General features: G+C 43.8%; 1 protein-coding gene across 2 annotated transcripts; it reads right to left on the bottom strand.

The window, feature by feature from the left end:
• Positions 1-17,444: 17,444 nt before the first annotated feature.
• SPOPL (speckle type BTB/POZ protein like) lies at positions 17,445-68,792 on the bottom strand. Of its 2 annotated transcripts, none has more exons than XM_056535296.1 (11): positions 68,640-68,792; positions 68,351-68,436; positions 52,675-52,796; positions 52,232-52,383; positions 46,169-46,296; positions 28,065-28,242; positions 27,908-27,963; positions 24,314-24,436; positions 22,190-22,332; positions 18,429-18,482; positions 17,445-18,295 (listed from the first exon to the last, which is right to left on the bottom strand). In XM_056535296.1, the coding sequence occupies exons 2-11, from the start codon at positions 68,426-68,428 to the stop codon at positions 18,151-18,153; spliced, it is 1,179 nt and encodes a 392-aa protein (XP_056391271.1). In that variant the 5' UTR covers positions 68,429-68,436; positions 68,640-68,792; the 3' UTR covers positions 17,445-18,150. The 2 variants fall into 2 exon arrangements, with proteins under 2 accessions (XP_056391271.1, XP_056391270.1); XM_056535295.1 differs by having other exon boundaries at positions 68,677-68,715.
• Between the last annotated feature and the right edge of the window lie 3,297 nt (positions 68,793-72,089).

Genomic DNA, 72,089 nt, shown 5'->3' with positions numbered 1-72,089 from the left:
TCCACAGGAAGTTGAGTTGTTCTTTTCAGTCTGACCAGAGTGCTCTCTGCTGCCCTCTCTGTCCATGTCAGGAACAGTTGGACAGTTCCTGACATTGACAGAGATGGCAGCAGAGAGCACTGTGGTCAGACAGAAAGGAACTATACAACTTCCTCCGGAGCATACAGCAGCTGCTAAATACTGGAAGGATTAAGATTTTTTTTTAAATTGAAGTAATTTACAAATCTGTCAAACTTTCTGGCACCAGTTGATAAAAAAAAAAAAAAGTTTTGCACTGGAGACACAGCCAATTTTATTTTTACAGTTTCGTTTTTTGTCTTCTAAAAATCATAACTCTTTTATATTTCCATCCAAAGACCCATTTGCGGGCATATTTGTTTGTGCGACCAATTGTCCTTTGAAATTACACTCATTTTGCCATAAAATGTATAGCGCAAACAAAAAAATATTAAATTACGTGGGGAAATTGAAACGAAAACCACAATTTTACAAATTTTAAAGGGTTTTATTTTCCTGCTGTACACTCTTTGGTAATATGACGTTTTCTCTATTCTGATAATATGAATAAAATGATACCCATGTTTAGATACTTTTCTTGCAATCTTCAGATTGCAGATACTGATCAGTGCTATGCATATACATTACACTGATCAGTATTATTGGTGATTTTCTGTTCTGGTCTGCTCGATGTCAGACCAGAGAAGACGACGCCGGGAGGACGGATGGAGGCAGGTGAGGAGACCTCAATCCGCCATCCTGAATGAACAGATTTCATCCGATCCTCCGATCCTGCTAGCAGCCAGGAGCTACCGTGTATGATGCAAGCACTGCTCCGGCGCTCGCTTCCTGTACAAGACATAAATGTATGTCCTGGTTTGTTAGATCGTAAAGGGGTTAAGGCAGTGCTGGAAAATAATGGCGGCCACACAAAAAATTGACACTTTAGATTCAATTTGGACATTTCCACTTACAGTGGGGATCAAAAGTTTGGGCACCCGAGGTAAAATTTTTTTATTAATGTGCATAAAGAAGCCAAGGAAAGATGAAAACATCTCCAAAAGGCATCAAATTACAGATTAGACATTCTTATAATATGTCAACAAAAGTTAGATTTTATTTCCATCATTTACACTTTCAAAATAACAGAAAACAAAAAATGGTGTCTGCAAAAGTTTGGGCACCCTGCAGAATTTATAGCATGCACTGCCCCCTTTGCAAAGCTGAGACCTGCCAGTGTCATGGATTGTTCTCAATCATCATCTGGGAAGACCAGGTGATATCAATCTCAAATGTTTTAAATGCCCAGACTCATCTGACCTTGCCCCAACAATCAGCACCATGGGTTCTTCTAAGCAGTTGTCTAGAAATCTGAAACAGAAATAGTCTATGCTCACAAAGCTGGAGAAGGCTATAAGAATTCCTCTGTTCGGAATGCAATTAAGAAATGGCAGTAATCAGGAACAGTGGAAGTTAAAAGCAAGATCTGGAAGACCAAGAAAAATATCTGACAGAACAGCTCTCAGGATTGTGAGAAAAACAATTCAAAACCCACGTTTGACTGCACAATCCCTCCAGAAAGATCTCGCAGACACTGGAGTTGTGGTACACTATTCCACTATAAAGAGATACTTGTACAAATATGGTCTTCATGGAAGAGTCATCAGAAGAAAACCTCTTCTACGTATTCACCACAAAAATCAGCGTTTGAACTTTGCAAATGAACATATAGACAAGCCTGATGCATTTTGGAAACAAGTTCTGTGGACCGATGAGGTTAAAATTGAACTTTTTGGCCGGAATGAGCAAAGGTACGTTTGGAGAAGAAGGGGAACAGAATTTAATGAAAAGAACCTCTGTCCAACTGTTAAGCATGGGGGTAGATCAATCATGCTTTGGGGTTGTATTGCAGCCAGTGGCACAGGGAAAATCTCAAAAGTAGGAGGAAAAATGGATTCAATAAAATTTCAGCAAATTTGGGATGCTAACTTGATGCCATCTGTGAAAAAGCTGAAGTTAAAGAGAGGATGGCTTCTACAAATGGATAATGATCCTAAACACACCTCGAAAACCACGTGGATTACATCAAGAGGCGTACGTGGATTACATCAAGAGGCGTAAACTGAAGGTTTTGCCATGCCCTTCACAATCTCCTGACCTCAACATAATTGAAAATCTATGGATAGACCTTAAAAGAGCAGTACGTGAAAGACAGCCCAGAAATCTCAAAGAACTAGAAGACTTTTGTAAGGAAGAATGGGTAAAGATACCTCAAACAAGAATTGAAAGACTCTTGGCCGGCTACAAAAAGGGTTTACAAGCTGTGATGCTTGCCAAAGGGGGCAGTACAATATATTAACTCTGCAGGGTGCCCAAACTTTTGCAGACGCAATTTTTTTTGTTTTCTGTTATTTTGAAAGTGTAAATGATGGAAATAAAATCTAACTTTTGTTGACATATTATAAGAATGTCTAATCTGTAATTTGATGCCATTTGGAGATGTTTCCATCTTTCCTTGGCTTCTTTATGCACATTAATAAAAATTTTTACCTGGGGTGCCCAAACTTTTGATCCCCCACTGTAGGGGTATACTCACTTTTGTTAACAAGGTTTAGACATTGTTGAGTTATTTTGAGGGGACATAACATTAAACACTGTTATACAGGCCGTTCACTCACTACTTATCGTAGCAGAGGGGCATTTCTTCAGTTTTGTCACATGAAAAGAGAAAATATTTACAGAAATGTGAGATACTGTGGGGGAGATTTATCATTGCTTTTAGAGTATTTTTTATTTTGTCTATGTTTTGGCGCAGTTCAGGCGCAAGCAGCATATTTAGAGACTTTTCTGCGTCTTTTAATATAGACAGTTTCACTCTTTTTCCCTACCCGCAGAGCTTTTTCTTTTTGACCATGCAGTGGTCACGTATTTATCATTTGCAACTTTTATCAAAAGTCGTTATTTTAGGCGCAAAGCTACACCACCTACCAGTAGGCATGAGAATCACTTCTACCTTTCGCAATTCAACCTTTAACCTCTTGTGGATGACAGTGTCTCACTCCCCTTCTATGTCACGCGCTCGGGAGCTGAGCGCAGGTCATAGTTGGGTGGTCCTGGCCCATCTCTAATGCCAGACATCACCAAGCACGGTGTTGCCCGGCTTTAACCCCTTAGACACCGCAATCAAATTTGACTGTAGCGTCTAAAATGCAAGTAAAACTGTCCCTGCAGCTCTGTGATATTAAAAGGGTACTCCACTGCTCAGCGTTTGGAACAAAATGTTCCGAATGCGTAGAGCCGGGAGCACGTGACGTCATAGCCCCGCCCCCTCATGACTTCACGTCCCGCCCCCTCAATGCAAGTCTATGGGAGGGGGCGTGACAGCCGTCACGCCCCCTCCCATACACTTGCATTGAGGGGGCGGGGTGTGAAGTCATGAGGGGCGTGGCTATGATGTCACGAGCTCCCGGCGCCGGCTCTAAGCATTCGGAACATTTCGTTCCAATTGCTGATCAGCGGAGTACCCCTTAAAAGTAAAAGACACTTAACCTTCCAGATTCAGGACCCGTGGTAGAGCTTTTCCCACCACAGCAGAACTGTTGCACCTTCTTGATGAATTAAATTCACGCTAGTCAAACCCACCACCCAAATAAACGTGGGAAAGTAGCTCTACCGTAGACATTCTTTGATAAATCTGGGCCTGTATGTCTATATGGAAATTCTATTGCATTGTGATCGGACAGCATCCTTATCGATGTCATACGGATGATATCTCCTAAATACTTTTATCACCCTGAGTTTTTAGATTTTTTTTGTCACAGTTATTTGCCTATTTTTTTTTTTTAAATGTTTTTTAACTTTAAGACACATTTTCTGGTAGGTTCGGGAAGTCTATACATTATTGCAGAAGAGAAACAATTTATCATCATCTCGCTAAAGCTGAACCCCCCTCACCTTTTAATTACAGCTTTCATAACGCTTACGAGAGAAAACGGCTTCGATTCGGTAAAAAGAAGAAAAACAGTCCACACGGGTCAAAGGACAATAATGATTTTACATTTTCCAAACAGCCAACATAAGACTTAAAATGTTATTTTACAAGTCAATAATATGTTAAGTCACAGGCATCTTCTTTAATGCAGCCGACCTCTACAATTATACATTTACATACAGCACAGTGTTTGACATTTTTGGTACAAAATGTGTTTTGTTTTTTGTTTTTTTTAGTTGAAAATAACAGACAATGAAAATAGATTTTCTTGTAACCATATTTCAAGTATTTTTTTTTTTCTTAAAAGCAACCTGAAATAGAATTGTTTTATTCGATGCATCTATCCCACCAGGCTCTGTGCCATACCGAACAAGGGAGCTTCTCAAAAAGCACCTTTAGAACAAGGTATTTACTAATTCAATTTGGTCAGGACCAAATAACATCCCGGATGAGCCCCCAACTCACGCCCCCCCCCCACCCCCCCAAAAAAAAAAGTTACGTTGTATCCTAAAAAAAATGCACCCTCCCCCCTCTGCTTTATAAATTATACCATTAACAGTTTCTTTTACAGTAACAGATTTGGATGAGATTCTGAAGTATTTTAATAAACAAGGAAGAAAAAAAAAGTTTTCATGGTTAAACTAAGGGGAAATATTGACCATATGGGGAAAACTCTCTCAGGCCATGTTCAGAGCAGAATTTCACTCAGAAATTCAATTGCAGCAGAGTTCCATTGTTTTTATTGGGATTGTGCTGCTCCATGCACACGGCGGAATTAATACGGCAGAAACATCTGCCACGGAAATCCTGAATTAACCTGTCAATTCTTTTGGCATCATCCAGTTGGAAAGGCATTGCCGTCTAAGGAGATGGCACATTTCTGAGCGTTCCTAGCGCCGGCATGTTCTGCCGATGCCCGATACTTGCGGAGTGTCCGCCTAGAAAAATTTTGCCGGGCAGATAAAAATATATATATATTTTTTTAATTCTTTTTAAGAACAGAGCAACACATTTCAATTTTGCCTGGTATTGCAGGTAAACAAAACTGAGCAGCAATACCACACACAACCTGTGGACAGGTGTGGCGACTTGTGAAATACGGAAGCCACAGCATCCTGCCCGACCCATTTGACTGTCTATGCAGGTGATTTGGAGCTTTTACAATAAAAAAAAAAATATATATATATATATATATATTCATCCATCTATCTATCACAGAATTTTTTTTTTCGAGTTTCTAAGAATAAAATAAAATAAAAAATTGGTATTGACAACGTCGGCTTCAAAGCTATCCAATGTACCAGCACTGACTATCTCCCCCCCCCCCCCCCCATTGGAGACGTGAAGGTTCAATTCACCCATGAGTGGCAACAGGAGAACCCCTTTAAAGGGGTGATTCAGGATTTTAAAAAAAAAAACCAAAAAAAAAACACCCTGTTAACAAAAATAAATAAATAAAACAGCCCAATCCTTGTCATCAGACTGTGTGTGGTATTGCAGCTCAGTTCCATTGAAGCGAATGGAACCAGGTTGTAATGCCGCACACAACCTGAGAACATCAGTAGCGCTGTGCTTTTCTATTCCTGGATAACCGCTTTAATGGTTAATGGTTTCTCCAGCTTTTGTGATACTACAATTCCCAACATGCCCTGGTAACAGCTGATGACCTGTACATTGTCCATATCTATTGTAAGTAGGTATAATGTGAGAAAACAAATATGTATAACGCCGCATGGTTAAAGGGGTACTCGGGTGGAAAACCAATGTTTTCAAATCAATTGGTGCCAGAAAGTTATACAGATTTGTAAATAACTTCTATTTAAAAATCTTAATTCTTCCAGTGCTTATCAGCTGCTGCATGCTCCAGAGGAAGTTGTGTAGTTCTTTCCAGTCTGACCACAGTGCTCTCTGCTGACACCTCTGTCCATGTCAAGAACTGTCGAGAGCAGAAGCAAATCCCCATAGCAAACCTCTCCTGCTCAGTACAGTTCCCGGCACGAACAGAGGTGTCAGCAGAGAGCACCGTGGTCAGACAGAAAGGAAATTCAAAAAGAAAAGAACTTCCTCTGTAGTATATAGCAGCTGATAAGTACGGGAAGCATTAATATTTTTAAATAGAAGTAATTCACAAATCTATATAACTTTCTGCCACCAGTTGATTTGAAGAAAAAAAATATATATTTTCTCCCGTTTAAAGGGGTACTCTGGTGGAAAACTTTTCTTTTTTTTTAATCAACTGGTGACAGAAACAGATTTGTATATTACTTCTATTAAAAAATCTTAACCCTTCCAATACTTATTAGCTGCTGAATACTACAGAGGAAATTCTTTTCTTTTTGGAACACAGAGCTCTCTGCTGACATCATGACCACAGTGCTCTCTGCTGACATCGTGAGCACAGTGCTCTCTGCGGACATCACAAGCACAGTGCTCTCTGCGGACATCACGAGCACAGTGCTCTCTGCGGACATCACGAGTACAGTGCTCTCTGCGGACATCACGAGCACAGTGCTCTCTGCTGACATCACAAGTACAGTGCTCTCTGCTGACATCACAAGCACAGTGCTCTCTGCGGACATCATGAGCACAGTGCTCTCTGCCGACATCTCTGTCCATTTTAGGAACTGTCTAGAGCCAGCATATGTTTTCTATGGGGATTTTCTCCTGCTCTGGACAGTTCTTAAAACGGAAAGAGAGGTCAGCAGAGAGCACTGTGCTCATGATGTCAGCAGAGAGCTCTGTGTTCCAAAAAGAAAAGCATTTCCTTTGTAGTATTCACCAGCTAATAAGTACTGGAACGATTATGATTTTTTAATAGAAGTCATTTACAAATCTGTATAACTTTCTGGCACCAGTTGATAAAAAAAATAAAAATAAATAAATAAAAGTTTTCCACTGGAGTACCCCTTTAATAGGCAGCTCTATAAGACTGTTCAAGCAAGGTTTATGTATTGTAACAAAATATGTTATGTTACAGGATCTGACACATTTTCCTGTAACTGGTAGATTTTTAACACTTGCAAAACAAGGTGTCATTTTTTTTTTCCCTCCTATGTATTGGGCTTCATTCTCATTTGTTATCCCATAGACCAGTGTTTCCCAACCAGTGTCCGTACAGAAGTTGTAGTTTTGAAACAGCTGGAGAACACTGCTCTATTGGGGACGCTTAGCAGGTTACACCCATATGGCCCTCTACATTAGTTTTCACTAAAGTGTAGCCTTACACCATTTCTGAGAAAATATCCTATGGCCACCATACTGATGCAACTTTCTTTTCCCAAGAAATAAGGATCATTTTATAACTTTAAAGGGGTTATCCAGGAATCGAAAAAAAACAGACCTAATTTCTTTCAAAGACCGCTCCCTGTCTGTCTCTACTTTGGGTGTGGTGTTCAAATTTGACTCCATTCACTTCAATGGGCTGCAGAACCACACCCAACCAGGAGACAGACAGACGGCGCGGTCTTTGAAAGAAATCTCTGTTTTTCGATTCCTGGATAACCCCTTTAAATGGGTATTCCGCCCCTAGACATCTTATCCCCTATCCAAAGGATAGGGGATAAGATGTCAGATCGCCGTGGTCCCGCTGCTGGGGACCCCGGGGATCCCCGCTGCGGCACCGCGCTATCATTACAGCACAGAGCGAGTTCGCTCTGTGCGTAATGATGGGCGGTACAGGGGACGGAGCCGCGTGACGTCATGGCGCCGCCCCTCGTGACATCACGGCCGTGACATCACGAGGGGCGGAGCTGTGACGTAACGATGCTCCGGCCCCTGTATCGCCCATCATTACATGCAGAGCGAACTCGCTCTGTGCTGTAATGATAGCGCGGTGCCGCAGCGGGGATCCTAGGGGTCCCCAGCAGCGGGACCGCGGCGATCTGACATCTTATCCCCTATCCTTTGGATAGGCGATAAAATGTCTAGGGGCGGAATACCCCTTTAAGGCCTCTATTCCTTACGAATTTTGCTTCTTCCCTCACACCCACACGACTGTAAAAACCTTCCTTTACCATTGGCACCACTAGGGGGACAATTTATATGCTGTAGACAACAATAGTATACAGATCACTCCCCCTAGTGGTGGCAATGGGCAGTTAAGATTTGCAGTAGCATGTGTGTGGATGTGAAAAAGAAACAGAGCATTGCGGCTTTATCGAACGCTAAGAAAAATATCTATGCAGGAAAAATAAAATAATTAGAGATGAGCGAACTTACAGTAAATTCGATTTGTCATGAACTTCTCGGCTCGGCAGTTGATGACTTTTCCTGCATAAATTAGTTCAGCTTTCAGGTGCTCCCGTGGGCTGGAAAAGGTGGATGCAATCCTAGGAGACTCTTTCCTAGGACTGTATCCACCATTTCCAGCCCACCGGAGCACCGGAAAGCTGAACTAATTTATGCAGGAAAAGTCATCAACTGCCGAGCCGAGAAGTTCGTGACAAATCGAATTTACTGTAAGTTCGCTCATCTCTAAAAATAATGTAAAAAATAAAATAAAATTAAAAATCTCTTTTGAAAATCATTTCAAATGTACGTAAACTGTTGAGCATATTAAAACTGCCAATATCTAAAAACAGGCCCTCACTGAAAATACGTTGAGTAATTATGTGCCTAAGGGTACTTTCACTTGGCTGGATTACCTGCGGATTTTCCGCTGCGTCTCTGCTGCAGAAAATCTGCAGCACATTTTTCTGCCATTGACTTCAAAGGGTCAGCAGAAAATCCGCAATAGAGGCAGGTTTGCAGAATTTCATTTGGACCCATTGAATTTAACAGTAGCAAAATCTGCCATCGATTTTCTGCAGCAAATGTGCAGCGGAAAATCCGCAGGAAATCCGCCCATGTGAACATACCCTTAGGGTCCATTCACACGGACAGATTACCTGGAGAATTTCCAGCAGCGGATTTTGCAACCATTAACTTCAATAGGTCCTAAGGAAAATCTGAAAATCTGCCTCTACTGTGGATTTTCTGCTGATCAACTGAAGTCAATGGTAGCAAAATCCGCTGCAGATTTACAGCAAATACGCTGCCGAAATTCCGCAGGTAATCCGCTTGTGTGAACATACCCTTAGAGTACTTTCCCACGTGTTTATTTCCTGCAGCGTATTTGATGCAGAAAGCCTGCAGTGGATTTTGCTACCATTGACTTCACTGGGTCAGCAGAGAATACACAGTAGAGGCAGATTTGCAGATCTTCCACAGACCCATTGAAGTCAATGTTAGCAGCATATTTTCTGCAGCAAATAGGCTGTAGAGAATCCAGAGGAAATACTCCTGTGTGAACATCCTCTTATATTAAAGCCACATCCAGAGCTGCATTACACATTTTGCTGGTTTCCCGCTGCCAGTGAACAGTGCATTGTGGGAGTTAACAGCCAGGACCCCCTGCGAACACCACTGCATGCTGCAAGGCAACCATTACATATATTTGTTCACAAGCTTTATTTAGTAGGAAGGATGATGGAAACTTTTTTTTCTTTGCAAGATAGGGGATTAAGTGTCTGATTGCGGGGGATTCAGCAGCTAGGACCCTCTTGCAATCCCCAGGACGGAGTGAGAACATGGGCTGCAGACGGCACACACTCCATTCACTTCTATGAGAGTACAGCACTGGGGCACCTTCAGCGCTTCCATAGAAATTAATAAAGTGCGTGCCGCCTGCAGTACACGTTCTCAATGAGAGCCAGGGCCTCGTTCTAGAGATGGTGGGGGGTCCGAAGGCTCAGACCCCCTCCGATCAGACACTTATGCCCTATCCCAGTGTGTCCCAACAAGGGTGCCTCCAGCTTTTGCAAAACTATAACTTCTTGCATACCCGGACGGCCAAAGGCTTGGCAGTACATTCTGGATTCTTGGGAATACTCTGCACTGTAAGGGTCTATTCACACGGCAGAATTTCTGCTTGCGGAATTCCGCCTCAAAATTAAAGCCCATAGACTTCTATGGGATTCCGCACTCCCATTCACACTTCTGGATTTCCGCTTGCAGAATTCCACCTTAAAGGGGTATTCCAGGGAAAAAAAATTAACTGAGGGCCTCAGCGTGCAGGTAACAGCTGTGTCGTACTTCCGTACTTGGTCTGACGAAGTACGACACAGCTGTTACCTGCACACAGAGTCCTTCAGCGTTCCTGTCTATTCACCTGTCTGACACCGCCACCGTGTTTATGCAATAAAGAACCTTTTTAAAGCTACCATCTTGGGTGAGTGCCGTCCTCCATTCTTTTTGCATATATTAGCTTTGTAAATTACTTCTATTAAAAAAAATCTTAATCCCTCCAGTAATCAGCTGCTGAAGTGGAGTTGTTCTTTTCTGTCTAACTGCTCTCTGATGACACCTGTCTCAGGAGCTGTCCAGAGTAGGTGCAAAACTCTTATGAAGGACAGTTCCTGAGACAGACAGAAGTGTCAGCAGAGAGCACTGTTGTCAGACAGAAAAGAATTATTCAACTTCAGCAGCTGATAACTATTGGAAGTGGTAAAAAAATTTTAATAGAAGTAATTTGCAAATCTGTTTAACTTTCTGGAGCCAGTTCATGAAAAGAAAATAAATAAAAAAAAAAAAGGGGGGGGGGGGGGGGTTTCATGGAATACCCCTAAGCCCATAGACTTCTATGGGATTCCGCACTCCCATTCACACTTCTGAATTTCTGCTTGCGGAATTCCGAAAGCGGAAATTCAGAAGTGTGAATGGGAGTGCGGAATCCCATAGAAGTGTATGGGCTTTTATTTGAGGCGGCATTCCGCAAGTGGAAATTCTGCCGTGTGTATAGACCCTTCGTCAGCGGTCCGCCAATTGAGTCCTCAAGACCACTAACATTTCTCTTCAGTTACTCCATTGGAATAGAATAGAGAAATCCTGGACTGTGGTCGGCCTTGAGGACAGGGTTGGGGACCTGTGCTGTGACATTACTTTTCCGAAAAAGATATGGGCCAAGCTCTTGCTCAGTGCAGGCAGAAATGAATAGACTGGGTCAAGGTTAGGAATGACCACTCACAAGTGAAAGATCTGCAAAAGAAACCAAGAAATGCTGCAAACTACACTACTTCATTAGTGGCTTCACCTCCCTGACCCTCCTCCCGGACTGCAGACAATCCAAAGCCATCCATTTGTCATGTCGCATTGCTCTTTAAAAATCCCATTGATACCAATGTTTAAAAAGCATGACCGATCCCCTGTAGGATTCGCATCCGAGACCTCAAACGTTCAAGAGCAAAAAGAGAAACTTTGTAAACGCATTGCATTACTTATTTGAATTCACAATTTTGGAGGTCATTTTTGGAAATAGCCAACATTCTTGTTGACCCCCCCCCCCCCCCCCAGACGGCTTAGTTTTATCAAGCCTGTAGAATTATGAATGCAGCTCCGGACTATGATCGTTCAGTAACAAAATCGGAAAAGTAATGCAATGTATTTACAAAACAATCATGTTTAGTTCATATGTGGATTGAAAAAAATAAATAAAAAAAAAAAAGGTAAATACAGGCTGTTTTCTCACCAAAGATTGGTAGGTTTTCTCACCAAAGTTTATTGTTAGGATACCCCGTCATTTGGTGAGAACGGCTGAAACCACCACTGATAACTGGCAAATAGGGGCCGCAGTACTAGCTAAGTGTTGTGCCTATGTTATGTTCTTGCCACCCCCTACGGAGGTTACTGCAGCAAAGCCCCATTTACTTGCAATTCTCTGGAGAGTGGGTGACCAGGAGATCTGCAAGGCAGAAATACATTGTGAGGCACCTGAGCACTGAGCTGAAGTGACTTCTGCCCTTTGGGCTCCAGATGAGCAGGCCACTAGAGGTCGGACAGCCACCAGTCAGAAATGTAAAAGGGGTACTCCGCTGTTCAGCGTTTGGAACAAAATGTTCTGAATGCTTAGAGCCGACGTCGGGAGCTTGTGATGTCATAGCCCCGATAGGGCTGGGCAGTATGACCAAAAATGCATATCACAGTATTTTTGCAAGTTATGGCGGTTCCACAGTATTTAACTGTATTCCCCCCCCCCCTAATCATAATCATATACGACCCCCAGGCGCTGCTATATTTCTCTAAACCCCCCCCCCCCCTCTCCTCAAGGCCGCAGTGCTTTAAATTAATGAGATTCGGGCCATGGTGCTGGAAACGATTAAAGGAAAACTGTCAGATATTTTCTCCCGCACTATCCACAGGTACTGATGGATAGTGCGGGATACGCCGATTCCAACGAGCCCTACTTTGCCTGGATCCGCCCGGCCGTTTGCCCACAATAGTGGTTTTAATCTATGTGTATATCGTGCTGTAACTGGCACGGGCGGAGCTTCTGCATGTTAACTGGCACTGATGTCAGCGCCGCTTATGAATATTCATCCCCCCTCCTAACTGGGTACATCAGTACCTGTGGATAGTGCGGGAGAAAATATCTGACAGTTTTCCTTTAAGTTGCAGCCCGGAAGCTGTCACCTCCCCTGCAAGTGCTAAAAGCCAGGCTTTTAGCGCTTGCAGGGGGAGGTGACAGCTTGCCGGCGGCCCGCAAGTCATTCAATTAAAGTGCCGGCGGCCCGTAGCTCATTCATATAAAGTGCTGGTAGCCAGGGGTCATTCATTTAAAGCGCTGGCAGCCCGCATGTCATTCATTTAAAGCGCCGGCGGCCGCAGGTCATTCATATAAAGTGCCGGCGGCCCACATGTCATTCATATAAAGTGCCGGCAGCCAGGGGTCATTCATTTAAAGCGCCGGCGGCCCGCAGGTCATTCATATAAATTGCCGCGGCCGCAACGTAATCATTTAAAGCGCCGCCGCAACTCATCTGCAGGTGATAATTACATTCGAGCGAGGGGGGGGGAGGGGCCCAACTGGTATTGCGGTATGACTCATGAGGGGGCAAGGCTATGACGTCACAAGCTCCCGGCAACGGCTCTTAGCATTCAAACATTTTGTTCCAAACGCTGAGCAGCGGAGTACTCCTCTAAGTCATATCCAAGCAATATGCCATGACCTTTTAGGATGAAGAATCAGTCTCCACCATTCACATCAAAGGGATTCTCCACTATTGCTGCATAGATGAACATCAGGTACAGGTTGTGTCCACTAGATACTCCTTTTAATAGAATTATTCCTAAAACTGAAAATTATCTTAAGGTGTTACTACAAAGTTGTTCTGGCTGCAGGATACACTTAGGAATTCCCAGCAACTTCATAGCTTGTTGCTTAAAGGAGTTGTATAGTAAAAAATAACTTATTCCCATCCAAAGGATAGGGGATAAGTGATAGATTGTGGGGGGTCCAGACTACCGGGATCTCCTGAACGGGACGCCGGTAGTCTGCTAAAAAGGGGCATGCCAACCCCCGCATGGAATGCCGGCCGACACGGCCCCTCCATGTATCCCATAGAGATACATGGAGGGAGCATGCCGGCCGTGGCTTCCTGCGGGGTCCGAACGCCCGATCCGGGCAAATTGCCGGGGTCCCGTTCAGGAGATCGTTGGGGTCCTAGCACTTGGACCCCCCGTATCTATAACTAATCCCCTATCCTTTGGATAGTGGAAAAGTTATTTTTCGCTGCACTACTCCTTTAAGAGAGAAATATATGAAATTGCTGGAAATCCTATGCATGCCTATTGGACTATTGGCAATTCCGTAGACCGTTCAGTGTATGCTGCTGCCAAAACAATTTTGTAGTTACGCTATAAAGAAGTTACTCCAAGATTTAAAAATGTGTCCACTATCCACAGAGTTAGTGGAGGTCTGACTGCTAGGAACCCAGTTGATTACAAGAGTAGGGGGTTCTTGTTCCCTGAATGAATGGAGTGGCAGTAGGCATTGGCCAACCACCACCCGATTCACTCTCTACAGAACTTCAGAAGCCCCTTAGAAAGTGAGCACATCGAGATCAAGCATGCTACTGCTCCACTAACTCGTAGGGTCAAGAGAGCTCCAGTCAGTGGGGTAAGACTCCCAACAATCAGATACTTTGAAGGGGTACTCCACCCCTAGATAGCTTATCTCTTTTCCAAAAGGATAGGTAATAAGTCCGATTGCGGGGGTACGGCCTCTGGGAAACTGCAAACCCCCCCCCCCCCCCCCGCCAGTTGCCCTTCCCCAGAGGCTGGACCCCTGCGAACAACCATCTTATTCCCTTATCCTTTGGAAAGGGGATTAGATGTCTAGGGATTGAGTACCCCTTTAAAGTATCTGATTGTTGGGAGTCTTACCCCACTAACTGGAGATCCCTTGCCCCTACCAGTGAGTGGAGCAGTAGCATGCTTGACCTTTATCTTCTCATTATCTAAGGGGCCTCATCCAATGAATCCTCTTATAAGCTTCCATTACCTTCCGTGGGGAGACCATATACATAACTAAAAAAGTAAATCTCCTCGTCTACAGACTGATAAGACAACGGCAACTAAAAAGCTCCCATCTCCCCCCTCCCCCCCCCCCCCCCCAACCAAAAAAATATTAAAATGATATTGCACACAGAAAACATGACCAAGAGACTTCTATTCAAATTCAAAAATTTCCGTGAACATTTTATAAAGTGCATAAGTAAAAGTGAATCGGCCCAAGGTCAGAGATACAGGTCACATCTGGGATAAAAGGAAAGTACAGAAATTAACCACTGAAATGGAGCTGGGACTGTAAACAAGTAACAAGACTAACACAAGACGATCCCTTTGTGATTCTAAATCTCAATGGCGGGGGAGGGGGCTAGGATGGGCCTGCTTATTGCACTTACGGCAACTCGAAAACAGTTGTTTCACGTTCACCTATCAGAAGCATTTCTGCCCACGTTTGCTTTTCTTAGGGTAAGCAGATTTAAGCATGGTCTCTTCTTGAGATAAATTGCAGGCTTAGATGCAGAAAGACCAGCATGCCCTTAAAACCATATTTTGCTTTAATGGGATAAGACCTGGAAGAAGCCAAGTGTATAGGGAAAGAAAAACTGAAAATAATGACCTCAGTTAAAGGGTTACTCCATTGCCCCATCATTCGGAACATTTTGTTCCGAACGCTTGGAGCGGGTCGTGACGTCACGACTAGAGATGAGCGAACTTACAGTAAATTTGATTCGTCACGAGCCGAGAAGTTCGTGACGAATCGAATTTACTGTAAGTTCGCTCATCTCTAGTCACGACCACACCCCCTCAATGCAAGTCTATGGGAGGGGGCGTGGCGACCGCCACGCCCCCTCTCAAAGACTTGCATTGAGGGGGCGTGGTCGTGACGTTACGAGGGACATGGCGTGACAGCACGACCCCCGCCACCCAGCATTCTAAACAAACTCTGGGTGCTGCACAGAGATTGCGGGGGTCCCAGCTGCGGGACCCCCACGATCAGACGGAGTACCCTTTTAATATATGCATTTAAAAGGGTGTTTCCAGCATTAAATAAAAAAAAAAAGTATGCATTTTCCCCCAAAACAGCACCACTTTTGCTCATTCCCTCAAGTGAAAGCTGCCAATACCATGGACAAGAGCGGCACGGTTTCTGGACCCTTTTATCTAATTCTGGACAACCCCTTTAAGCTGTCCTCATTTTGTCAAGTTGGTAAATATGCTACCCATGTCTTTCCTAGACATACTGTATCGGTTTTGTAGAAAACTTCGTAATAACCAATATGGCAGCGGGGTTGTTAATTTCAGAATGGCAAACCGGTTACAGAGAGGAAGCAGGGTGGAGAAACCGATTATGGGAGCCAAGATAAAGACATTGGGGGAGATGTATCAAAACCTGTGCAAAGGAAACATTTCTCAGTTGCCCATAGCAACCAATCAGATCGCTTCTTTCATTTTGCAGAGACCTTGTTAAAAATGAAAGAATCGATCTGATTGGTTGCTATGGGCAACTTTTTCTCTGGACAGGTTTTTGATAAATCTCCCCCATTATTGTTGGCCAAACCAGATGTGGATGGTGGCCACCCTTTCAACATACCGAACTCTTCCGACAACCATCTGGATCTCAGCATAGACCTGTAACACTCCATGTCAATCTTAAAGGGGTACTCCGCCCCTAGACATCTTATCACCTATCCAAAGGATAGGTGATAAGATGTCAGATCGCCGCGGTCCTGCTGCTGGGGACCCCGGGATTGCCGATGCGGCACTGCGCTATCATTACTGCACAGAGCGAGTTCGCTCTGCAAGTAATGACAGGCAATACAGGGGCCGGAGCATCGTTAAGTCATGGCCCCGCCCCTCATGACATCACGGCCCGCCCCCTCACTACGAGTCTATGGAACGCCCGTGCCATAGACTTGCATTAAGGGGGCGGGCTGTGATGTCATGAGGGGCGGAGCCATGGCGTCACGCTGCTCTGTCCCCTGTATCGCCCGTTATTACGCACAGAGTAATGATAGCGGGATGCCGCAGCGGCAATCCCGGGGTTCCTCAGCAGCGGGACCGCGGCGATCTGACATCTTATCCCCTATTCTTTGGATAGGGGATAAGATGTCTAGGGGCATCACCTTTAAGGAGTGGTCGGTGATCAACTTTGTAGGTACTCTTTAAGGAAGACCTGTGGCAAACACCCAAAAAATGAGAATCTCGATTTATGGAATAAGTTAGATTAAATTTAAGTAATAAGAGATGATGCAGTCAGGTGGTGGATAATACACACCCCCTGACTGTATAATCCCACCCATCACCTGATCAGTCACTCACATTACTAAAATGTATCAACGCCCACGGACCGATAAACCCACAAATCTCAGGACAGGAGGGACATATATCATTTTAGGGGATTGGCCAGAGATCCTCTTTATGCTAACTGCCATTCAAGACTGGATGACTATCCTAAGCCTGAAGATGGCCCATGGGACCTCAACCTTAGACCCCCCAAAAAACAGGCTGAAGTGTTTCACAACTTGGCATTAGATGGCACTTTAAGACTAATTAAAAGGGTTTTTATTAACCAATTTAGGGGGAAATGCTATATATGCCCAAAAGTACATGGTGTCACATGAATCAGCAGTTTTTGGCAAACCTCATATCTATGGGGCCCACCTGACACCCCCTTGGCCAACTGGTTGAGAGCTTGATCCCACGATAAGCAGGTGCCTGAACTACCTGCCTCTTGCAACACCATTTAAGGGTCATTTAAGTGCAACTGTTGATGGTCCCCACCAATCTCGAGAAGAGGGGTATCTGGAAAATTTGTCGTACAGGTGTAGTCACTCTCAACTAATGCAAATAGGAGTTATGAAGCAGCTGAGCCCCGCTTCTCTGCCAAGAACCCCTCACTTTTTTTTTGGTCGAGGTACCAGTGGTTGGACCATCACCATTTGCACTGTCAAGTCGATAGGTCTTAAACGGGTATTCCGGGTTTATACATCTTATCCCCTAGCCAAAAAGGGGAAAATCCACACCCCCTCCATTCATGTCTATGGGAGGGGGCGTGACGGCAGTCACGCCCCCTCCCATAGACATGAATGGAGGTTGTGGCCTGACATCATTAGGGGGCGTGGCCGTGACGTCCCAGTCTCTGAGGCAGCGCCTGGCACAGAATGCCGGGGGCTGCACTGAGATCATGGGGGTCCCCAGCGGCGGGACCCCTGCGATCATACATCTTATCCCCTATCCTTTGGATAGGGGACAAGATTTATAAACCCAGAATACCCCTTTAACGTTTTGGGGACAAATCATCTTTTCAGCTTTGTAATGGATAAATCTTTCAAACAAAAGTCATTTCAATTTGAACACCGACCATCAAAACGACCACGACACAACACAGAAATCAAATCGAGGCTTATCCTTCCAAAACACGTAATGCCAATAATATTATTATTATCAATGTAACATGGCGTTAGTGCAATCCCATATAGCCTGGTCACATGACAAGGCACGGTTTGTTTAAAAAAAAAAAATTATAATATATATTTATATAATAAAACAAGAACAATATAACGGAACAACTGGTGAACTTGATAACAGAGACCGGATTTGATAATTTAAGGCAATTTAGTGAATATGAGAACAACCTGTCGAATTTAAAGCTGTGGATTGGATGACGTTCTCCATCTGCAAAGCAAACGTTAGATAGGTCCTCAGTCTTGTGTGCGCACAACCAGAGTGGGGAAGAAACTCAACAAATTAAAAAGCTTCGGCTTGTGTGGTAGGTAAAACAGTTCTGAACACTGACTGTAAAGTCCTTGATGGATGGGACAGAAAGCTTCTGGGGTGACTTAAGACAGCTTTAGCCGCTTCCTTGGAAATCCAAAAGGCAAACACTGTGCGCATGCGAGTGCTCGGAAGGCTTCTGCTACTAGGTGTGGATGTGACTGGATCATGGATTTCCAGCCGTCTGTCTCCATTACATCCATCGCTTGACTGTAAAAATAAAAAATTTATAAATAAATAAAAATGTATAAAAAGGGACATGAATGGTAGAAAATGTCTTTGCCAACCCGTTTTAATAAAAGTTGTAAAAAAAAAAAATTATAATAATAATAATAACACTTACCTGCCATTCCAGTTTTTACCGTCCTTACAACCCAGTTGCCTGAGAACGCTACATCTGGGGAAAAAAAAAAAGAAAAAAAAAGATGAAAACAAGTAAAACTTAAAAGGGGTACTCCAAAATGGTGCCAGAAAGTTAAACAGATTTGTAAATTACTTCTATTAAAAAATCTTAATCCTTCCTGCACTTATTAGCTGCTGAATACTACAGCGGAAATTCTTTTCTTTTTGAAACACAGAGCTCTCTGCTGACATCATGAGGACAGTGCTCTCTGCCGACATCTCTGTCCAATTTAGGAACTGCCCAGAACAGCATATGCTTGCTATTAGGGGTGTGAATCGCCAATAATTTGGCGATTCGAATCGCGATACCAGGGTGGCGATTCGATATATTGCGATATTCCCTATTAAAAGCTTGGGAAAACTTATTCTAGCTGAGAAAGAACAAGATCCCGCAAGAGTTGTCCTGTGAGTGCGTACGTTCTCCTTCCTGTTTGTTCTGAGTCTGTAGTCTCGCGGTAGCAGCCTGCGAGTGGGACAGAGCTGACAACAGGTACACTGCCAACTAGTGGTCAGGAGTTTAAGTGTTATAAAAAAAATTAGACAAATAGGACTGTGACTCAGTGAGTGAAATACAGTAAATGTTAATTATAATAATTTATTTAAAAAAAATCGATTCTCAGAATTTTAAAATCGATTCAGTATTGCGGAACAAAAAATCGCGATAATCACGCAAATCGATTTTTTCTTACATCCCTACTTGCTATGGGGATTTCCTTTTACTCTGGACAGTTCCTAAAATGGACAGAGATGTCAGCAGAGAGCACTGTGCTCATGATGTCAGCAGAGAGCTCTGTGTTTCAAACGGAAAATAATTTCCACTGTAGTATTCAGCAGCTAATAAGTACAGGAAGGATTAAGATTTTTTTTAATAGAAGTAATTTACAAATCTGTTTAACTTTCTGGCACCAGTTGATTTAAAAAAATAATAAAAAAAGTTTTTCACCGGAGTACCCCTTTAACCCCTTAAGGACCAAGGACGTACCGGTACGTCCTTGGTCCTGCTCTTCTGATATAACGCGGGGTTACACAGTAACCCCGCGTCATATCATGGCGGGCCCGGCGTCATAGTGAAGCCGGGACCCGCCTCTAATAGTGCGCAGCGCCGATCGCGGCGCCGCGCGCTATTAACCCTTTAGCCGCGCGCTCAAAGCTGAGCCGCGCGGCTAAAAGTGAAAGTGAAAGTTCCCGGCTAGCTCAGTCGGGCTGTTCGGGATAGCCGCGGCTAATCGCGGCATCCCGAACAGCTGACAGGACAGCGGGAGGGCCCCTACCTGCCTCCTCGCTGTCCGATCGCCGAATGACTGCTCAGTGCCTGAGATCCAGGCATGAGCAGTCATCCGGCAGAATCGTTGATCACTGGTTTCTTATGAGAAACCAGTGATCAACATAGAAGATCAGTGTGTGCAGTGTTATAGGCCCCTATGGGACCTATAACACTGCAAAAAAAAAGTGAAAAAAAAAAAAGTGAATAAAGATCATTTAACTCCTCCCCTATTAAAAGTTTGAATCACCCCCCTTTTCCAATAAAAAAAAAAACAGTGTAAATAAAAATAAAAATAAACATATGTGGTATCACCGCGTGCGGAAATGTCCGAATTATAAAAATATATCATTAATTAAACCGCTCGGTCAATGGCGTGCGCGCAAAAAAATTCCAAAGTCCAAAATAGTGCATTTTTGGTCACTTTTTATATCATTTAAAAATGAATAAAAAGCGATCAATAAGTCCTATCAATGCAAAAATGGTACCGTTAAAAATTTCAGATCACGGCGCAAAAAATGAGCCCTCATACCGCCCCATACACGGAAAAATAAAAAAGTTATAGGGGTCAGAAGATGACAATTTTAAACGTATTAATTTTCCTGCATGTAGTTATGATTTTTTCCAGAAGTCCGACAAAATCAAACCTATATAAGTAGGGTATCATTTTAATCGTATGGACCTACAGAATACATATCAGGTGTCATTTTTACCGAAAAATGTACTAGGTAGAAACGGAAGCCCCCAAAAGTTACAAAACAGCGTTTTTTTTTTTTCAATTTTGTCGCACAATGATTTTTTTTCCCGCTTCACCATAGATTTTTGGGCAAAATGACTGACGTCATTACAAAGTAGAATTGGTGGCGCAAAAAATAAGCCATCATATGGATTTTTAGGTGTAAATTTGAAAGAGTTATGATTTTTTAAAGGCAAGGAGCAAAAAACGAAAATGCAAAAACGGAAAAACCTCCGGTCCTTAAGGGGTTAAAATATAATGCAAAAATCGTCTATGGGGAAGATTCATCAAAACCTGTGCAGAGAAAATGTTGACCAGTTACCCAAAGCAACCAATCAGAGCGCTTCTTTCATTTTTCAGAGGCTTTTTAAAAATGAAAAAAAATTATCCGATTGGTTGCTAGGGGCAACTGCACAGGTTTTGCTAAATCTCCTCATATGTTCTGCAATGGTGCACCATGGGGACTTTATTCAGCCCTACAAATCCCAAAATGAGTGGAGAGCCTGAAAGGGTTTTGTGAAACTTTTTATTTAATGACTTATTTAGGCCAAAGTAAATTTCCAATGTTCGCCCTCTAAGCCCAAATGCCAAAAGTGATCATGTGATCGCCCCCACTTAGCCTTTTCCATGATTGTGATGTTACATGGTGCAGGACTATTTCTAGGGACAACTGCACTTGGGACCAGCATGTCGGTTGCCATGTACCAAACGTAGGGTGGACCTAGCTGCTGGAGGGGCATTTACAGTGAACCACAAGGGGTATTGAGTTTGTTGGGATGCCAGTAACTACATACCGCAATGCAGTGTGGGAATAGTAGGGTGCTGCCAGACACTCTCCTCATTTGGAAGCCCTAAACTGAAGCAAGTGGCGTGTGCAAGAAATATAGGATTACGTTTCTCTATTTTTGTTTTCCAGAAAGATAGGACTGCATTTATTTAATCCAAAAACAAAAAAAATTGCAGAATGATTTTAGTAATTTGCCCAGAAGGTACCTAGAAATCCCATATAAAAACTACATTTAAGAGTATTTTGTCCTTAATGGGCACGGTCGCATAAAAAAAAAACTCTAAAAAGGTTTGATCGGTCAGGGTCTGGGTTTTCAGATCCTGTCCAATCACTAGAATGAGACGGGAGAAGAGTGTGGTTAAGAGTGTTCGCTCCTGGCTCTGTGCCACATTACAATGTAAGTCTATGGGATTGAGGGTGGAGAGAGAAGAGCTCAGCCACACGCTTCTCTCCCTGCTCGTTCATGCACTCGGTCAGGCTCTCAGACCCTGACTGATAAAAACTTTTGAAATGTCTCTACTACATGTGAAAAGTTTATCTACTGTGGAGAATGTAGATAAATACCAGAATTCCAAGTATTCGACTTATTCTCAACTGGTCAGCCAAACCCTTTCCTGCCTATTAGCTAAAACAGGTGAGCACAAGGCATACACAAGAACCTCTACATTATTCTCTAACAGTCATTGTGGCACTATATAAGCGCAAAATAAATAAATAAATAAATAAAAATAAAAAACCAAAAGCACAGCAAACAGTCTCTCTCCCCACCCCAATAAAATGACAGACACATGATGGAATCCATCACACCCCATTATAAGTTAACTGGGTCCACTGCAACTCATCTGTGACAGCAAATACAAATGATGTGAAAACAGACCCTTGGGTGGGCTTTGGGTGATATTAGCGCATTTCACTTGCCTGTTTATGAAGTCTATTGCTTGTGCTTTCAGCTGTTCTGCGCTGTGCAAATCTGCGAGAATCAGGACGTCGGCGACATTCTCCACGGACAGGCTATTGCATAGGGCCTCCTCACATAGGACTTTTAGCCGTTCCAGAGCATACTGATAGAAAATGGCGACAAAGATTTGTTAGGCATCGTAAATGATATTTAAATGTGCTTTTATGTTTTTTCTGTGGCATCAGGGTAATATTGATAGAGATGAGGGTCGGCAGGCAGCATTTTCCAACTAACCAGTGTGCTTCCAGCCTCAGACACTCCAGACATGCTGGGAGTTGTAGTTTTGCAACAGCTGGAGGCACCCTGGTTGGGGAACATTGGTTTGAGGTAAAAAAATTAAAGTAAAAAACATTTCTTTATTGCAAGGCTGGGTTCACACTTCTGTTTAATGTGCACGTTTAATACGGGAATAAAAAAAAAATATATATATATATATATATATATATACACACACATACACATACACACACACACACTATATATATATATATCTCACATACACGTTAGTGGTTGATAAAAAACTGATTCTGTTGTATGCAGTACATTAAAGTTATATAATATAATATTATATAATGTATATATAACAATTGTAACAATTTAGTTTTTTACATAGGGGACTACTTTTGTGCACACAACCAAATTAAACAAACATACTGTTACAGAGACAAAAAGGCTGTACGATCCCACCCAAAGTCCAGGGGTGCCCCGGGGAGGTCAACGTATCCCCTATCCACAGGGTAGGTGTTTGATTGTGGGGGTTCAACCGATGGGCCCCTCCACTCAATCTCATATACCGGGCCCAGCAACTCACCCGTCCTCCCAGTGTTCCAGCCCCCACCTTCCAAAAGGAGCGGGAGTGACGACCCATCTTAGCCGGTGATTGGCTGAGGGGGCTGTCACTCCTGCTCGTCTCCGATGGTAAAAAAAAAAAAACATACATTTTTGAAAATGTTGTCCAATTTTAATGGGAGGGGTGTTGGGTGGGGACTTTAGGATGCGCATGTGCAAAGTAAAAACCATATACGGTTTCCCGTATTGGAATGGTATACATGTGCTTTTCCATTGACGTCCATGTTAAAAAAAAAAAACGTATGCGGACTGGAGTTAAAACAGCAGTTGACCATGATTTCGTCTCCGGTTTAAAAACCGCACTGCAATACGCTATACGCAATACTGCATACGTTTTTTTTTTTAACATGGACGTCAATGGGAAACGCACATGTATACGGTTCCATGTGGGAAACCGTATACGGTTTTTACTTTGTACATGCGCCTTTGCATCCTAAAGTCCCCACCCAACACCCCTCCCATTAAAAATGGACAAAAATTTTCAAAAACGTATTTTTTTTTCAAAATAAAAACGGACGGAACCGTATGCACTTTTAAAAACAGTATACGGTTTACTTTTTATCATACGGTTCCATCCGTTTTTTTTTGCCATACGGTTTACTTTAGAAAAACTGATTGAAAACAGTATGGCAAAAACGCGATGTGAACCCAGCCTTATGCAGTGGTTGAATTCCCCGGAGCAGTGCTAGATAAGTCCTTAAAAAAAAAAAGGGACAAATCCAATAAGACCCTCTGAGGCAACGATGGTTGGCCACACCCATACTATAGTTGCTGGCCACATGCTTGTTTAGATCAATGGTCTCCAAACTGCGGACCTCCAGCTGTTGCAAAACTACAACTCCCAGCATGCCCGGACAGCCAACGGCTGTCCGGGCATGCTGGTAGTTGTAGTTTTGCAACAGCTGGAGGTCCGCAGTTTGGAGACCACTGCCCTAGATGGTTGGCCAGTCAAATATGTATGGGGGCGTTAACCATGTGTTATTCAAATTTTTCACATAAATACTGCTTGAATTTAGCTTTAAGATATTCAAGAAACATTTAAACACTGAAAAAAAACAAAAACATTTAAGAATTGATTTAATTATTTATTTAAAGGTGTTTCCCCTTTAAGAGATGTCACATTATATGGATCGAAACATTGACTGGATGTAAATGTTACCGTGTAAAGACGTTCATAGTCAGTTTAGCAAAAGGTGCGAAAACGTACAGACACTTTTAATTGGCAAATGACTTACTTTATCCGCTGCCGCCAACAAGTTATCAGCCATCTTCTCTAAATTAGGTGCTTTTCCTGTGTAGATGTAGCCCATCATTTCCTTAAAGACTTCTGGCTCCATATCCTGAATGTCTACTCTGTTCTGTACCGGGAAATAGAACAAGCGCATTTTTAACCATATATAACCGGAGAAGGTGGAGGCCATCATTACAACTCCCAAAAGGTTGGCACTGAATGGCAATTTTGCCTAGTTAGTACCCTGCTCTTATATTTCTACATAACTAGGCGGCTCTACTGTTCAGGTTTTCGAGAAAGTTGTATGAGCTGGCACTGACAAAGATAACCAAGAGCTATACTCCTACTTCAACCTCCTCTGCAATGTTCATATATGCGACTGCCGTTCCATTCAAACAAGGGACCTCCGTTCTAGTCTGACCAGCGGACCCCCACCGATCAGACTATCCTGACGGGAGGGGGGGGGGGTTACAGTCAGCTCTATATCATGCTCAAAGCTGTATACATGGACAGATAGCTGATAGCGAGATAAAACAAATAATACCTGTCTCTTAGCTGATGGCTGTTTGCAAAGTTATAAAATGATGTTTTTCTTGTAAGCTTAAGAGTTGTGGAGAGCAGGCTGAGCTGCAGCATGCGCCATCTCCCTTCTCTGCGTGACTGATGTACAGAGCTCAGTGCTGGAAGCCAAGCAGGGAGGAAAGGGAGGAGACGTAAATGCTGCAGCCATAACTCTTAAACTTATAAGAAAAACATGATTTTATAACTTTGCAAACAGTTATAAGCTAAGAGACAGGCTTCCTTTGTTTTATCTCTATCAGCTGACACCTGTCTCATAACTTGTTTTTTCTGTCTCTTAGCTTATAACTGTTTGCAGAGTTATAAAATCATGTTTTTTTTTCTAAGCTTAAGAGTCGTAGAGACCAGTCTGAGCTGCAGCATGCATACCTTCTTTCTACCCCACCCTCCCTGCTTGCCTTTAACCACTGACCCTTTTCCATCAATCATGCAGGGTGGGGAGGAGCTGCGCATGCTGCAGCTCAGGCTGGTCTCTACAACACTTGACCTTAGAAGAAAAACATGATTTTATAACTTAAAACAGCCATCAGGTAAGAGACAGGCATTATTTGTTATAACTTTGTATTAGCCATCTGTCCATGCCTGGAGCTCAGAGCATGATAGAACTGGCAGATTCTTCTTAATGACTATAATAAAAAGATTTTTTACTTATTATTTACTTTTAAATAATGTTACAAATTCTGTTACTGTTTGCTGTCATTGAAACTTTCCTATTGACATCAAAAGGAAAAAAAAAAACTTGTACTGAGTAAAACTTTCCACAGCTGGTTATTTGCTGCAGTTGAATCCAATTTAAACTATTGAGCTTCAATCCTGATAGGGATTTTTTTTTCAGCATGTTTATTAAAATCAGGAGCGGTTCCAAAGCAAAAGGAAAATGTTTCGGTCACACCACAAAAGCGCTTTTACAGATTTACAGATAAGCCTGCGCGGAACTTCCGAAGGGCGACCAGAGCAGCGGAATCCCACAAAGACTAATGGGAGGCTGCTGCAAGCGGAATCTGCACAGAATTTCTGTAGTGTGAATGAGCCCTTAGGACTTAAAGGGGTACTCCACTGGCAAGCGTTCGGAAGTAAAATGCTCCGAACGCTGTTTTGGCGGGGGTCAGCCACGCCCCTCGTGAAGTCATGGTCATGCCCCCTCAGTGCAAGTCAATGGGAGGGGGTGTGACTGTCATCACGCCCCTTCCCATAGACTTGCATTGAGGGGGCGTGTGTACAGTGCAGCAGAAATCTCCGGAATCTCCACCCACAAATTCCATAGTGTGCATGATTTCAGATTTCTGTGGCGTTTGTAATATGCAAATCCAGCACATATGAACACACTCTTACAAGGGCCAAAAAAAAGAAACGGTTCACAAGGTGTCCTCCTGCTGGGAGCCTCAACAATAATCTTTAGGGGGATCCTGGCAGTAAGGCTTCATTCACACTATGACTGTATGCCCCGTTACAAATGGACGTTAATGGCTTTTTTTCTACTTTGTCTGCTATTAACATATTTATGTCCGTTATTGTAACAGGGCATAACAGGAGTTATAACGGCAAAGAGGATCCCATTCACTTGAATGGGATTCCTCTAACGTACATTATAAGTCCCGTTATGATAGCGGGAGAAAAAGAAGTGTCATGCACAAATTTTTCTCCCGCTACCGGACGAAAATGGTAGTGTGAAAGGAGCCTAAGGCTAGATTTACACTGCGGAATCTCCGGGAAGAAAGTTTCCGCCCAGAGATTCCGTGTACGGCCAGCACCGACTGAATCAGTCGGCACTAGGACCACGTGGACACTGCAGTCTCCAATAGATTGCAATGTGTTCCGCGAGTATTTTCACCTGGAGAATGAGCAACGGAAACCCCTTCACTATACTATACATTTTCGTAAGCGGAATTTCTGCCTGCAATTTCAAAGCAGAATCTGGCGGAAAAATTCAGCTTGGATATTCTGTTGAAGCACTGAGTGCCATTGTTTTCAACGGGATTCTGCTGCACTAAGCACACGACCAAAACATCTGCCGTGGAAATCCCGGTTCCGGCCTCCACAAAATGTTAAAGGGGTATTCCCATATCACATATATCAACTGGCTCCAGAAAGTTAAACAGATTTGTAAATTACTTCTATAAAAAAATCTTAATCCTTTCAGTATTTATGAGCTGCTGAAATTAAGTTTGTTCTTTTCTGTCTAAGTCCTCTCTCGGGAACCGCCCAGTTTAGAAGCAAATCCCCATAGCAAACCTCTTCTAAACTGGGCGTTTACCGAGACACGTGTCATCAGAGAGGACTTAGACAGAAAAGAACAACCTTAACTTCAGAAGCTCATAAGTACTGAAAGGATTACGATTTTTTAATAGAAATAATTTACAAATCTGTTTAACTTTCTGGAGCCAGTTGATATATATATATATATATATATATATATATATATATATATATAAAAGTTTTTCCCTGGAATACCCCTTTAATTCTTTCTGCGGAATCCGCTCATAAACGCATTGTTGTCTATGAAGATGGCGCAATCCCGAGGATTCCTAGCGCTGGCATGTTCTGCCGTTGCTCACCATTTGCGGAATGTCTACCAGAAATTTTCCGACCAGACTTTCCGCAAAAAAAAAAAAAATATCCGCTGTGTGAACATAGTCTCAGAGACACTCTAACACAAGAGGGTCCTCAGATTACCTCCGATATCTTGAGGATATTACATGCAGTAGTACAGGGCTCCTGCAGAAAGCCATCACTACATAAACACTTCCGCCCCGGCTCCATAAATATATCACCGCACTGAAACAATAGACGGACAATCCTGTTAAACAAAAAAAAACACCTAGCGCTATCAAAAGAATGCAGTAAAAAGGACGGCAGAAGTGTGGCAGTAAATAACGCCGCATTCCAACCATCTTCACAAGCGATTTTTATTTATTTTATTTTTTGGGGAGTGAAATATTAGAGAACACAAACCCAAACAGTTGCACAGTGTTTGTCGACTGATTTATTTCCCTGGCACAAAAGCGACGAACATTATTACCTTCTTGCTTTCTTCCATTTCATGTTCGAACATTGCATTGAATACCGGGGACCGAGCTGCAAGAGAGGAGAAGTGCGGTCAGGTAGGTGCTCCTCCCAAAAAGACGAAAGCAAAAAAAATATATATATATAAAGATGAGGCCAAATTGTGAAGTTACCTGCAAGGATGGATTTGTGAGCTTTAAACTCTTGGCCGCCCACGTACAGGCTGCAATCTGTAAACCTGGTGGTCTCCCACAGCTGACCCATGTCCTCGGCCAGACGGCATTCTGGGACTTTCAGGTTGTTTGTGCTGGATTGCCCAGATATATTCATGGAGTCCTGAACTACGCTCACCTGGGGAAGGAGAAGTTGTTAGGTTAACAAAAGTGACTGTAAATGCAAATCATGAAAGTGAACGATCAGGATGGACAATAGAATTAAAAGGGGTTATCCAGTGTAATAAAATGTATCCCCTATTCACAGGATAGGGGATAAGTGGCAGATCAGAGGGAGTCCCAGCAGTGAGACCCAACACTGTATCCTGCACGGTGCTCCAGCTGTCCTTGTGCACAAAAGGGGGTCCGTATGCAAAAAGCAATGGTCAACACCCCCCCCCCCCCCTCCATGCATCACTGTGGGAGAGTCAAAGCACTGTACTAGTGTATCTCCAGCTTTCTCAAAGAGATGCATGGGGGGGGGGGGGGGGTGCTGACCATTGCTTTGTGTGGTAGTCGACACAGCTCCATGCATGTAGAGAACTGAGGTGCCCGTAGGAGATCCTCTTTGGATAGCAGATCAGTTTAGTAAAATGTGACTACTCCTTTAAAGGGTAATTATCTTCTTGAAAACACTCTTGATTTGTCAGAAGCATGTAAAAAGGTTTTGATCGTCGGGGTCCTAGTACTGACACCCCCACTGATCAGAAAAATGTGCGGCGTGCAACGACTCTAGACGGCCCCATAGACTTACAGTAGAGCCGCAGGGCATAAAACTCTGCGAGCCGGGGAGTGAAGCACTTTACTGTGCGCTTCTCCCCACTTGTACTACTGAGACCGCAACAAGCCAACGTTTTTGACATGTCTGTGATATATACAACCTACAAGGAACACCCCCCCCCCCCCATACAAACAAAAAAAAACTAAAGAAAAACCTAACCAACAAGGAAACATTACACAACAGTATATTCATAACAAGATACAGAAACTTTATTGAATAGCCAAATTGTGTGAGTTCTAAATATACCAGAGAATTGCCAACCAGGTAAAGTGCAATAGTCACAATATTACCAACAATATAAATATGTAACAATAGACCAAAGATGTGTTAATACACAGCTACCAGGAATATACTTAAAGGGGTATTCAGGCCTTAGACATCTTATCCTCTATCTATTGGAACACCCCTTTGAGTGCCATATAGTACCTGGAACTCTGTTTCTCCCAAACACACCCAGACGTGCGTTTCGGTTTCTATTCCTCAGGGGATACATGTCAAAAATGTTATATTTTTTATTTTCTTTTTTTTATATGATAGGCATAATTTAGGTATTTATGAAACTTTTACCATACATTAATTAAAAACCAAAGTAGTAGGAGAAGCAAGCCACGTCCTCTCACACCTTTGTACTACGCTTTTCAAAATTTATTGTGACAAGCGTTCCTGCAGTACAACTTTTCAAGATAAGCTGCCGTGTGTGAACATGAGAAATAGCGCAGTTTCTGGCCATTATATAAAATGTTCACATTTTCACCAGTTTTCCCCTCTGCAGGCTTTATCTGTAGTTTTTTATTTATTTTATTAAAGTTGTACCTGAGCTAATGGTGGAACCTAACCTTTATAATGTCTCCATACATCACAAGGAGGGAACCAGCTCCTCTATATGTCTAGAACACAGAAGCAGCAGCAGCAGCATGAAGGACATTACAGAGCAGTACTGTGTAAGCTGTGAATCCAGCACTGGGGTGAGATAAAACACTTCGTACAAGTTGCTGAAGCCCTTCTGTAAGGCTGCATTCACACCACGATCTGACCTACCGATGAACAGATACGATTTCGGAAGCTCAAATCTTCTGAAATGGTATCTGTGCATGGACAGATACGGAGCCATTAACTATTATGGGGCTGTACACCCGATTGTAGTCAGCTAGTGACTACGATCTGGTCATTTTCTCAGGGGATCCAATTTTTGGCTCGGACTGAAAATCGTGGCAGGCCACGATTTTCAGTCCGAGTCAAAAATCGGATCCCCTGAGAAAATGACCAGATCGTAGTCACTAGCTGACTACAATCGGGTGTACAGCCCCATAATAGTTAATGGCTCCGTTTCTGTCCATGCACAGATACCATTTCAGAAGATTTGAGCTTCCAAAATCGTATCTGTGCATCGGAACGTCAGATCGTGGTGTGAATGCAGCCTATCTCTCCGGCCACTCTGCCTCCTCCCCCACGGTATGTGTGTTTGTACCAGAAACCTCATTCTCCATTAATTTCTATAAGACACAATGTCCGCTTCATGGAGATGAATAAACAAAGTGACTCCTGGTCCAGACAGCAGACATTGTGAGATTTGGCAAATCAGATTGGCTGTCAGATGGTGTCAAAGCAGATCTGGAATGTTACTATACATTGAAACGATAGCTGCCAATATGGGAATTAGCGACGCGGCTATTTACCTTATGGACAGTACTAGTAGGCAGGGAAAATAGAACTATTGTGCTAAAGTGTTTTAATTTACATAAAAATAGAAAACCTTTACTAAATAAAACTAGACAGGCACCATTATAAAAAGTCTATAGATCCTGCAGTGAGCCAGGGAGTGAAGAACACAGACATCTTTGTACCTGCTCGTACTAATGATCAATGGGGTCTGAAAATGGAAACCCCAAACAATCAAAACTTTTGACATGTCCAATTTTTTTTTTTTTTTTAAATGACAGGTGCTCTAACTAGAGATGAGCGAACTTACAGTAAATTCGATTCGTCACAAACTTCTCGGCTCGGCGTAAATTAGTTCAGCTTTCCGTTGCTCCGGTGGGCTGGAAAAGGTGGATACAGTCCTAGGAAAGAGTCTCCTAGGACTGTATCGACCTTTTCCAGCCCACGGGTGCACCTGAAAGCTGAACTAATTTACGCAGGATAAGTCATCAACTGCCGAGCCGAGAAGTTCGTGACGAATCAAATTTACTGTAAGTTCGCTCATCTCTAGCTCTAACAATTATCAAAAAAAAATGTCATCTTAATTTTAATATTAATACTGAAAAAATCTTGAGGGGCACCATCTTTTCAAATATGTCACCTTCGTTAAAAAAAATTAATAAATAAATAAAAATAAAATAAAAAGCTGTTCGGGCATGCTGGGAGTTGTAGTTTTGCAATATCTGGAGGTCCACAGTTTGGAGACCACTGCTCTACGGAGTTTGAATCATTGTAGAGCGCCATCACAGGGGTGATGAAGCATTACACAGTTTGAAATTTCTTATGCACTTCAATAAATAAAAAATAAATTACAGAAAAAGAAAAAAACATTTTTATTATTATTATTTATTATTATTATTAATTTTTATTATTATTATTTTTATTATTATTTTTAATAATAAATAATGTTTTTATTGTTGTTAATAAAAAAAAATTATATATAAATATATATATATATATATATAATATTTTATAATAATAACAGTACCAATAATAATAAAATTTTTATAATAATAAATGTGAATAAAGTGTCACTGTGCCTTTAAGAGCAGACAAAAAAAAAATTTAAATAAAAAAGCGTGCTTTATGAGCGCAGCATTTGCTGCAATCTCTCCATATGTAATGTTATTTTAATACACAGAATAATACACACTCTATAAAAACCCACAAATGCCCCTGTTTTTAATGACATCCAACCGATTACCGAAAATTATCAATTGGTTGGGCCATTAAGCGGCGAGACGCAGCAGTCAGTTCGGATTGTGCTCGCTCGGAGACCAGGCAGTTTGCCGCATCTTCTTTGTCAGCCACATAATTGTATTCATAACAAATTCATTGTACAGCTCATTTAACTTGTCTAAATGGAAATGGGATGTGCTATATTTGCACCATGTGGTCTCGGGGGCCGTATATCAATTATTCCCTTGCACACCATCATATCATATAATTAAGTTGCAATCTTGCCAATTTTACACTTTTTTTTTTTTTTTCGAGGAGACGCAGATCAAAAAGGGAAGCGCGTTAGCGGTTAACACGTTCGTGAGCCATGAAAGCGACTAATCAAGCCGCGCCGGCGCCGGGGACGTGCCGCCGTGTGCCGAGCAGCCGCTCCCGGGCTCTGACCTTCTGCACTTGACTGCTTTATGAAACTCACAAATTGCTTTGCTAACAACGGGCAGAGCGGCGTCCTCGCAGACCTTTACTGGGCGAACGCGACACACAACTAAGTCATTACCAGCACAGCACACGCTATATTAAAACTAGACAGAGCAATCTGCAGGCTTAAAGGGGTACTCCGCTGCTCAGCGTTTGGAACAAAATGTTCCGAACGCTCAGAGTTGGCGCCGGGAGCTCGTGATGTCATAGCCCCGCCCCCGAGGGGGGGCGGGGCTATGACGTCACGAGCTCCCGGCGCCGGCTCTAAGCATTCGGAACATTTTGTTCCAAACGCAGAGCAGAGTGTCAGGATTCGGCAGGCTGGTGGTGGATCCTCTGTGTCAGCGAGGGATTGGCGTGGACCGTACCGGTGGACCGGTTCTAAGTTGCTACTGGTTTTCACCAGAGCCCGCCGCAAAGCGGGATGGTCTTGCTGCGGCGGTAGCAACCAGGTCGTGTCCACCGGTAGCGGCTCAACCTCGCTGACTGCTGAGACTGACGTGGTACAGGAGGCCTAGACAGAGGAGAGGTCAGACGTAGCAGAAGGTCAGGGCAGGCGGCAAGGTTCGTAGTAAAGGGCAACGGCAGAAGGTCTGGTAACACTGGTAAGGGCACTCACAAAACACTTCCACTAGGCACTAAGGCAACAAGATCCGGCAAGGACAGGAAGGGGAAGTGGGTTTATATACACCTGGAGCAGGGAAGCTAATAGACACTGATTGGGCCAGGCACCAATTAGTGGTGCACTGGCCCTTTAAATCTTAGAGAGCCGTCGCGCGCACGCGCCCTAGAAAGCGGAGTCGCGCGCGCCAGGACGAGACAGCTGGGGAACGGGACATGCGAGTAGATTGGGATGCGACCCGCGAGCGGGCGCGTCCCGCTACGCGGATCGCATCCCCGCCGGCAGTGACAGTGCAGCGCTCCCGGTCAGCGGGTCTGACCGGGGCGCTGCAGAGAGGAGAATGCCGCGAGCGCTCCGGGGAGGAGCAGGGACCCGGACCGCTCGGCGTAACACAGAGGAGTATTCCTTTATCCCATTCACTGACAGAGGCAATGTTAATATTCAATTTTGGGGGCTTCATTGACCAAGTTTTAGCACACAGCTATCTCTTTTTTTAATCAACTGGTGGCAGAAAGTTAGACAGATTTGTAAATTACTTCTATTAAAAAAATCTTTACCCTTCCAGTACCTTTTAGCAGCGCTATGCTACAGAGGAAATTCTTTTCTTTTTGAATTTCTTTTTTGTCTTGTTCACAGTGCTCTCTGCTGACACCTGATGCCAGTATCATGAACTGTCCAGAGGAGGAGAAAATTCTCATAGCAAACCTATGCTGCTCTGGACAGTTCCTAAAACGGACAGAGGTGTCAGCAAAGAGCACTGTGGACAAGACAAAAAATAAATTAAAAAATAAAAGAATTTCTTCTGTAGCATACAGACGCTTAAAAGTACTGGAAGGGTAAAGATTTTTTATTAGAAGTAATTTACAAATCTGTTTAACTTTCTGGCACCAGTTGATTTAAAAAAAAAAAAGTTTTCCACCGGAGTACCCCTTTAATAACCGCAACCTTTATGAAATGCAGTGTCCCGCCTCAGTTGGTAATTGACCGCTACCAAGACCATTTCGTTTTAAAGGGGTACTCTACTGAAAAATATTCTTTTAAATCAACTGGTGCCAGAAAGTTATACAGATTTGTAAATTACTTCTAATAAAAAATCTTCATCCTTCCAATACTTAGCTGCTGTATGCTCCAAAGAAGGTTCTTTTCTTTTTGAATTTCCTTTCTGTCTGAGGACAGTGCTCTCTGCTGACACCTCTGTCCATTGTAAGAACTGTCCACAGTAGGAGCAAATCCCCATAGCAAACCTCTCCTGCACTGGACAGTTCTTAAAATGGACAGAGGTGTCAGCAGAAAGCACTGTGGTCAGACAGAAAGGAAATTCAAAAAGAAAAGAACTTCCTGTGGAGAATTTAGTAAGTAAGTACTGGAAGGATTAAGATTTTTTTATTAGAAGTAATTTACAAATCTGTTTCATGGTGGTCTCGCAATTTTTATCCCAATGTTTATTTTTAACAGCATACAAAAGGAGTGTCGTTTCAGGTTTTCCCAGGTTGCAGTACGGCCCGGGACATTACATCACTAGTCAGGTATTTAAAGGAGCGTGTCTGCTTCAATGGGTGGAGCAACCGCTGGGTGGGAGGGAGATTATTCTGCAGTGAATTGTAGTTTTTCAACAGCTGGAGGCACCCTGGTTAGAAAACACCCAGCATGGAAGTAGCACACCTGTGCTTCAATGGGTGAGGTGGCTGCTCTGTGGGAAGGAGAAAAGTGACCTCACACTTACAAAAGAAGGAATCCTGGGACTTTTAGTTGGAGAATGAACTCCAACGATAAATAGCCATTTCACAAAAAGAAATCAGCAGCATTATAGTGGACTCACAGACTTTTGTCTCCTGCTGGACTGGCAGAAGACCAAACACAGGAAGTGTGGTGTGGCCATAGTCCGTGAATAGCACTCGCTCTCTGCCTGTGTTTGAAACAAGGAAAGCGAGTGCTATTCACTGCCTATGGCCAGGCGGCACTTCCTGAGTTTGGTCTGCCATCAGTCCAGCAGGAGACCAAAGTCTGTGCTTTTGAGCAGACGGAATGCAATCTGGACCAGAAGAGAGACCCCTAGTGGCCAGATTTATAAGGCATAGAAAGGGACATATATATATATATATATATTTTTTTTTTGTAAACTAAAAATCTTATTTATTTTACCTGTATCATATGAAAAAAAATGTTTTAATAAGAGTGCCCATTTTATGAAATTACTGCAGTGGAAATTCTGCAGCATAAATTCTGCTGTGTGAATGGGACATGCAGAATTCAGTGCAGAAATTCTGCTGTGTGAACTCAGCTTAAAGGGGTATTCCAGGACAAAACTTTTTTTTACATATCAACTGGCTCCGGAAAGTTAAAGAGATTTGTAAATTACTTCTATTAAAAAATCTTAATCCTTCCAATAGTTATTAGCTTCTGAAGTTGAGTTGTTGTTTTCTGTCTAACTGCTCTCTGATGACTCACGTCCCGGGAGCTGTGCACTTCCTATGGGGATATTCTCCCATCATGCACAGCTCCCAGGACGTGACATCATCATTGAGCAGTTAGACAGAAAACTTCAGAAGCTAATAACTATTGGAAGGATTAAGATTTTTTAATAGAAGTAATTTACAAATCTGTTTAACTTTCCGGAGCCAGTTGATTATATATATATATATATATATATATATATATATATATATATATATATATATATATATATATATAATATAAAGGTTTTGCCTGGAATACCCCTTTAAGCATGTCCATTACTGTCTGGCAGGTAAGTACTAAAATCACCTTATGGTGGAGAACCCCTTTAACATAGAATAGTTGATAAGTCTCTGATCATGAGGGGATCTGTACGCTAGGGCCCCCTCATCTCCAGAACAAGGCCCATCTCTTACTGCTGAGCGCTCAGGCCCCCACCTTCTGAGACTAAGTGGTCTCGGCAGTGACTGTCCACTCTGCCAATCAAGGATGAGGTGGGACACAACTACGGCCGATGCAGCCGGTCACTGTCCACACTAGTACCCGGAAGGCGGGGGGCCTGAAGTGCTCAGCTGGCCCCATTCTGGAGATCACACGGGGCTCCATTGGTCGGACCACCCGCGATCCTGTGAATAAACTATACGTTTTTCACAACTAGAGTACAGCTTTAAAGGGGTTATCTGGTGGATGCCACATATGATAGCAATGTGTCGCTGAAAGCTATCTAGCATCACTTCCTTAAGCACATGTACGGTTAAATCGTTCGAGTGTGCAGCCCTTTTTTCAATAGAGATAGGTTGCCAGAGATAAATGGTCGCCAGACAAAGCTCATCCCCCCACCACACATTTCCAAGTATACAATGAAGGATCAATTGAGATGACTAACTAAAAACGAAGGCAAACCGTGTTAAAGGGGTACTCCGGCACTTAGACATCTTATCCCCTATCCAAAGGATAGGGGATAAGATACCAGATCGCGGGGGTCCTGCTGCTGGGGACCCCCGTGATCTTGCATGCCGCACCCCGTTAAAATCAGTCCCCGGAGCGTGTTCGCTCCGGGTCTGATTACTGTCGTTCACGGGGCCGGAGTGTTGTGACGTCAAGGCTCCGCCCCCTGTGACGTCACACTTCACCCCCCCCTCAATGCAAGCCTATGGGAGGGGGCGTGACAGTGGCGGGATCCCCACGATCAGGCATCTTATCCCCTATCCTTTGGATAGGGGATAAGATGTCTAAGTGCCGAAGTACCCCTTTAAACATTTACAATAGATCAGGTTTTGTTTTTTAAGCACTTTAAAAAGGCGTATTCCGGCCCTAAGACATCTGACGTCACTCCCCGCCCCACGGAAATGTGATGTCACGAAACTCCGGCCCCGTAGTCGTGACCCTTCAGACACTGAACATCACTCTGTGCAGCGGCCACAGGTGGGTGTCTGAATGAGAGATTGCAGGGGCCCCCAGAAGCGGGACCCCCGCGATCAGACATCTTATCCCCTATCCTTTGGGGATGGGAAATACTTGTACTTCCCCCATAGGGGAACCATTCTGGAGCATCTTTTCTTACATGGAGATACCAGTAGGTGAGGGTGCGCACAGATACTGGCTGCCCCGACTGGACATTGGTAGAGTAGTGTTTTCCAACCACTGTGTCTACAGCTGTTGCAAAACTACAACTCCCAGCATGCCCAGAAAGCCTTTGGCTTTCTGGGCATGCTGGGAGTTGTAGTTTTGCACCTGCTGTAGGCATGCTGGTTGGGAAATACAGGTCTAGGGACACACACCTTTGACAAGGAGGATGAATCCGCCCAATTGTCAATGTATTCATAATTTCCCAGAAAGAATTACAGGAATGGTAGCAACACAAAATACTTAAAAAAATAAAATAAAAATGTAAAGATTGTTGTTATTTCATGAATAAAACATAAAACATAAAACAGACAGTTCAGAAGAGTAAAAAAGTCCTATTTAAAAAAGGTAATTTTTCACTTTATATGCACAGAGTGAACAAAAGCCAAAACATTTAGCAAAAGTGAACAAAATACAGATGAAAGGAACTGTGTAGGAACACCCAGTTGTCAATTTAAATTAAATGTTTACAGTAAGAATTCAAGAGAAACTGCATAATGCAGAGTCCGAAAGTGGTGTTCACTCCCGTGTTGTATTTTCTGTTGTTCTGCTCAGTCACTGGAGAATAACAAAAAAAAAAAAAACTAGCACAGGTGGATACAGTTACATGCTGGACACAAACGGCCCATTGACTTTAAAGCTATAGCTAATAACACCTATCCCCTAGATAGGAATAAGTGACTAATCGCGGGGAGTCTGACCCCTGGAATCTCCAGAACAGGGCCCCAGCTCTGAGCATTGCAGCCCCCACCTTTTAACCCCTTAAGGACTCAGCCCCTTTTACACCTTAAAAAGGGGTTATCCAGGAAAAAAACTATATATATATATAATATATATAATATATATATAATATATATATATAATATATATATATATATATATATATATATATATATATATATATATATCTCTCAACTGGCTCCAGAAAGTTAAACAGATTTGTAAATTACTTCTATTAAAAAATCTTAATCCTTTCAGTACTTATGAGCTTCTGAATTTAAGGCTTTTCTTTTCTGTCTAAGTGCTCTCTGACACCTGTCTCGGGAAACGCCCAGTTTAGAAGCAAATCCCCATAGCAAACCTCTTCTAAACTGGGCGGTTCCCGAGACACGTGTCATCAGAGAAAATTTAGACAGAAAAGAACAACCTTAACTTCAGAAGCTCATAAGTACTGAAAGGATTAAGATTTTTTAGTCGAAGTAAATTACAAATCTGTTTAACTTTCTGGAGCCAGTTGATATATAATTTTTTTTTTCCTGGATAACCCCTTTAAGGACTCAAAACAATCTTCGTTTTTGCACTAAAAATCATAAAACATAACATTTTGCCCCTACAGACCCATATAAGGGATTGTTTTTTGTGTCACCAATTGTACTTTGTAATGACATTACTAATTTGATAATCTGCGGCAAAACAAAAAAAATATTTGTGGGGTGAAAAAATAGGTGAAAAAATAAAAAAAAACACTCCATTTTGCTAATTTTAGGGCTTCTGTTTCTACGCAGTGCACTTTTCAGTAAAAACGACACTATGGGGGAGATTTATCAGAACCTGTCCAGAGGAAAAGTTGCCCAGTTGCTCATAGCAACCAATCAGATCGCTTCTTTCATTTTGCACAGAGGCCTTGTTAAAAATGAAAGAAGCGAGCTGATTGGTTGCTATGGGCAACTGGGCACATTTTTCTTTGCAGAGGTTTTGATAAATCTCCCCATTATCTTTATTCTGTAGGTCCATACGGTTACAGGGATACACAATTTATGTAGGTTTCATTTATTTTACTACTTTAAAAAAATTATAACTACATGCACCAAAATTTGTATGTTTAAAATGGTCATTTTCTGACCCCTATAACTTTATTTTTCCCCACACGGAGCTATATGAGGGCTTATTTTTTGCGCCGTGATTGTAGTTTTTATCGGTACCATTTTGATGGGATTTTTATGATCGCTTTTTATTAATATATTTTTATGGTATATGAAGTGACCAAATATTTTCAATTTAGGACTTTGGTATTTTTTTAACGTGTACGCCATCAACCGTGCGGTTTAGCTAATCTTATATTTTAATAGTTCGGACATTTACGCACGCGGCTGTACCACATATGAAGGCATGGAGCCGTAGAACGCCGGAATAGTTTTACTTTCACTTTAGACGCCGTGATCAATAGGACATACAGGTACGCCATGAATCCTTAAGGACTCGGGAATGGGGTCGTATCCGTACGCCCTGCGTCCTTTAGGGGTTAAAGGGGTACTCCATTGTAAAACTTTTTTTTTTTTAAATCTACTGGTGCCAGAAAGTTAAACAGATTTGTAAATTACTTCTATTAAAAAAATCTTAATCATTCCAGTACTTATCAGCTGCTGTTATGATTCACAGAAAGTTATTTTCTTTTTGAATTTCCTTTCTGCCTGACCACAGTGCTCTCTGCTGACACCTCTTTCCATTCTAGGAACTGTCCAGAGCAGGATAGGTTTTCTATGGGGATTTGCTCCTACACTCTACAGTTCCTAAAATGGACAGAGGTGTCAGCAGAGAGCACTGTGATCAGACAGAAAAGACATTCAAAAAGAAAAGAACTTTCTGTGGATCATAAAGCAAATCTGCTTAACTTTCTGGCACCAGTTGATAAAAAATAAATAAAAATAAAATGTTTTTCAGTAGTGTACCCCTTTAAAACGAAATGGTCTTGGTAGCGGTCAATTACACTGCTGCAGTTGGCGATTGTGAGTAGCTCGTCACTGTTGAGACCAGTCTCTGCGGATAGGAGATAAGTTTTATTAGCTGAACAACCCTTTTAATGTGGTCTGTCGGGTTTTCAGCATGGGGTCCTGCATTTTACTGGACAAAATAGCCCAGCATGCAGCGCTACGTTGTCTGGTATTTTTCATGGAACCTGCGCCTAAAGCGCCCAATGATCTCTGCAACACAGGTGTGAACCCAGCCTAACAAATGGTGTTACAGTGTTCACAATGACAATGTTTGCTGCAGTTTTTGTTAGGGATTGACCGATATTGATTTTTTAGAACCGATACCGATAACCTGTGAACTTTCAGGCCGATAGCCAATAACTTATACCGATATTCCGTGCATTTTAATTCCTCCCCCCCCCCAAATATCCTTGGTAAAATGAGGGTGTGTGTACGGGTATACCCTGATAAACTGTTTCTGGCCCTGCAGAAGCCGCTGCAGATCAATTACTTAAAGCAGGCACTTTAAATCAATGAACTGTAGCAGCTTTTGGGGGGCCAGAAACCGCCGCCCGCTTCCCTCCCCCTGCCTGTCGTGGGGTCCTGAGTCCAACCACCGCCGCTGCCCGATTGCCTCCCCCTGCCTATCCTCTGGCCAGAGACTGCCGCCGCTGCCCCAATTACCTTTATAATCACCTGTTCCCAGGGTCCGCGCTACTTCTGGCTCCGAAGGACGCAGAGCCAGAAGTAGCGCGGACCCCGGGAACAGGTAATTATAAAATCATGGATGGGGGAGGCAATGGAGCAGAAGCGGTGGTTGGACTCAGGACAGGCAGGGGGAGAGAAGTGCGCGACGGCGGTCTCTAACCCAGCAAAAGCAGAGTTCATTGATTTAAAGCGCCGGCATTATCGGACAAACCAGTCGATCCCCAGTTTTTGTTCCTTTTTTTTTTTTTTTTTTTTGGGGGGGGGGGGGGGGGGGGGGGGTAGGAAATCACATCAAGGTATTAATACTGCCGCTGCCAAAATGGAGGGGGGTGGGGGCATAACTAAAGAACAGGAATATTTGTAATTTGGCTGGGAGAGCTTCCCATCAAAAAGGTCAGCACTAAAAATAATTTTTCACGCCTTCACAATAGAGGACAGATGTCTAGAGGACTTCTATTTCCCAGTAATATTTTATGTACAACAAAAGTAGTTTTCTTCTTAGCTCCAAGCTACATACAAAAACCAGTTTGACAGGTCAAGACCCATTCACACTACGACATTTCTAAGTGGAGAAATTTCCCTCGGAAACTCCGGAGCAGCAGCCTCCCATTGTTTTCAATGGGTTTCTGCTGAACCGTGCACACTGCTGAATTTCTGTAAACTCAAATTATAGACTCCACCAAAAGAACGAACGTGTTCTGCGCAAATTGCATTGCCGTCAATGCTGGCAGAGCATGTCCGCCCGGTCCTAGAGCTGGACTTTATTGACTCCTGCTGCGGACAGTGTCAGCTGAGAATATCTCCATGTGAATGGGCCTTAAACCCGCTATTCACAATAAAAGCCATCTGCACGAAATATCATATAGTAAAACAATAATAATAATGCTTAACCCCTTAAGGACCCAGCCATTTTCCACCTTAGGACCCGGCCTTTTTTTGCACATCTGACCACTGTCACTTTAAACATTAATAACTCTGGAATGCTTTTAGTTATCATTCTGATTCCGAGACTGTTTTTTCGTGACATATTCTACTTTAACTTAGTGGTAAAAATTTTTGGTAACTTGCATCCTTTCTTGGTGAAAAATCCCAAAATTTGATGAAAAATTTTGCATTTTTCTAACTTTGAAGCCCTCTGCTTGTAATGAAAATGGATATTCCAAATATTATTTTATTTTATTCACATATACAATATGTCTACTTTATATTTGCATCATAAAATTGACGAGTTTTTACTTTTGGAAGACATCAGAGGGCTTCAAAGTTCCGCAGCAATTTTCCACAAAATTTCCAAAATCACAATTTTTCAGGGACAAGTTCAGGTTTGAAGTGGATTTGAAGGGTCTTCATCTTAGAAATACCCCACAAATGACCCCATTATAAAAACTGCACCCCCAAAGTATTCAAAATGACATTCAGTCAGCATTTTAACCCTTTAGGTGTTTCACAGGAATAGCAGCAAAGTGAAGGAGAAAATTCACAATCTTAATTTTTTACACTCGCATGTTCTTGTAGACCCAATTTTTGAATTTTTACAAGGGGTAAAAGGAGAAAATGTATACTTACATTTGTAGCCCAATTTCTCTCGAGTAAGCACATACCTCATATGTCTATGTAGGGAAGGAGCGACAAGGGGATTTTGGAGCGTACGTTTTTCTGAAATGGTTTTTGGGGGGCATGTTGCATTTAGGAAGCCCCTATGGTGCCAGAACAGAAAAAAAAAAACACATGGCATACCATTTTGGAAACTAGACCCCTTGGGGAACGTAACAAGGGGTAAAGTGAGCCTTAATACCCCACAGGTGTTTCACGACTTTTGCATATGTAAAAAAATAAAAAATAAATGTCAATAAAATGTGTGTTTCCCCCCCAAATTTCACATTTTTGCAAGGGTTAATAGCAGAAAATACCCCCCAAAATTTGTAACCCCATCTCTTCTGAGTATGAAGGTACCCCATAAATTGACATGAAGTGCACTATGGGCGAACTACAATGCTCAGAAGAGAAGGAGTCATTTTGGCTTTTTGAGAGCAAATTTTGCTCGGGGGCAGGTCGCATTTAGGAAGCCCCTATGGTGCCAGGACAGCAAAAAATACCCACATGGCATACCATTTTGGAAACTAGACCCCTTGAGGAATGTAACAAGGAATAAAGTGAGCCTTAACACCCCACAGGGGTTTCACGACTTTTGCATACGTAAAAAAAAAAAATAATAATTTCACTAAAATGTGTGTTTCCGCCCAAAATTTCACATTTTTGCAAGGATTAATAGCAGAAAATACCCCCCAAAATTTGTAACCCCATCTCTTCCGAGTATGGAGGTACCCTATAAGTTGACCTGAAGCGCACTACGGGCGAACTACAATGCTCAGAAGAGAAGGAGTCATATTTGGCTTTTTGAGAGCAAATTTTGCTCGGGGGGCTTGTCGCATTTAGGAAGCCCCAATGGTGCCAGAACAGCAAAATAACCCCCACATGGCATACCATTTTGGAAACTAGACCCCTTGAGGAACGTAACAAGGGGTACAGTGAGAATTTGCCCCCCACTGGTGTCTGTCAGATCTTTGGAACAGTGGGCTGTACAAAATTTTTAATTTGCGCAGCCCACTGTTCCAAAGATCTGTCAGACACCAGTGGGGGGTAAAATTCTCACTGCACCCCTCATTACATTCCGTGAGGGGTGTAGTTTCCGAAATGGGGTCACATGTGTTTTTTTTTTTTTTTTTGCGTTTGTCAAAACCGCTGTAACAATCAGCCACCCCTGTGCAAATCACCTCAAATGTACATGGCGCACTCTCCCTTCTGAGCCTTGTTGTGCGCCCCCAGAGCACTTTGCGCCCACATATGGGGTATCTCCGTAGTCGGGAGAAGTTGCATTACAAATTTTGGGGGGCTTTTTTCCCTTTTATCTCTTGTCAAAATGAAAGGTATAGGGCAACACCAGCATGTTAGTGTAAAAAATTTATTTTTTTACACTAACATGCTGGTGTAGACCCCAACTTCCCCTTTTCATAAGGGGTGAAAGGAGAAAAATTTCCCCCAAAATTTGTAAGGCAATTTCTCCCGAGTACGGCGATACCCCATATGTGACCCTAAACTGTTGCCTTGAAATACGACAGGGCTCCAAAGTGAGAGAGTGCCATGCGCATTTGAGGCCTGAATTAGGGATTTGCATAGGGGTGGACATAGGGGTATTCTACGCCAGTGATTCCCAAACAGGGTGCCTCCAGCTGTTGCAGAACTCCCAGCATGCTTGGACAGTCAACGGCTGTCCGGCAATACTGGGAGTTGTTGTTTTGCAACAGCTGGAGGCTCCATTTTGAAAACAGTGGCGTACCAGACGTTTTTCATTTTTATTGGGGAGGGGAGGGGGGCTGTGTAGGGGTATGTGTATATGTAGTGTTTTTTACTTTTTATTTTATGTTAGTGTAGTGTAGTGTTTTTAGGGTACAGTCACACAGGCAGGGGGGTTACAGCGATTTTCCCGCTGCGAGTTTGAGCTGCCGCGCAAAATTTGCTGCATCGCAAACTTGCAGCCTGATACTCACTGTAAGCCCCCTGCCCATGTTGTGAATGTACCCTGTACATTCACAAGGGGGGGACCTCCAGCTGTTGCAAAACTACAACTCCCAGCATGCACAGTCTATCAGTGCATGCTGGTAGTTATAGTTTTGCAACAGCTGGAGGCACACGGGTTGGGAAACACTGAGTTAGGAAACAGACAATGTTTCCCAACCAGTGTGCCTCCAGTTGTTGCAAAACCACAACTCCCAAACATTCTCAAGCATGCTTGGAGTTGTAGTTTGCAACATCTGGAGGACTACAGTTTGCAGACCACTAATACAGTGGTTCCCAATCTGTGCCCTTCCAGATGTTGCAAAACTACAACTCCCAGTATGCCAAAACTGTCCAGGCATGCTGGGAGTTGTAGTTCTGCAACATCTGAAGGGCCAGATGTTACATAACTACAACTCCCAGCATGCCTGTACAGTAAAGGCATGCTGAGGATGTGTAGTTTTGCAACATCTGGAAGGGCACAGTGGTCTCCAAACTGTGGACCTCCAGATGTTGCAAAACTGCAACTCCCAGCATGCCCAGATGCCAAGGGCTGTCTGGGCATGCTGGGAGTTGTAGTATATAGGGTCCCAATACAGCAATGCATGTAGCTTTACGGCGACGTGCATTGCTGTAAAGGGCCCGACCGCGGCTGAAGATCTACTCACCTGTCGCTGCCGCCGCCGTCTTCATCGTCTGGATCAGGGTCTTCAGGGACGAGGTAAGTACCGGGGCCAGTCCCCAGCACTCCCCCGTCCCCCGCCGCGTCCTCCGGTCTTCCTCCCGTCCTCTCCGGACTTCCAGGGGCCGGGCAGGGCGGGAGGAAGTAACCCCCCCCCCCCCCCCTTTGCGATTGGTCGGTTAACTAACCGAAGAATCGCAGGGGATCGGAGGAGGTGGCAGGCTTGCCACCTCGCTCCTAGGCTCCAGCATGGTCCTGGCTGTCTGTGACAGCCGGGATCATGCGAAATTACCGGGCGGTAGGGTCCCAGAGACCCGATCAGCCCGGTATCGCCGCAGATCGCAAGGGCGATTTCCTACATGGCCCCCCTCGGCGTTTGCCCTGGATCCCCGCTGAAGGATTTCAGCAGGGATCCGCTTCCGATCTCCGCCGGGTGAGCGGCGGAGACCAGGAAAAGACATGACGTATGCATACGTCATGGGTCCTTAAGACCCAGGGTGTGATGACGTATGCATACGTCATGGGTCCTGAAGAGGTTAAAGAGGCACTGTCATTGTTAAAAACTTTTCATATATTGCAGGACTCATAATATGACATTTCACAATATACACCTGTTAAATTTTTTTTTACATTTTCACCTGAAATTCAAGCTCAAAATAGCCACCACTAGGGGTCGCCTGTCTTTTAGCCAGACAGACTAGTCTAGATTTTACAGCATACTGGATAACGGCCGTAAAGCATACCGGTATCCAGTATAGGAGATTTCTATTGTGTATGCAAAACTACAGATAAAGAATGTGTGGACATGCTGGGAGCTGTAGTTTTACAACAGCTGGAGGCAACACTGCTCTAACACAGTTATTTACAAACACTGCAGCTTCAGTTGTTACTAAACTACAACTCCCAGCATGCTGAAATAGTCAAAGCTTTCTCGGACTCCTGAATGACAAAAGAAGTTGATCAGACATTCAGGAGTCTGTGAAAGATGAATGACACACATAGTGACAGCTATGCTGATTAGCATCCAGCTTTACTGGGAGAAGGTAAAACAGACAGAACATGTATTCATCAAAAATGCTGTACTTTTATCTAAAATCCTTGCACTAATTTTATAAAGATCTATTCTTATATTTATACATTTTATCCTGTTATGAATTCACCATAATGTCTTCTGATTACTGCAGGCAAGCTCCAAGTATCTTCCTCTGACACATGACACAGCATAAAACCAGAGAGGAAAGGGTTACAGAGTAGAGAGTACTGATTGGCTGACTGCCCAGGCTGGCTCCTGTGAGGGAGACAGACTGACACGCCCCCTCCAGCCCAGACTGACACGCCCCCTCCAGCCTGCACAATGAAAAAGTAACTCACCAGCAGATAAATGCTTATATCTCTGGATATATAGGTCAGAGACACATAAAATGATATGCACATGATCAGGATTGGGTCCTGAGTAACATATCAGGTTTTTTCTTTTTTTTTTTGCACTATGACAGGTACGCTTTAAAATAAAATTAAAAAAAATAAATAAAAATCAAGCAAGTAAGCATCAACAGAAAAAAAGGGAAGAAGAAATAAAATGTTTCCACTCACCTCACAAAACAGCGTGAGTTTATCATCTGGCAGGAGACCATTTGCTTCATCAAGTAAGAAATCTCGCCGGATAAATTTTTTGAAGCCCCAATCTTTTCCTTGAACGAAACGATAAGCTCTCTGACTCTCTGCGAAACACAAAACATAAAAACAGTCACATAACATTGGCCACAAAAAATATCAAAAAGTAAGTAAAACTGGAAACAAAGAATAGACTGGCCTCGGTTTTCTACAGTCCGCCATTTCTCTACCACAATCCACAAAAACATACCAATAGGTAGATTTAGATTGTGAGCCCCAGTGTGTGCTACAGGGGGCTGTAAGGTTAGTGTAGTTCATAATACAGTGATCCCTCAAGTTACAATATTAATTGGTTCCGGGACGACCATTGTATGTTGAGACCAGAACTCTATGGAAACCTGGTAATTGGTTCTAAAGGCAACAAAATGTCATCCAAAAATAGGAAAAAGTAAAAATTAAAGAATAAGAAGTAGATAACTAATACAGATAAAGTAAATCCTTCCATATAAAAGTAAGAAAGATCTGCTGGGAGCTGTAATCACTGTCTATGTCAGTGTTTCCCAAGCAGGGAACCTTCAGCTGTTGCAAAACTACAACTCCCAGCATGCCCGGACAGCCAAAGGCTGTCCGGGCATGATGGGAGTTGTAGTTTTGCAACAGCTGGGGGCACCCTGCTTGGGAAACACTGGTCTATGTAGAGGACTGGAGCTTCTTCAGGGTCCTGTACAGTATGCAATGTCCTAAAAAAGTTACATGGAGTCGCCCTCATCTGGTGTCCAAAGGAGCAGGTAACCCTGGTACAGGTAAAGAGTACAGAACATGTAATACCTCCCTGTAATGTAGGGGGCGCTACCAGACATCCAGTCAGTGCATGCACTTCAGTAATACAGGTAAAGAGTACAGAACATGTAATACCTCCCTGTACTGTAGGGGGCGCTACCAGACACCAGTCAGGGCATACACTTCAGTAATACAGGTAAAGAGTACAGAACATGTAATACCTCCCTGTACTGTAGGGGGCGCTACCAGACATCCAGTCAGTGCATACACTTCAGTAATACAGGGGTTTTACCAGTAAAATCCCCATTCTGATTGGTCGGTTCTTCTGGCCATTGACATGTTTCACAGATCTGGACTGTCTGTACATTGTATGTAGAGTCTGGTTTCAACTTACAGTGGTCCAGAAAAGACCATTGTATGTTGAAACTATTGTATGTTGAGGCCATTTTAAGTTGAGTGATCACTGTATAGTACAATCTCCCAATAGCGGACACTCACGGGAAAATTTTAAAAAAGTGTCCCCTATTGGGAAAAAAAAAAAAAAAGGCTCAAAAATCTTTCTAAATGATGGAATACTGTACTGTACTCACTCCAGAGTGTAATTACCTATAGAACATTGTAAAAAGCAATATTACAGTAGAATCTCCCAGTGATGCTTAATCTCCCCTTATCCCTCCCCCATATGATTTCATCCCCCTTTATACCCTGTGCCACCTTATTCCCCTGGTGCCTTGTGCCAAATTATCTCCCCATTACCCCCTATGCCACATCATTTCTTCTTGATTTCCCCTGTGCTATTTCATTACCCCTTTATTACCTCTGTGTAAATTCATTGCCCCCTCTTTATGAAGTGGCACAGGGGGATAAAGGGGTAATAAAATTGCCATGGGGGGAGGGGGGGGGAGGCACAGGGGGTGGTAAAAAAGGGGGTGATGAATTTGCACAGAGGGTAATAAAGGGGTAATGAAATAGCACGGGGGGGGGGGGGTGATCAAGAGGAAATGATGTGGAACAGGGGGTAAAAAGGGAAGGAGGGGGGGGGGGGGGGTGGTGAATGATGTGGCCGGCAAACGTACAGAAGCCGGAGACCACTATTTAAACATCGGTCTTCTGCTTCTGTGCTGGGGCTTCTGCAGGGGGGTGCAATGGGGGTCTGGGCCTCTTACCGGGGTATTGGCTGTACCCCCACACGGTGGTCCTGTGTACAAGGTAGAGTCGGTACATAAGCCTGGTTGTCCCCTATTGGGCGTGTTTTGTCCCCTATTAGGTGTGTCCACATCCACTATTGGGAAGGTCCCCTATTCGGAGGGTGCAAATACATAAAGTCTTATGGGACTCTGCCGGGGAATTAAAAACTGTCCGCTATTGGGAGGTGTACGCTAAGGGAGATTCTACTGTATAGTGTCTTTACAAGGAATGTCCCAATACCATTTTTGTGTACAATACAATACAATAAAGATGGAGTATGAGTACCGATACTTTATTTAAATATCACGTGACAGGGTTTTTTGTAGTTTATTTTTTAATGGGAAAAAAGGGGGGTGTTTTCAGTTTTTATTAGAGGAAGTGCTTTTTTTATATTTAAAAAAAACTTTTTAATTTTATTTAAAGTTTTTGAAAACGGGGTGATTCAAACTTTTATTAGGGAAAAAGTTAATTCCCATTTAATATATTATATATTTTTTACACTTATTTCCACAACTGTTTAGTCCTGATAGGGGACAATTACCTTCAATCTGTAGATTGCATACACTGATCAGTGCTATGTCATAGCATAGCATTGATCAGTGTTATCGACGCTCCTTCACTACTGCCTGCCATGGCTGGCTGCAGTATAGGAGCGACGATCGGATGACAAGGAGTACGATAAGGGACCTCTGGCCGTCTTCTCAGCTGATAAAGGATCCGTGGTGATCCCGATCAACATCCCTGAACTAACCGGCAGTTCATTTCAGGACTTTTTGACGCTATCATCAACTTTGATTGCGGCGTCTAAAGGGTTAATACAAGACATCACTGCGATCTTTGATGTCCGTCATTAGGCACAGGTCCTGGCTATGACGCGTGCTGCATTGTTCAGTAGCGTGCACAGGCTGCTGGGGGTCCCGCTGGCAGGTATCGGGGACATTTGCAGTAGTACAAGTACTTGTGTAAATGTCCAGTATCGGGACATCCCTAGTCTGTACCTGTGTTTGATGGCTGTTTTTGCAATTCTTATGAGACCTTTACCCGGATATTTATTTTTAACAGCATACAAAATGAGTTTTGTCTCAACTTTTCCCAGCTTACAGAGCAGCCTGAGACATTGCATCACTAGCCAGGTGTTGAAAGGGAGCGTGTCTGTGCTTCAATGTGTGGAGCGACCACTGGGTGGGAAGGAGATCATTCTGCAGGAAATTTTATAGTTTTGCAACAGCTGGTGGCACCCTGGTTAGAAAACACTGGACTATTATTTACAGCACAGCATAAGAGCTTAGGTGTGCTTCAATGGGTGGGGGGAGAAAAGTTACCTCACACCTATAACCAAGGAGTCATGGGATTTGTAGATGGAGGGGAAGGAACTCAAACAGGTACAGTGGTCCCTCAACATATGATATTAATTGGTTCCAGGAGAAACCTCATATGTTGAAACCATCATATGTCGAGTACATATGTCTATGTAAAAATGGTAATTGGTTCTGGGACCTTGGAACCATTGTATGTTGAATACATATCTCTATGGGAAACTGGTAATTGGTTCTGGGATGACCATTGTATGTGGAGTGTATGGGGAGTGTTTAACAAACCAGGGTGCCTCCAGCTGTTGCACAACTACAACTCCCAGCATGCATGTACAGCCATTGACTGTCTGGGCATGCTGGGAGTTATAGTTTTGCAACAGCTGGAGGCACACTGATATGGAAACATTGATGTATTGTGTGTATATGTATTGTATGTGATGTGTGACATCGCATACAGTACTTTAAATACCTTCAGGGGGGACAGAATGTCCTCCATTACCATCCTGCCCACTACAGCTCCATAGGAAAGGAAGGGGAGGGCAGCCAGCAGCTCATTGGATGCCTGCAGCAAGATGCTGCAGGCTATTGGCTATGGCTGCACTGGGGGGGGGGGGCTTACACAGAGCTCACAGTGGAAGCCTGCGTGAGTTAGCAGGACAGCATGTGAGTAACAGGAGGCAGAACGGGGCACACGGGGCACATTAAACAACTATCTGTCAGTAGCTGAAGTTGTCAGAGCTGTCAGATAGCTGTTTGTACGATGGCCCCGACACACAGCAGCATCATATGTCGATGCTGCCTTCAACATACGATGGGCTCTGAGAGGCCATCATATGTTGAAATGATCATATGTCGGGGCCATCGTAAGTTGGGGGGTCACTGTAATAGCCATTCACAAAAAGAAAGCAGCAGCGCTATGGTAATCTCACAGCATAGCCATTTAGCTCCAAGACAAGTGCAGATCCTTCCTAATCATGTCCATTACTGTCTGCCAGGTATGTACTAAAATCACCTTATGGTGGAGAACCCCGGCTGCATCAACCTTTTATTTGTTATTGTTACAATGCATAAAAAATTAAGAAACTGGCAACAGTCTTCTGTATATAAAAATGCTACAAAGTTTTTGCTTGTTCAGTTATTCAAATCATTTTGTGTCATTTCTTCTGTGATACATAGAGCTTTAATTTTATGTTATTTTAAAGCAAAGTAATTTTTTTATTTTTTTATTAAATCGGTATAAAATGTATTAATTTTTATAAAGAGCACTAAAATTGCACTAAAATACTTAAAGGGGTACTCCAGTGGAAATTAATTTTTTTTTTTTTTTTTTTTTTTTTCTTAAATCAACTGGTGCCAGAAAGTTAAACAGATTTGCAAATTAGTTCTATTAAAAAATCTTAATCCTTCCAGTACTTATTAGCTGCTGAATACTACAGAGGAAATTATTTTCTTTTTGGAGCACAGTGCTCTCTGCTGACATCTCTGTCCATTTTAGGAACTGTGCAGAGCAGCATATGTTTTCTATGGGGATTTTCTCCTACTCTGGACAGTTCTTAAAATGGACGGAGGTGTCAGCAGAGAGCACTGTGCTCGTGATGTCAGGAGAGAGCTCTGTGTTCCAAAAAGAAAATAATTTCCTCTGTAGTATTCAGCAGCTAATAAGTACTGGAAGTATTAAAAATTTTTAATAGAAGTAATATGCAAATCTGTTTAACTTTCTGGCACCAGTTGATTAAAAAAAAAAAAAAAAAAAAAAAAAAAGTTTTCCACCGGAGTACCCCTTTAATACTTTATTTTTAAATAATTGTCCAGCTTCATTTTCATTCATAGGCGGAAGGTACAAAAGGCAGGGGCAGAAGCTGTGGTTTGGAATGTTGTGCTTTTATTTATTGTTCACTTTCATATACTATTTATTTTTACAAATTATGCCCCCAGTAGATCATAAAAGTGTGAATGTAGCCTTAAAGTGCCACATTGCCGCAGATGCTGTGATCCGTATTGATCACGGAATTTGAGGGGTTAATGGCGGACATCAGCATGATCACTGATGTCCGCCATAACCGGCAGGTCCCTGGCTGCTAATGGCAGCTGCGACCTGTTGTGCATGATGCGAGCACCACTCCTGTGCTCGCACCATGTATAGGACATAAATGTACATCCTGGTGGGTTAAGTACCAGCGCATTAGGACGCACATTTACGTCCTATGTCCTTAAGAGGTTAAGATGCATTAAAGGGGTATTCCAGGAAAAATACATTTTTTTTATATATCAACTGGTTCCAGAAAGTTAAACAGATTTGTAAATTACTTCTATTAAAAAATCTTAATCCCTTTCAGTACTTATGAGCTTCTGAAGTTAAGGTTGTTCTTTTCTGTCTAAGTGCTCTCTGATGACACCTGTCTCGGGAACCGCCCAGTTTAGAAGAGGTTTGCTATGGGGATTTGCTTCTAAACTGGGCGTTTCCCGAGACAGGTGTCATCAGAGAGCACTTAGACAGAAAAGAAGAACCTTAACTTCAGAAGCTCATAAGTACTGAAAGGATTAAGATTTTTTAATAGAAGTAATTTACAAATCTGTTTAACTTTTCAGGTAAATCACCATGGTGTTTCACACAGAAATTAGCATGCACTGCGCCTATGTTTCCAGCAGAGGGGCTACATTCCCATAAACATCATTAACACAGAAAACACAACGATGTGTGAATGAAAAGTATCCACAGTCCAAAACAACAAAATCTGCCAGTAGAAAAGTAATAACTCACCCATGGCTTTGGTTTCTTCCCTTCTTACATTTAACAGAGAGAACTTAAATTTTGCGCGAACTTCACTTTTCGGACAGCTGACGAGGAGCAGGTATAAGGATAGGTAATCTTTGCTCTCATCGTCCAGCCCTTTTGGGTTAACTCGTAAGCACCTGGATACACAAGACAAGAGATTTGTCAGGATACTTGAAAAAAAAAACAAAAAAAACTGTCACCACTTTTATGTTCCCCCAACCATGAGCCACCAACAGTCCCTGGACACTTCACCCCACCAGCCTTGATTAATAGATCTCGCCCTATACACAGACAGGGAGAGATCTATCGGTCAAGGCAGTCAGGCATGAAGACTACACAGGGACACGCATGATCACTCATGGTTCGGGCAGCATGAAAGTTATGACAATGTTTTTGTATCGAATGCTGTGGATACGGCTAATTCTTACCATTTCATTTTATCATTTGGCCCCGATGAAAACGTAGAACTTTTTAAAACTTCGCCCATTTCTTCCCGACAAAAACTGAAGTTACTTATGGTCCACATGTAGGAAAACTTCACTACTTTGACCTGTGAAAAGAAAGCAAAGTAATTTCTTAGCATCGGTCTCACAGGACCGAAACAAAAATAAAATAAGTTTCAAAATTTACAAGGTAACACATCGATGACTTATCCTTAGGATACGCCATCAGTAAACAAGACCGTGGGGGGCACCTGCAAAGCTAACGGTTAGTACTGTTATACTGCAGCTCCATACACCCAGCCCCATTCACTTCAATAGGTGAAGATATAAGTCCAGCTAAACCCAGACAGACATGGGATCCACCAAGTTTTTATTTTTTCCCCATGCCGTGCACACTCACCATCACTAGTCATACAGTGTCATCTGTTTTCTTCCAGCACAGTTGCTTCCACATGTTTTATTACTGTAACTGGGTTATGTGATTACCAGCCTGACAGTGCCTAATGTGTCGGAGGAAGTGATCCGACCTCAGTCAGCTGACTTCCTGTGAACTACAGGACGACATTATTACCTACCAGATCCCTTCTAGCAGCTCAAATACTCCTCCCTTCCAGCTCTATCTGTATACTGCAGATATCTCTATGGGATCAGAATATACAGTAGTTATACCCCTCCTGTGTGGCTGTGTTCACATGTTGCATTTATTTTTTATTTATTTTTATTTTTTTAAAATGTTCAAAAATCTGTAAGATTAAGCCATTACAGTAACGACAAGGTGATTTAAGTGCTCTCACTGCTGCTATTGAGACCCTGACCCTCAATGGTGCACAGCTATATCTAAGTCTCTCAGTTTAAGGAGTCTGTACCAGAGCTGGGCTTTTTGCCAGCAGTACTCACACCGGCACTTTCTTTTCCTTACTTGACTCAACAATTCAACACCTACTCCTCACTAATATGCTAGTGCTGGTAAAAGTGCACTAGACTGAACAGGCTGGCATTGTGCTGGAGGATGATGTAGAAAGTACTACTATAGATGGGAGGTAGAAGGAGGTCAGAGGAAAGGAAACAAACAGCAGCAGTACAGCAAGAAAAGGGTTTCCACTAGGCACTAAACTGCTGCTGATGCCAAATTGAAGAAGAGGAGGGGGCTGCACAGTATACATACAGTAGAACAGAAGAAACAGCTGTCCAAAACTTGATGGGTGATCAGAGATTTATCTTCATTTATCTTTTATTCAGAGCATAGAACAATCTCAAACAGTCTTGGGGCCTCTTTTACTAGAGACGGACTGAGCCTAACAAAAGGCAGTGAACGGCCGATTGCAGGGAAATTACAAACCTCATGGCCAAGACTTAGGGCTCATGCACATGACCATCTGTCCCCGTAATGTTTCTACCGTCCAAGTTCAGTTATTTCAGCTTTTAAACGGCTTTCAAATGGTTTCAAATTAATCCCGCTGATGTCAATGGGATTTATTTACAAACCTTTGTCATCCGTTTGCACCCGTCTGCTCTCATTTCCGTTTTTTGGCGGGAGTATGCAGTATTTTTTCTCCCGTCCAAAAAAAAAAAACTGACTAGAAAACAGATATAATTTTAAATTTAAAATAAGTCTATGGGTAACTGATTGAAAATGGATGAGCCTTTAATGCCTCCCTATGCGCCCGTTTTTTACAATCAGTTTTTTTTTTTATCCATTATTAGGGCTGGGTCATGTCACATTTTCTCCCATACGGGAGCGCATACGGCAGGGGAGAGCTAAAGCCTCACGCTCCCGTATGCCTTTCTATGCGTTCAGTCCGGTCGGCTCATTTTTGCGCCGTATGCGCTTTTTCCCAGGAACTAAAACTGTGGTCAACCACAGTTTTAGGTCCGGTTGTAAAAGCGCATCCGGCGCAAAAAAGAGCCGACCGAACGTTTCACTCCGGCCGGCTCATTGAAATTAATTACATACGGGAGCGCATACGAAAGCATACGGGAGCGCGAGGTTTTAGCTCCCCCCTGCCGTATGCGCTCCTGTATGGGAGAAAACGTGATGTGAACCCAGCCCTTCTGAGCATGCTCTGAAGAGGTGTGAGGAACCAGAAAGTAGCCAGACAATAAGAAAAGAAACAGATTGATGCAACAGGATGCCACTTAGTATGGTCCGTTTAGCGGCAATGACGGTAGAATAGCAGGAGGGGAAACAACGTGGCAAAAAGATGTTTGAAATGACAGTAGACCCCCCCCCCCGAAAAAATTTAATAATAAAAAAGCCTTAAAAATAAAAAAAAATAATATAAAGTTACAAGATTATTTGCATTAACTCAACTAAATGCATGAATTAAAAAAAAATAATAATAATAATTAATAAATGATAAATCTAAAGTCCAGCAAAAAAAAACAAAACAAAAAAAAAACAACAGCATTTAAAGGGTATGTGTCATCAGAAAATTAAAAGGAGATCTCCAGCGAAAATTTACTTATCCCCAATCTACAGGATAGGTGATAAGTAGCTGATCGCCCGGCCCTGGGACCCGTCACTCAGTGAGTAGCGCGCGCTGCAGCCGGCACACGCTCCATTCATAGAAATTAAAGGTGCTCCTCACAGAGCTCCGAGGCCCTGTCCTGGAGTTCGCAGGGGGCCTAGAGGTAGGACTACCCGCGAGCAGCTTACTTATCTCTTCTCCCGTGGATAGGGAATAAGTTCATTTTCGCCGGAGTACTCCTTTAACTACAATGGTTTGAACCAAGTTTTTAGGACAAACATATTTTTAAGAACCTTTTATTTAAATTTTTTTTTTTATTTTACTACTTATATATTAAACTTATTTTGTAATCTTGCAGTTTCCATATCGCCCACTAGGCCAGATATTTAAGGTGAGAAACCTTCTTCCATCTTTTACAGCAGTCTTCTCCTTATCCCATGCAGAATTACATAGGATAAGATAGGATCTGGTCTTTTACAATAGGTAAGGGTCACAGCTAGCCTCCTCCCCTTCCTCCCTGCACAGGTCACAGAGAATGCCTAGAAAATTCAGGCAACATGACTGCACCGATAATTATATACTATATATAATAGATTATTACAGTATCTGCTAAAGTAGATTTACTGCCATTTACTGCCCCCGCCAGAACCTCTACAGCAGTGGTCTCAAACTGTGGCCCTTCAGATGTTGCAAAACTTCAACTCCCAGCATGCCCGGACAGCCAACGGCTGTCTGGGCATGCTGGGAGTTGAAGTTTAGCAACATCTGGAGGGCCACAGTTTGAGACCACTGCTCTACAGTTTCTCCTCTGTCTGTCCACGTCCTAGGAAGAAACATGTTGTGCGAGACCCCATACGGGCGAATAGCCTATTCTTTTGAGAGTCTGTAGGTTTTCCCTTTTCCCGGGAGTCTCACAGCCAACACTAAAAAGTACAGAATTACAATTTCCAACATTAAAAGAGCATTTCCAGTAAAGTTCTATTCTATCCACAGAATAGGAGAAAAGCTGATCGTGGGGGGGTCTGAACCACCACATAACACGAGAACGGGGAAGAACTCTCCCACAAATAAAAGCGCACCCAGTGTTACACTTATTCTCTGTGGGGCTTAGAACATGGCCGAGATCAGCACCCACCAACGTTTGGAAGCCCTATAGAAAATCATGGAGCTCTGGCTGTGTACAAGCGGTGTGCTCCATTAGGGGGAGAGTTTTCTTTAGTTTTCTTGATCAGCAGTTGGACCCCCACCAATAAGCTTGGTATCCCCTATTCTCAGTATATGAAATAGGAAATACCTCTTTAAAAAGGGGTACTCCGGTGGAAAACTATTTTTTCAAATCAACTGGTGCCAGAAAGATAAACAGATTTGTAAATTACTTCTATTAAAAAATATGAATCCTTCCAGTACTTATCAGCTGCTGTATGCTCCAAGTGGAGTTGTATAGTTCTTTTCTGTCTGACCACAGTGCTCTCTGCTGACACATCTGTCCGTGTCAGGAACTGTCTAGAGCAGAAGTTTCCAATGAGAATTTGCTCCTTCTCCGGACAGTTCTTCTCATGGACAGAGGTGTCAGCAGAGAGCACTATGGTCAGACAGAAAATAACAAATCCACTTCCTCTGGAGCATACAGCCGCTGATAAGTACTGGAAAAATTAAGATTTTTTTTAAAGTACCGTATTTATCGGCGTATAACACGCACTTTTTAGACTAAAATTTTTAGCCTAAAGTCTGTGTGCGTGTTATACGCCGATACACCCCCAGGAAAGGCAGGGGGAGAGAGGCCGTCGCTGCCCGCTTCTCTCCCCCTGCCTTTCCTGGGATCTAGAGCCCTGCTGTCGGCCCTTCTCACCCCCTGGCTATCTGCGCCGCTGCCCGTTCTGTCCCCCTGACTATCGGTGCCGGCGCCGATAGCCAGGGGGAGAGAAGCGGCGCCGACAGCCAGGGGGAGAGAAGGGGCAGCGGCACCCATTGCCGGCACCGCTGCCCCGTTGCCTCCCCCCATCCCCGGTGGCATAATTACCTGAGTCGGGTCCGCGCTGCTGCAGGCCTCCGGCGTGCGTCCCCGGCATGCGTCCCCGGCGTCGTTGCTATGCGCTGAACGGCGCGGCGCATGACGTCAGTGCGCCGCGCCGTGCATAGCAACGACGCAGGGGACGCACGCCGGAGGCCTGCAGCAGCGCGGACCCGACTCAGGTAATTATGCCACCGGGGATGGGGGGAGGCAACGGGGCAGCGGCGCCGGCAATGGGTGCCGCTGCCCCTTCTCTCCCCCTGGCTGTCGGCGCCGCTTCTCTCCCCCTGGCTATCGACGCCGGCACCGATAGTCAGGGGGACAGAACGGGCAGCGGCGCCGATAGCCAGGGGGTGAGAAGGGCCGACAGCAGCGCTCTAGACCCCAGGAAAAGCAGGGGGAGAGAAGGGGGCAGCGACGGCCTCTCTCCCCCTGCCTTTCCTGGGGCTGTATCGGGGTATACACGCGCACACACGCACCCTCATTTTACCATGGATATTTGGGTAAAAAACTTTTTTTACCCAAATGTCCTTGGTAAAATGAGGGTGCGTGTTATAGGCCAGTGCGTGGTATACCCCGATAAATACGGTAATTATTTACAAATCTGTACAACTTTCTGGCATTAGTTGATATGAAAAAAAATGTTTTCCCCCGGAGTACCCCTTTAAAGGGGTGTCTCCCTTTTGATGGCATGACTTCGTCATGCCATCAAAAGGGGGACACCCCTATAAAGGGGTACGCCGGTGGAAAACAATAGGATCCAAGCAGTAGGATCAACTGCATTTACTTCGCCAACTATTTTGTGAAGGATCATTATGCAGGATGTTCATAGTCGAGAGAACCCAACACAAAAAGGAACAAACTATACACCACAAATGTTCAAAGTGATTTCTACTGGTGACACGGCAGATGACTAGGTGGTAATCGAGTTCTGTCCAGACTTCTTCAGCATCTCTTCGGATATGGACTCCACTGTGTCAGTGATGCGTCGTCTCAGGTCGTTTAGATCTTTGGGGGGGGGGGCAGATAGGCTGAGTCCTTGACGTAGCCCCCAGAAAGAAGTCACAGGGTGCTAGATCTAGCGATGGAGGCCAGCACAACATGGTGTGGCTTATCCGCCATTTCATTCAGTTATCAGCAAAGATCTAAATGGAAACATAACGATTCACCGATGTTGACCTGGCCTCCAAGATTGGCAAATCTAACACCCTGGGACTTCTTTCAATGGGAGCTACATCAAGGACTCAGTGTAAACTGTATACGTCCACCACAGCCACAGGATCTGACCAACTTGAAGCAGCGCATCACTGAATCAGTGGAGTCAATATCCGAGGATTTACTTGTGTAGACAGGACTATCGCCTAGACATCTGCCCTGTCACCAATAGAAATCACTCTGAACATCTGTAGCCTATGAGTCTTTTCCGGTTACTAAATAGCTGTTCGGTTCTCCCTCTTATAAATACTGAGGCGATAGTTTTACTTCATCCTCTGCAATAAGTCAACTGTTGTCCATTTATTCCTTGAGGTCAAAGTAGCGGAACCACCAATGGTCAGGTTATCAAGGTACTTAAAGGGGTATAGAGATAGTGTGGTACTGACCACTGCATAGGTTAGGTCTCCCAATATTAATTAAAAAGAATAATAGTTAAGGGAACCTTTAAAATATTGATTTTAATTTTATAACTGTTATTCTTTTTACTTAAAGGGGTACTCCGCCCCTAGACATCTTATTTCCTACCCAAAGGATAGGGGATAAGATTTCTGATCGTGGGGGTCCGGCCACTGGGGATCCCTGCGATCACGGATGCGGCTCCGCAGACATCCGATGCACGGAGCGAACTCCGGAAAACTGGCGATGCAGGGCAGAGGCTTGTGGCGTCACAGCCAAGACCCACGCGAGACATCACGAGCCTCCAGCGCTTCACACTCTAAACGAACACTGGGTACAGCAGGGGGATCGAAGTGGTCTCCAGCGGCGGGAACCCCGCGATCAGACATCTTATCCCCTATCCTTAGGATAAGAGTTAAGATGGCTAGGGGTGGAGTACCCCTTTAACTATCCAAAGTTCTATCCAAAGGGGGAAAACTGTATAAAACTGGAAAACCCCTTTAAAAGAAAAAGAAAGTCAAGTTTAAAGCAAAGATCAGACCTCATTGGAGGGTGGAAATCCCCAAAAATATAGACACTTGCTCATACAAGTCTTCTATAGTGAAATCCTACAAAACTTCCCCATGCAGGACAGATCCACGCAGAAACCAAATATCATATACAACAAGAGAAACAGAGGCGTATAGATCAAAGAAAATTAATTTTTATTGAAACATAAGTGCTCAGAAAGACATACATTTAAAAAAATATAAAATTACGTATAGAGACAGAGAGTTTATCTGATAAGAAACTGAACAGAATGGAGGCTGGCAATGGGACGCCCCGGAAGAAGCCTTGGAGCGAAACGTCGGGTGGTGGAGGCTGGTCTATCCTCACAGTCCACTTGCTCATGATTGTTCTTATTTTTTTGCCGATATTACCTGGATAATCTTTTACTCCCTCTGCCTTGTAGTACCTTATGTTATTATCTGCATTATGCACTTTGCGTTTATTGCGGCTATTCAGCCCTTGGATAATGAGGACGATTGCTGGGAAAATAATATACCCCTGATCTATCTGTTTACACTGTGGTCCCATCCCATTGCCAGCCTCCATTTCTGTTCAGTTTTTACCAGATGTACTCTCTGGCCCTCATTTACTAAGAAAATCGGGTTGTAAGTCTATGTTGCTTTCTTACCCGACTGCTTTTTTCCCCTGATATTTATTATTATGTCGCATCCTGTTTGTCGCACGTGGGTTTTGTTGGTTTTGGTTTCCAACTCCTCTGAGCTGTCGGGAAAAAATCCACAACAATTCAACAAATTCGGGTTGGAAACCTTTATAAATACGTGGGAAAGCTCAGAAATGTCGGGTTACGCCCCTTTTTCGGGTTTGGGAGAATCCACATCGGGTCTGTCGGGAAAAAATGTCGCATCGTGTCGCAGACTGGCGCACGATGTCTGCGACATGGCGCAGACAAAGATGCGACAAAAAAACCCAACAAAAGAGGTCGGGTTTAGAATAGTAAATGAGGGCCTCTGTCTCTATATATAATTTTATATGTATGTCTTTCTGAGCACTTATGTTTCAATAAAAATTTAATTTTATTTGATCTATTCGCCTCTGTTTCTCTTGTTGTATATAGTGAAATCCTGTCGGGTAGACGACGTGTAGCTGTCAGAACACAACAGAGAGGTAACACACCAAACACGAGGCGAGTAGTGTTCAGATCCTAAAACTAAAACGATCTCTCATGAGTCACACCAGAAATATGGGCATCTAGTAATACAGGTTGGCTACAGGTGATGCTCATAGTGACGCATGTATTACAAGCAAACACGTGAACTACCAGCACGTTCTCAAACTAAAGCGATAATTAAAAGGGGTACTCCACTGCTCAGCGCTTGGAACAAACTCTTCCGAATGCTGGAGAAGGGAGTTTGTGACATCATAGCCCCTTTAAGTGGGAAACGCCTAGGCCAGGTTGATGTAGGAAGGCGGCCAATACATGGCGGTCATTCACATGCTAGCAGCTCTTTATTTTGGCTTATGATCAGGGGTTGTCCCAATTGGGGGACGCCATTCTCAATGACATCCACATGGTCTGACTGGAAGTAAGGTAGGGGCTGCCTTAGACAATCCCTATGGGCTATGTTCACACTGTTTTTAAATGTTTTTTGTTGAGTTGAACTGAATGGAAAAACAGCTGGTAGTACATACTCAGTAAAGGATAGGTGATAAGATGTCTGATCGCAGGGGGCCTGCCACTGGGAACCCCGCGATCTCCGTCAAGCCCCCTCCCATAGACATGAATGTAGGGGGCGTGGTGTGACATCACGAGGGGGTGTGGCGTGACTTACCATCTTCTGTAGTTTTTAGTACCACTTTTACATATACGTGACTTAAAGGGGTACTCCGCTGCTCAGTGTTTGGAACAAACTGTTCCGAACGCTGGAGCCGGGAGCTTGTGACGTCATAGCCCCACTCCCTCATGATGTCACGCCCCCTCAATGCAAGTCTATGGGAGGGGGCGTGACGGCTGTCACGCTCCCTCCCATAGACTTGCATTGAGGGAGCGGGGCGTGACGTCATGAGGTGGTGGGGCTATGATGTCACGAGCTCCCGCCACCCGCTCCAGCGTTCGGAACAGTTTGTTCCAATCACCGAACAGCGTAGTACCCCTTTAAGTTTTTGGGAACATGATGTGACAAAAGTTTACGCCGTTCACATTACAGGGTCATTAACATTATATTTTAATAGTTCGGACATTTATGCACTTGCTGATACCATGTATGCTTATTAATTTTTATTTATTTATTTATTTTAAGCTTTTTAGGGTAAAATGGGGAAAATGGGCGATTTTAACATTAATTTGGGAGGGGGGGTTCACATTTTTACTCACTTTTTTCGCATTTATTTTACACTTTCTATATCCCCATAGGGGAACATTTATAGCAATCATTATATTGCTAATACTGTTCAGTGCTATGTATAGGCATCAAAAGGCTTGTATTATGCTCCTGCAGGGCATCTTGGGAGTAGTAGGCATGCAACAGTTTGAGAGCTGCCAGTGTCAGGGCATCAGGGGAGTTGTAGTTCTTAACACCAGAAGAGCTGGGACTGACAATGGGATTTCATGTAGTTCTGCAAAAGTTGGAGATCCACAGGTTTGGGAACTCACTGCCTCAAGGCAACCCAACCATATTACCCATCCACATCGTATGAACCCAAGATATTGCACCAATAGAAACCTACGGACCTCTCCGGGAGTCTGATTTTATGCGGGGGAAAAAAATCCCATCATGCAACTTACACAAGTTTTGACTCAATAAAAATTCATGCCATACAATCCCATTGGTCCAAAACATTCAGGGGGAGATTTCTCAAAAATCTGTCCAGAGGAAAAGTTGCTGAGTTGCCCATAGCAACCAATCAGATTGCGTCTTTTATTTATGAAAAATGAAAGAAGCAATCTGATTGGTTGCTATGGGCAACTCAGCAACTTTTCCTCTGGACAGGTTTTGATAAATCTCCCCCTCAGATTCTACATTTTTACTGCATTATAGGCTGCGTTCACACACTGCGGCTAATTACTGTGTGGGTTTTGTGACGAATAACCAAAATTGCGAAAAAATGGTGCATTTTATCAGGAATATGCAAATATGCGAAGTCCGGTTAAAAGCACTATTACACGCATTTACCATAATTTGCACAGCTGCCGTACAATTTCTATTTTTTTCCATGATTTGGGGTAAATGACAGCAAAAACTGAAAAAAACGAAATAAAAATAAATAAACCATCAAGGAACGCAGTGTGTAAACACAGTTTCAGGGGAGGTGTATAACTATTATATATGCTGATCCCATAGAGATAGCCACAGTATACAGATAGAGCTGGAGGGGAGGTGCATAACTACTACTATATATGCTGATCCCATAGAGATAGCATTAATGGAGAGAGCTGAAGGGGTGGGGTATAACTACTACACATCCTGATCCCATAGAGATAGCCACAGCAGTATAAAGAGAGCTGGAGGGGAGGTGTATAACTACTATATATCCTGATCCCATAGAGATAGCAGAAGCAGTATATAGTGACCCCCCCCCCCCCGACCTACGATGGGCCCGACATACAATCATTTCAACATACGATCACTCTCAGAGGCCATCGCATGTAGAAGGCAGCATCAATATATGATGCTTTTGTATGTCGGGGCCATCGCATAAACGGCTATCCGGCAGCGCAGACTGCTTCAGCTGCCACCGGATAGACGTTTACGGTGCCCCGTGTGGTCCGCTGACGATCACTTACCTGTCCTCGGGATCCCCTGCATCGTTGGCGCTCTCCATCGTCGTCATCATGTCGCTGCGCACGCCGTCCCGTCATCCAATAGGAGCGGCGTGCGTAGCGATGTGATGGCGGCGACGGAGAGCGAGGATGCCGGGGAAGCAGAGGCGTCGGGGACATCCCGGGGACGCGGCGACAGCGATGGACGGCGACATCCAGGGCAGTGGTGACGAGCGGTGACGGTCCGGAGCGGCGGGGACAGGTGAGTATAACCTCTAATACCAGTGGCCTTCAACCTGAGGACCTCCAGATGTTGCAAAACTACAACTCCCAGCATGCCCGGACAGCCTTTGGCTGTCCGGGCATGCTGGGTGTTGTAGTTTTGCAACATCTGGAGGTCCGCAGGTTGTAGACCACTGTCCTATACTTTGCATTGCACGGATCCCTCAACATACGATGGTTTCAACAAACTATGGTCCATTTGGAACGGATTACCATCGTATGTTGGGGGACAACTGTACTGATCCAATAGAGATAGCAGTTGATGTTTGGGTGGGTGGGTGGGGGGTATCTGGTAGGTCATATTGTCCTCCTGAAGTCCATAGGAAGTCTAACATTCTGTTGGAACCATCAGGTACAAGAATGTGGTAAGGAATGTGATCACATGGCCAAATTAGAGTAATAAAAACACATAGATGCCGCTGTGCTGGAATAAAAAAAATGGCGCTGTATGACTAGTGATAGTGGTAAAGTTGCCCAGTTGCCCATAGCAACCAGATCGCTTCTTTAATTTTTAACAAGGCCTCTGCAAAATGAAAGAAGCCATCTGATTGGTTGCTATGGGCAACTGGACAACTTTTCCTTTGCACAGGTTTTGATAAATCTCCCCCCATAATGCTTCTTTAACTTCATGTAGCAGAATTTCCTAGTTCCATTTTTAGCTGGATTAGGATAAGGCCCCAAGTCATGTTGACCCACAGGAATTTCGCTTGACAATTTTGTTACAGGACAATCCTATTGCTTTCAGTAGGATTCTGCTGTAACATGCATATGGCAGAATTTCCGCGACACCAAATCCAGATTCCGGCCTCCACTGACTTTCCTTGAACCAGACAATTGAATGGGATTTCCGCGACTCTTTTCAAAACAAAGTAATTTTCATGCACAAATTTCTGATGTGGATCTGAATACGGCCAGAAGATCCCATTGTTTTACCATGGAGCAGAAAGAAGATCTAATATTCCTCAGTGTGAACACACACTTACACTTTCTACACTGCTCCAAAAAATAAAGGGAACACCTAAACACCACAATGTAACTCCAAGTCAATGACACTTCTGTGAAATCCCACTGATTGACAATCCCACTGATTGACAATCAATTTCACATGCTGCTGTGCAAATGGAACAGACAACAGGTGGAAATTATAGGCAATTAGCAGGACACCCCCCAATAAAGGAGTGGTTCTGCAGGTGGTGACAACAGACCACTTCTCAGTTCCTATGCTTCCTGGCTGATGTTTTGGTCACTTTTGAATGCTGGCGGTGCTTTCACTCTAGTGGTAGCATGAGACGGAGTCTACAACCCACATAAGTGGCTCAGGTAGTGCAGCTCATCCAGGATGGCACATCAATGCGAGCTGTGGCAAGAAGGTTTGCTGTGTCTGTCAGCGTAGTGTCCAGAGCATGGAGGCGCTACCAGGAGACAGGCCAGTACATCAGGAGATGTGGATGAGGCCGTAGGAGGGAAACAACCCAGCAGCAGGACCTCTACCTCCGCCTTTGTGCAAGGAGGAGCAGGAGGAGCACTGCCAGAGCCCTGCAAAATGACCTCCAGCAGGCCACAAATGTGCATGTGTCCAGTCAAACGGTCAGAAACAGACTCCATGAGGGTGGTATGAGGGCCCAATGTCCACAGGTGGAGATGCCATGGAGAACGTTCTTCTGCCTGCAACATCCTCCAGCATGACCGGTTTGGTGGTGGGTCAGTAATGGTGTGGAGTGGCATTTCTTTGGGGGCCACACAGCCCTCCATGTGCTTGCCAGAGGTAGGTTGACTGCCATTAGGTACAGAGATGAAATCCTCAGATCCCTTGTGAGACCATATTCTGGTGCAGTTGGCCCTGGGTTCCTCCTAATGCAAGACAATGCTAGACCTCATGTGGCTGAAGTGTGTCAGCAGTTCCTGCAAGAGGAAGGTATTGATGCTATGGACTGGCCCGTCTGTTCACCAGACCTGAATCCGATTGAGCACATCTGGGACATCATGTCTCGCTCCATCCACCACGTTGCACCACAGACTGTCCAGGAGTTGGCGGATGCTTTAGTCCAGGTCTGGGAGGACAGCCCTCAGGAGACCATCCGCCACCTCATCAGGAGCATGCCCAGGCATTGTAGGGAGGTCATTCGGGCACGTGGAGGCCACACACACTACTGAGCCTCATTGGGACTTGTATTAAGGACATTACATAAAGTTGGATCAGCCTGTAGTGGGGTTTTCCACTGTGATTTTGAGTGTGACTCCATATCCAGACCTCCATGGGTTGATACATTTGATTTCCATTGATAATTTTTGTCTGATTTTGTTGTCAGCGAATTCAACTATGTAAAGACGAAAGTATTTCATACGATTAGTTCATTCATTCAGATCTAGGATGTTTTATCTTAGTGTTCCCTTCATTTTTTTTGAGCAGTGTATTTATCTCTATAAAGGGGAACGTTATGCTGTAACACAACCGGATGTTACTCCATTATCATCCTCATGGCCAGAATTTACATAATGTACAGGTCCTTCCAGACCCCACTCCAGAGCTCCCCAAACTGTGGCTCTCCAGCTGTTACAAAAGTACAACTCCCGTCACACAACCGCTGCAAAATACTACTTCCATCATGCAACTGATGCAAAACAACGGCTCGTTACAGTACTGCCGCTACACAACGACTCCTCACGCAACTATGCAAAATGACACCTCCCATCACACAACTGCTGCAAGACTACCAATCCCAACGTGCAGTCTTTGCAAAACGACGCCTTACGTCACACAACTCAGGTGCCTCCCGTCATGCTACTGTTGAGAAACTTTCTATGCTTTTCATTCAAGCAACTGCTGCAAACTACGCTTCCCAACAGGCAACTATTGCAAAACTATAACTCCCATCATGCAACTGTTGTGAAAACACACCTTCCATATCACAACTGCTGCAAAATGATTCCCATCATACAATTGTTGCAAAACTTTACCTCCCATTATGCAACCGTTGCAAAACTGCACCTTTTATTCACGCAACTGCTGCAAAACGATGATTCTCGTCACGCAACCCTCGCAAAATGATGTCTCCAATCACACAAACACAACTACTACAAAACTGCTACCTCCATCCTGCAACGGTTGCGAAACTAAGCATTCCATCACACAACTTCTGCAAAACGATGATTCCAGTCGTGCAACTGTTGTGAGACTATCACTCCCATCATGCAGCTGCTGCCAAGGCTAATAAAATCATGGGGTCCATCAATAGGGGCATAGATGCCCAAGACAAGGAAATAATTCTACCACTGTACAAATCACTAGTCAGACCACACATAGAATACTGTGCACAGTACTGGTCAGACCACACATAGAATACTGTGTACAGTACTGGTCAGACGACACATAGAATACTGTGTACAGTACTGGTCAGACCACACATAGAATACTGTGTACAGTACTGGTCAGACCACACATAGAATACTGTGTACAGTACTGGTCAGACCACACATGGAATACTGTGTACAGTACTGGTCAGACCACACATAGAATACTGTGTACAGTACTGGTCAGACCACACATAGAATACTGTGTACAGTACTGGTCAGACCACACATGGAATACTGTGTACAGTACTGGTCAGATCACACATAGAAAACTGTGTACAGTACTGGTCAGACCACACATAGAATACTGTGTACAATACTGGTCAGACCACACATAGAATACTGTGTACAGTACTGGTCAGACCACACATAGAATACTGTGTACAGTACTAGTCAGACCACACATAGAATACTGTGTACAGTACTAGTCAGACCACACATAGAATACTGTGTACAGTACTAGTCAGACCACACATAGAATACTGTGTACAGTACTAGTCAGACCACACATAGAATACTGTGTACAGTACTGGTCAGACCACACATAGAATACTGTGTACAGTACTGGTCAGACCACACATAGAATACTGTGTACAGTACTGGTCAGACCACACATAGAATACTGTGTACAGTACTGGGCACCAGTGTACAAGAAAGATATAGTGGAGATGGAGAGGGTTCAAAGACGGGCAACAAGGGTAATATGGGGAATGGGAGGACTACAGTACCCAGAAAGATTATCAGAATTAGGGTTATTTAGTTTAGAAAAAAGAAGGCTTAGGGGTGACCTAATAACTATGTATAAATATATCAGGGGACAGTACAGAGATCTCTCCTATGATCTATTTATACACAGGACTGTATCTATAACAAATGGGGCATCCTCTACGTCTAGAGGAAAGAAGGTTTCTACACCAGCACAGAAGGGGGTTCTTTACTGTAAGAGCAGTGAGACTGTGGAATTCTCTGCCAGAGGAGGTGGTCATGGTGAACTCTGCAATAAGAGTTCAAAAGGGGACTGGATGCATTTTTGGAGAGTAATAACATTACAGGTTATGTATACTAGATTTATAGGGACAGAACATTGATCCAGGGATTTGTTCTGATGCCATATTTGGAGTCGGGAAGGAATTTTTACCTCTAGTATGAGGTTTTTTTTTGCCTTCCTCTGGATCAACTCAACTCAGTAGGGACTCATTAGGGTTATAGGTTGAACTTGATGGACTCTGGTCTTTTTTCAACCTTATGAACTATGTAACTTTGCAATGGTTGCAAAACGACAACTTCCAAAACGATGATTCCAGTCACGCAACTGCTGCAAAACTACAACTCCCATCATGCAACGTTTGCCAAACTAGGCCTTCCATTCACGCAACTGCTGCCAAATGATTCCCATCATGTAACTGTTACAAAACTATGACCTCCCATCATGCAACTATTGCAAAACTACGACTCCCAGCATGCCCGGACAGCCGAAGGCTGTCCGGGCATGCTGGGAGTCGTAGTTTTGCAACAGCTGTCTAGCTACAAGTTGGGGTACACCGCCTTATGGAATAGGCCTGGCTGGGACTTGTAGTTCCCCAGCAGCCCTGTTTCCTGCCAGTTCCACCACATTCCACAAGCATTAGTAACAATGTAACAGATGCAATGGGACAGACAGATGTTGTTTACCTGGGTGTAACACCAGCTCTCTGCTACCGGTCCACTGGACACCTCTACAGGGGGAGGGGGCGAGGGCCCTCCTGACATGCTGCCTCCTAGGGGGGGAAAAACAGCCTCAACAGATGAAGATTTGGCTTTTTTGGCTTTTTGTCACTTTTGCCTACATAGAGCAAGGTGGCCTGTCACTGCACAGTCCCCATGGAGACGACGACAACTCAGCCCGAGCGGCCTCCCCGGAGCTCACATGGTACAGCCCGGTGCGGCATCACATACTTTGTATCAATGTAAATAATGTTACCAATTCTTGCCGGTACTGGCACCTCTCAGGGACTCACAGGGCTTACTGCGCATGCGCCTCCGGGGTGAGGAAATCTCGCGTAGCTGGATTAAAAAAAAAAATAATAGAGCTAACGTCGCGAGATTCCCTCCGCGCAGGCGCACTGGGCAGCCTGCTTCCGAAATAGCACTGAGCCTGCGCGGAAGAGCACTCGCGAGCGGGGCAGAAATGCGCGCACGCGCAGTTGGGACAAACAGGACCGTGATTGTGCTGCACAGACTGAAAATAATAATAATAATAATTAATTGCGTTTTTTGTGCGTTAAAATGTTTATTTTTTCTTTTCTTGGTGTTAATTGTATTTTCATTGTTCCTGAGATTTGCTGCTTTTTTGCTCCTTAGCGACACGCATTACCGTAAGGGTGCGTTCACACTGGATAATTGTTCGGAAGAAAAAATTAAAGTATACCATAATGGATGCTATAAACGGATGACGTACAGCATAATATGTTTCTCCTTGACTTATAATATAAAATAAAAATAAATAAAAATAAAAAACACCATATCGTATCTGTTTTTTGTCCATAAACAATGGGGTGGTTGACCAAGTTTTTACATGCAGCAAAATTAAACGGACTGTAACCCACCTAAAGGCTATGTTCACACAAGCATTACTCCCTTGAAAACCCTCCGTCCCCCGAATTGTGATTTTCAGCTTAAAGGGGTTCTCCGGTGCTTAGACATCTTATCCCCTATCCAAAGGATAGGGGATAAGATGCCTGATCGCGGGGATCCCGCCGCTGGGGACTCCCGTGATCTTGCACGCGGCACCCCGTTTGTAATCAGTCCCCGGAGCGTGTTCACTCTGGGACAGATTACAGGCGACCACCGAGCCGGCGGCGTGTGACGTCATGCCTTCGCCCCTCAATGCAAGCCTACGGGAGGAGGCGTGATAGCTGTCACGCCTCCTCCTGTAGGCTTGCATTGAGGGGTGGAGGCGTGACGTCACACTCCGCCGGCTCGGTGGTCGCCTGTAATCAGTCCAGGAGCGAACACGCGCCGGGGACTGATTACAAACAGGGTGCCGCGTGCATTATCCCGGGGGTCCCCAGCAGCGGGACTCCCGCGATCAGGCATCTTATCCCCTATCCTTCGGATAGGGGAAAAGATGTGTAAGCACCGGAGAACCCCTTTAATAGAAGTCATTTACAAATCCGTTTAACTTTCCGGCACCAGTTGATTCGATTTTTTTTTTTCTTTTTTTCAACCAGAGTACCTCTTTAATACTCACTCATCCCCTCATGGTGTTTTACACAGAAATTAGCATGCACTGCGCCCCCTATGTTTCCAGTTAGAGGAGCTACATCCCAGTAAACATCATTAAAGGGGTACTCCGCTGCTCAGCGTTTGGAACAAACTGTTCTGAATGCTCGAGCCCGGAGCTTGTGATGTAATAGCCCCGCCCCCTCATGACGTCACATCTCGCCCACTCAATGCAAGTCTATGGGAGGGGGCGTGACTCACGCCCCCTCCCATAGACTTGCATTAAACGGGGCGTGAAATCATGAAGGGAGGGGGGGGGGGCTATGACGTCACAAGCTCCCGGCGCTGGCTCCAGCATTTGCAACAGTTTGTTCCAAACGCTGTGCAGCGGAGTACCCCTTTAACACAGAAAACACAATAATGTGTGAATGAAAAGTATCCACTGTCCAAAACGACAAAATCTGCCCGTAGAAAAGTCCAGTGCCAGTTGAAAAAACTTTTCCTCCGGAGTAACCCTTTAAGTTTTCTTCCTCCTCAGTTTCTAAGAGCCAATGGGGAATGGGAGTTTTTATGTTTTTGGAGGGGGACAGAATGTTTTTTTGCTACACGAATCCTGCTGTGCAAGTGTATGGCTTTCCCAGTTGCCAGGGCCAGACTGGACTACTGGGATACCGGAAAAATCCCTGATTGGTCTGACTGGCCCGTCCGCCACCAAGCGAGGTATCATTTTTCCTAGGCCCTTGCATTTTGCCATTTAGAATTGTTTTGTGTTCACACAGTTGACTGTGAGGAATAAGGAAGGTAATAATTTAAACGTTCAGACAATTACACACGAGACAATACCAAACATTTTTATTTTTTATTTATTTTTTATGTGGAGTATGGGATAAGGGGGGTGATTAGAATTTTAATTGGGGGTAGAGTTTCTTATATTTTTAAAAACTTTCTTTTGCATTTGTTAACACTTTTTTAAACCCCTCCAGGGCCTTTTACTGTATAAGCAATATTTCAATTGCCTATATAGATGGATGTAATGAATATTAATTACATTGATCTGATGGATCAGTGCTCTATTGGTACAGATTGTATCAACAGCCAAGTCATGTAAATGTAAAAAAAATACTTTAGGCTGGGTTCACATTACGAAATCTCCGTACGGTAATAATCTGAGCTCCGTTGAATCAGAACAACATATTTTTTTGTGCTATTCCGAAAAAAGAATCACCAAGATTATTATTTTGCCGAAGGAATTTCAGCGGCGGAAAGCTCTGCCGCTGAAATTCCATAGTGTGCACTATGCTGCGGAATCACATCAACAACAATGGGACTCTGCTGCACCAACATTTCTCTGCAGAGTTTCAAACAAAATTATACTTGGTAACTCTGTAGTGTGAACCCAGCCTTAGTGTCTAGTTCAAAGAGGCGTTCCCAAACCCCTGATGTCCTAAGGGCTGGAATACTACCTCTCTCCCCCTCCCATCCCTGTTTCTGATTGTCAGTTAGCTGGAAGCCGAGCCCTGTTTTCAAATTTTTCACCAGTTTGTATGCATTGGGCAGTGAGAAGAATTGAAAACAGCACTCGGCTTCTAGATGACTGTCAATCAAACAGGGACAGGGATGGGAGGTAGTGTAAGGAGTCATTCCAGTCCTCAGCACTTGGAAACGCTGCTTTGACACTTGGTGCCAGATAATAAAGCATTTTTCTACATTCTGGAAGCACAGACAGATAGAGGAAATGTTCCATGTGTCCCTAACAGTGTCAGCAGTTTGGAACATGATTTGCAGCCATTAAAGGGGTTCTCCACCCCTAGACATCTTATCTCCTATCCAAAGGATAGGGGATAAGATATCTGATCGTGGGGGTCCCAACGGTGGGGACCTCCATGATCTCGGCTGCGGCACCCTAGACTTCCGGTGCACGGAGGGAACTTCGCTCCGTGGTGGATGAGTGGCGAGGCGGAGGCTCATGATGTCACGCCCACACCCCAGCTAATGATGTCATGGCCACGCCCCTAACAATGTAATTCTGATGGCAGTCATGCCCCCTCCCATAGACTTGCATTGAGGAGGCGTGGCCGTGACATGATGAGCAGGGAGTAGCAGAGCCTCCGACACTGCAGCCAACTCTCTAAATGAACGTCGGGTGCAGCAGGGAGATAGCGGGGATTCCCAGCGACGGGACCCCCGCGATCAGATATCTTATCCCCTA

This window comes from Hyla sarda, chromosome 8 (assembly GCF_029499605.1).
Source record: "Hyla sarda isolate aHylSar1 chromosome 8, aHylSar1.hap1, whole genome shotgun sequence".
Classification (NCBI taxonomy): domain Eukaryota; kingdom Metazoa; phylum Chordata; class Amphibia; order Anura; family Hylidae; genus Hyla; species Hyla sarda.
The sequence above is the reverse complement of the archived record's forward strand: the minus strand, read 5'-3'. Positions and strand labels throughout refer to the sequence as shown.

Coding starts and splice junctions, on each gene's coding strand:
- SPOPL (XM_056535296.1), bottom strand. CDS start 68,428: ATGTCAGGAGGGCCCTCGCCCCCTCCCCCTGTAGAGGTGTCCAGTGGA. Junction 46,297..52,231: donor GGAAGAAACCAAAGCCATGG/GTGAGTTATTAC, acceptor TGTGTTTCGCAG/AGAGTCAGAGAGCTTATCGT. Junction 28,243..46,168: donor AACTCACGCTGTTTTGTGAG/GTGAGTGGAAAC, acceptor CTCCTTCCCCAG/GTGAGCGTAGTTCAGGACTC.